The sequence below is a fragment of the Tasmannia lanceolata genome, unplaced genomic scaffold, assembly GCF_043159265.1.
Source record: "Tasmannia lanceolata isolate RefF3 unplaced genomic scaffold, GAP_Taslan_0.1 ptg000023l, whole genome shotgun sequence".
Taxonomy (NCBI): domain Eukaryota; kingdom Viridiplantae; phylum Streptophyta; class Magnoliopsida; order Canellales; family Winteraceae; genus Tasmannia; species Tasmannia lanceolata.
In genome coordinates this window covers 17,865,595-17,937,683 of record NW_027518700.1, presented here as the reverse complement: position 1 = coordinate 17,937,683, position 72,089 = coordinate 17,865,595, and the positions used below count along the sequence as shown (strand labels likewise).

Below are 72,089 nucleotides of genomic sequence, written 5' to 3'. Positions count from 1 at the left end.
TTTATACATTCCACACGTCTTAAATAGAACCAACAATACTATCATGTGAAAGAGAGATTTTATAACAAGAAGAGTCCAAGTCTAAACAAAATACTAGGATCAATCATATAAGAGTCGTTATATTGAATAACAATAACCATAAAAAACTTAACCTGAAACTGAAAACAGATATCTTCTAAGAAAAGGCAGTTGATCAGAAAGCTAGAAGTAATCTAAAAACTCCTACTAATTCAACGTTTTCCTGTATCATATGCCCCTCCTGAAACGCTAAAGAAGTCATCTCATCTAAACCCCACTCAGCGTTCTGAGCGTTATATGATGTCTAAAGGGCATCAATTGCAAAGGCAAAAATTGTGGGGGCTTTGCAAGATCATTCACCCTAAAAGCAAGATCAAGTCTCGTGACAGTAAAAGACTGTAGGAAGGTTAACGTTCCATTTATGAAAGTTGGTTCTAGTCAGTGTCTTGATGGCAAGCGTAGTTACTAATTGCAGAGGTATCGAAAACAAATATCCAGTGCCCACATAATGCACAATATAAATTTATACGTGAAACAATATGTATCTTGCAACTTCAATGTGCAATAAAAATCTAATTAACTTGGACGATTAATCATATTTAATCCAAATTAATCTTGAAAATCTTATAAGTCTCAGTTTGGTTAGAGTCCAGGCACACCATTACAATTCGCCACCAACGGGCAAAACTAATTGCAATGTGTAGTAGGTCTTCTCTTTATTATAAGGCTAAGTTTCCATATGAACACAAGAATCACAACAAGCTTATAGAGCAAGAAGATTTTAAAACACACTTTACTTATATTTAGGTGCCTTTATCAATCCCACTCGAGGTGGTTTAAGAGACTTTAAAGTACATTTGAAGAGTGGTGCAACAACATTCGAGAGAAACCTAAAGGAGGGGGTGGAAAACATCTAGATGGGAGTTCTAGAGTTCTTTGGCAAGCCTCGGGAAAGCTCCTCAGGGATCCTTTACCTGGGAAGGAGCATAGCTAACGGCACTTGTAGTTGTGGGTACAGGATAGAAAGCTTCAAAGATTTATATCTAGACATCATAGAGGTTTGCTATAGTGTGATTGAAGCTCTACAATGGTTGGAGATTGACAGAGACTGTTGTAGGAAAAAACTTGGTGTTGTTAGGGAATGGTCAGAGTTTAAACTCATCACTTCGATCATTGCCGAGGAGCCCCTGAGAGTATGATCCAATCTGTGGAAATGGAGGAGAGAGATCATTAGAAGTCAGAGGAAATATTTCTAGTCGCAGAAGACACTCAGGAAGATGGGTGGAGGATCTGGGACTACCATCGACCTCGAAACAATCTGAGGATTGGAGGTGTGCAACCTGCAGATACTATAACTTTGGCTCTTGAAATAAATGTAGAAAGTGCATGCGTGCTAGAGATGGAGGGCCAGTAGGAGAAGACAGGGGTTTCACAAAGCGAGAAAAGAGACACGTGTCGTCTCCCTGACTTGGGAGCCATGTCAAGATACCCTGAAATCTCCATAGCAGGAAAAGAGGTGGAAGACCGCAAAAAGGAACTGAAAAATGCTTGGTGGGGTTTATGAAAAATCCCTCATGGGACCTAGAGGAGGCATGGAAGTGGGCTATTAAATCTTGGAACATGCCATTATTACCAAATCCCCTTGCAATTAATAGATCGGAAGTTCTATTCAGGTTTGACTCGGAGCAGCGAGCCCTATGGATTCTTCGAAAAAGGGGGAGATGCTCTGGGTCATTACATGACCCTGCATTTCTGGCACCCGGCCATACATTCTGGGGCAAAAACAGTGTGTTTAAGATTTTATTATATCCCTCTTCATTATCAACAGTAGAAGCTTTGGGCAAGCTTTTTGGCCAAGTGCTTCAAGTCCAACTATCAGGGAATCATGACTACTGTGTGGCCTTTGCCTCAGTAAAAGTCTTAACTTAATATTGGAAGTCGGTGATGCCATTTATTAATTTAAAAGTGGATAACAAAGTTTATTTAGTTCAAGTTAGATGCATGCCAGAAGCTGAAAATGAGGAAGTCTCGTCCCAATTGGCTAGCCAGATTGGAAAAAATATCACCGGTTTCTTCCCTCCTGGATCGGATGAGAGAAGGGAGGACAACGAGGACAAAAAGGTAAAACATGGCAATTGCAGGAGGGCCAGAAAGAGCTGTTGAACTCCAAATTCAAATTTCCCTCGAGTCCGATGATAGTTGAGACTGACTTAGCTGGATCTCTAAGACCAAGGACTACGAACTTTGAGGCTAACAAGCAAGACACAATTAATGTCTCAACACCTGGCGTCTTCTTATAGGATACCTTAAACCAAGGGGGGCTAAATCAAGGAAATAATCTTCGCCTTGACAAGGCGGTAGGAAATTCATATAAAATTTTGAAAGGAGACTACTTTTCGGAAAGACCTGCGCCAAAATCAGAACATCGGGGCAGAAAGGACACCAGACTGTGTTGAAAAATTCAAATCTTGGCTACAATAAGAATTTTTGGAAACCGAACATGAAAGCAACTGAGAAGTGACACTAGGCCCGTAAAGGTGTAAACTTAGAATGGAATTCAAAAAGCTTTCGTGTGGGAAAAGGCTCTCTATTACACCGCCTCGATAAGACCAAGGGTCATCTTTCTCCTCTCTGAGAGGCCAGAAAAGGTGGTTATGTACCCTTTAAGTAGAAATGAGAAGGCCATCATTCAAACAGAAGCGAACAAACAAAGAAACAGTTCGTCTCAGATATCTTAAAAATGATAGAAAGTTATGAGAAAGCCGGCGATTCGTCGTCCTCCGAAGAAGAGGAAAGAGTAGATGATAGGGGTAAGGGGAAGGTAGTAAGGGAAGATGTTTCAACACCTAAAAAAGGAGGGGAGGAGAAGAAGAGATCCTTTGAGGGATCTTTGACAAAAAGCGAGATTGCAATTGAATACATGAAAGTTCAATGGAAAAAATTCAAGAAGGAAGCAATGGAGAATGAGGAAGAATTTTTCCAATTGATCGAGAAAAGGTCTGTCAAAGAAAGGCTCATTTGGAGGTTGCTTAGGCGGGGAAAAAAGGAGAAGGATACAATTTTCCCCGATGAGGAGTCTAAAATGACAAGAGACTCGAAGGAAGCAGAACTCTGTGGGAAAATTAAATCATGTATTGATAGGGCTGAACAAGTTTCAGTAGAATGAGGGAAGGATGTTTTGGAGGAAGAAGGGAACTCGGTGTCTGAAACGGAAGAGGAGAATTCAGGTGACGATGAGAAGGAAGTGACGGAAGAAGAAGAGAAGGCCTACTCTGACGAGTTTGAGAAAATGACAAAAATGGGGGACCATCTGGGAATAGGGTACGAGGAGAATGTTGAAGGGACAAAAAAATGTTCTTTGAAATAGAGAAGCGAGATGGGGTGAGAAAAAGGAAAAACCCCAGGAAAAGGCAGTAGGGAGCTTAAAGCTCTCAGGAAGTAATGGGGTTAGCTCTCGTAGAGTTTCTGGGTGATTTTTTTTGGAACAATTTTATTATGTTGTTTGGGTTAGATTTGCATAGTTTTTCTAGGATAGACCATAGTCTTTTGTTATTCCTTGACACAGGTGTTGTCGAGGAAAGTATCGAGGGTTTCTATATTAATCCCGTAGTAGGTTTTCAAGATCTTCGAGGAGATCGCACAAGTTGGAGGGTGGTCATTAATATACGGAACAATTGTTTCCAAGATCTTCAATGAAGATCGAAAATGTTTCTTCTGGTAACTCAAACAGGGGTGTTTTAAGCATGATCTTCGGGGATGGTCACAGAATTTGTCTATGAAGTTTTAGTGTTTTTGCTTTGGCAAGGAGAATGTAAAGGGGAATGCAAAGAGGAAATAGTTCTAGAAATTTTTATCTGTTAGGGCTCTGTAGTTATCTCCTAGGCCATCATACGATGTAGTCCATGGGGGACTCCTGGTCCCCTCTTTATGTAACTTTCATATGAATTATCAATATATTTTTGTCAATTAAAAAAAAAAGATTGGTGCAACATACCACTTTGTTTGACTTTAGATAGGGAAAAAGACAAAAAAAAACTGAGTGTATTGAATTTAGAAAGCTTCGATTCTTAATGGGCAACAAAACGAAGATATCGAAAGTATCTTAAAAGTGTTTTAATTTATGAATGGGTGCTCAAGCCAAAACATTCCACAAAATACATACACCAAGATGTTTTTTTTTTTGTTTTGATTTGGGTGCCAATATCAAAATAGGACTATAGAGGTTAAATGGATATTGGCCCTTTCTTTCAATTTGAGTGACTCTACCATAGAGCAATGATAGATACAATAAAGAGCCTCAGAAGGGCTGTTCATTGGATCCACGTCATTTTCAGTTACATTTTAAAATTGGTTGAAAAAGTAAAATCAGTTACATTTGATGACGTGGATCCAATCAGGAGCCCTTTTTTGGCTCTTTATGCAAGGGCTCCCTTGTATTTATACCTTTTATCATCCCACCATGGCAAAAGAGTCGTGAGGGGTTTGAAGTTTTATCTGGGTTGATATATCAATTAAAGAGCGTGTTGTTTACAAAACTAAAATCAACCACCGCAATTTTTATGTGAACTTGCTTTACGCATTTTGGCCACGTTTGGATACCCACAAGATTTAGATTCGGATTTCTCACTTTTGCAGTTGAGATTTGGAATTGGATCAGATCCTTAGATTTCCAAATCAGATACAATAGTGAAAAAAATCCGATATGCAAATCTGTTGTGCAAGACATTATTTGGAAATCAATATTTGTGGCAATTACCTTCACCTTCGCAGCTCCTCGACCTTGCTGCTGTAGCAGCCATCCCTCCCTCGCTCCCTACCTCTCTCCTCTCTCCTCTCTCCTCTCTCGTACAACATGAGCATGAGGATGATTGATGTATTTTGTATCCAAAACTCAAATCCAAATCCAAATCCAAATACAAAACCGTGAGGTCTTCAAATGGGGCCTTAATTCATCTGATGTAGCTGGTCTCTCATGCAAAAGCCATCCGCCAAATGGCTTTCCCCGAAAATGCCTAACAAATCGCTATAACAATATAAAATGACTATAAATTTCTCATCTAGTCACATTTAGAAACTAGAAAGCTACCTCTTCTTTTAAAATATAATGCTTTTTGTCATTAAAAGGGAAACATAGAAATGGTAATCTTTTGGAAAGGGTGTAGGTCAATCTTGGGAAACAAATCTCCACGTTAAATTAGATAGCCTTAAAAAGAAAGTTGCCCACTTTTATATAAAAATGAAAGTTACCCAATGGGAGAGTTTACTAAAAAACTAAATATTAGACATCCTTTTATGTCCAATGAGAAGACAGTATGATAGGGTCCTATTTGGACACTAAGAAAACACAAAGTTACCCTTTTAAAAACGGCGATGATTAATTCGCACCCCCTATAGGATAATTCGCACCCCTTTTATGTTAAAAAAGTTAAAGTCTGCCACATATCCTCCTTTAAAGGGCTGCGAATTATCCTACTGGGGGTGCGAATTTTTCATCTCCCTTTAAAAATTATTACTTACTGCTATTAAAAGGCTACAGCTAGGTTGGAACTTCGAAAGATGTAGTTATTAGAGAACACATGGATATGCTTTGGACAGTGATAAATCGACTCCCTATAATATCTTAAATCGACCCATACAGGGCAGTACTTAGAGGACACTAGGCTACCCTATTTTGATGGAACAAACTATGGTTTTTGGAAAACTAAAATGAAAATCTTCTTAACCCAAGATTACCAAATGTGGAGAGCTATTAATAATGAATATACATTACCCACAAGAAATCTAAATGATTGGATCGAAGCCGAACAACAAGCTTCAAATTATAATGCCAAAGCCATGAATTCCCTAATTTGTGCTTTGTCTCCCGGAGAATTTAATAGAGTGTCTAATTTGAATTCGGCTAAGGAAATTTGGGACACCTTAGAAGTCACCCATGAGGGAACCAACCAAGTCAAAGAATCTAAAATGAACCATCTATTTCGGCAATATGAACTCTTTCAAATGACACCAGATGAAACAATTGCCGACATGTACACTATATTCACTAACCTTGTAAATGGACTAAGAGGACTTGGAAAACAATTTTCAAATAGAGATTTAGTGACCAAAATCCTTAGATCCTTACCTTTGTCATGGGAATCCAAAACCTCCGCAATCACCGAAGCCAAGGACATGAATACATTGAACCTAGATGAACTAATAGGGTCCTTGATAACCCATGAAATGATCTTCAAAATAAAAGCACCCGAAATTGAAACTAAAATTGAAAAAGGAAAAGGAGTTGCTTTTGCTTGTAATGTAGGTGACAATGAAGATGCAAAGGAAGACATGGAAGATGAAGTTGCCCTCCTAACAAGAAGGATCAAATTCTTGCAAAGGAACATGGGAGGCATGAAAAATAGAAGGACCAATCCTCCATTCAAGAAGAAAGAAGAGCTCGGTGATGGATCGTCTCAACCCCGATGCTATGGATGCAAGAAGCTTGGACACATTCGCCCGGATTGTCCACTAAACAATGAGCCTTCTTCAAACAACCGTTTCAAGAGAAGAGAAGGCAAGAAAGGAATGACCGCCACATGGGATGAGGAAATTGAAAGCGAAGGCGAACAAAATGATGGTGAAGATTGCTTGATAGCAAGAAACGTTTGCTTCATGGCCTCAACAAACGACAATAAAGAGGTAAACACTTTAAATGATGTCATTGTCTTAAAAGAAGTTCTAGATTCCTTGCAAAATGCACATGATGAACTTAAGTTTGAATTTGATAAAAATGCATCACTTGAAAATTCTCTTGCTAACATGACAAAAGAGTTTGGTTGGTTAAAGAAAGACCATGAATTTTTAGATAATGAAAATGAAAAATATAAAGTTGAAATTCATGATTTGAATGCTACTGTCAAAATCTTAAATGAAAATCGACATGAATTATCTATTGAAAACAACAAGCTAAAGCATGAAAATAGTAAACTATCTTTTGAATATGATGAACTAAAGAAACTTTTTGAAAAATTTGAAAATAGTTCATTGAAATTGGATAGGCTTGTTAATATTCAAAGAATGTCACATGATAAAAGTGGACTTGGACATAAATGGAATACTACAATATCAAACTATAAAAATAAACTTGTAAAGGCTTCTTCTAGTGGTACCAAAATTTGTTTTTATTGTGGTCTAGAAGGTCATTATAAAGTTGCTTGCATGCATGCTAAACAAGACAAAATCACATTAAACTCTAAAGTGAAAATAAATGAACATAGCAAGATTAGGAAGATTTGGGTACCTAAGGGATCTCACTTGCCTATTCACTTATAGGTATGCCTTAATAGCCATAACAAGAAGAACACATGGTACCTTGATAGTGGTTGCTCTAGACACATGACCGGAGACCTCACTCAATTTGCATCCCTATCACTCAAGGATGGTGGAGACGTTACCTTTGGAGATGATAAGAAAGGAAAAGTCAAAGAAAAAGGCACCATAGGTAACTCTACCTCTCCCATACATGATGTACTCTTTGTTGATGGCTTGTCCCATAATCTTATTAGCATTAGTCAATTATGTGATAATGGTTTTGAAGTAGTCTTCAACCCCGACAAATGCATTGTTAAAAATAAGATAGATGAAAAAGTAAAATTCATAGGTTCTAGAGACAATAACATTTACACTATTGGGCTAGATGATCTTAGACTCCAAAATGTGACTTGTCTTGATGCCATTAGTGAAGATTCTTGGTTGTGGCATAGGAGTTTGGGTCATGCCGGAATGGATCTCATTTCGACCCTCTCCTCAAAAGAAATTGTTAGAGGATTGCCTAAGTTCAAATACACCAAAGATCACATTTGTAGAACTTGTCAATTAGGGAAACAATTGAAGAGCTCATTTGCCCCTAAAAATATGATTTCAACCTCTTACCCCTTGGAACTACTTCATATGGATCTTTTTGGACCAATGAAGACAAGTAGCCTAGGTGGAAAGAGGTACGTGTTTGTAGTTGTGGATGACTACTCACGATTTACTTGGGTCATATTTCTAGCACATAAAGATGAAACTTATGAAAACTTTCTTAAATTGTGCAATCAAATACAAAATGAAAAAGGTATTGCCATCTCTTACATTAGGAGTGATCATGGAACAGAATTTGAAAATATACATTTTGACACTTACTGTAATGAACATGGCATAAAACACAATTTTTCGGCACCTAGGACACCTCAACAAAATGGGGTTGTAGAAAGAAAGAACTGAACCCTCCAAGAAATGGTTAGAACTATGTTGCATGAAAATGATCTCCCTAGATATTTTTGGGCGGAAGCGGTTAGCACCGCTTGCTATATCATAAACAGGGTATATTTAAGGCCAATTTCTAAGAAAACACCTTATGAGCTTTGGAAAAACTTGAAACCAAATATAAGCTATTTTAGAGTGTTTGGATGTAAATGCTTCATCTTAAACATTAAAGATAATTTGTACAAATTTGATAAGAAGTCGGATGATGGCATATTCTTAGGGTATTCTTCACATAGCAAAGCATATAGAGTATTTAATAGAAGAACCTTAGTTGTAGAAGAATCCATGCATGTGACATTTGATGAGAGAGAACCAACACCTCAAGAAATGCCACATGATGAGGATGAACCTAATGAACATCTCTTACCTAAGTTAAGTGCTCCTCCCCGTGCATCTACAAGTAATACATTTCCTAGTGAGGAAGTAGAAAATGAAGAAGATGACTCATTGCCTAGGGATAGGAGAATATTGGTAGATCATCCTGAATCCCAAATCCTGGGTGATGCCACATCGCCGGTAAGAACTAGATCATACTATCGTAGTGTGAGCAATAACTTGCCGTTCCTATCCGAATTAGAGCCTAAGTCCATCAAGGAAGCCGAAAAGGATGAATATTGGTTGATGGCTATGCAAGAAGAATTAAGTCAATTCGAAAGGAACAAGGTGTGGAGGCTAGTGCCTAGACCTAGTGATCATCCAGTCATTGGCACGAGATGGGTGTATAGAAACAAATTGGATGAAAATGGAATTATCACTAGAAATAAAGCTAGGCTTGTAGCCCAAGGGTACAATCAGGAGGAGGGAATAGACTATGATGAGACATTTGCTCTTGTTGCCCGTATGGAGGCTATTAGGATACTCTTGGCATATGCATCTCATAAAGGATTTAAACTATATCAAATGGATGTCAAAAGTGCCTTCCTAAATGGCTATATCCAAGAGGAAGTGTATGTTGAGCAACCTCCAGGTTTTGAAGACTTCAAACATCCAAATAATGTCTTCAGGCTTGATAAAGCTTATATGGGTTGAAGCAAGCTCCTAGAGCTTGGTATGAGAGGCTTTGCACTTTCTTAGTTGAAAAAGGTTTTGAGATAGGAAAGGTGGATAAAACGTTATTTATCAAAAGAGAAAATCAAGATATCCTCCTTGTCCAGATCTATGTGGATGATACCATCTGTGGCTCAACTAATAAAAAATTGTGTGATGAATTTGCAACTCTAATGAAAAATGAATTTGAAATGAGCATGATGGGTGAGTTAACCTACTTCTTAGGACTCCAAATTAAACAACACAAAAATGGAATATTTTTAAATCAAGAAAAATATACAAAGGAGTTATTAAAGAAGCATGGCATGGATAGCAGTAAGACATCAAGAATTCCCATGAGTACTACTGCTAAGCTAGAAAAGGATGAATTTGGCAAATCTGTGGATCAGAAGATGTATAGGGGTATGATAGGTAGCTTACTCTATTTGACAGCCAGCAGACCAGACATTATGTTTACTGTCTGTTTCTGTGCTCGATTTCAATCGGATCCAAAAGAGTCTCACCTATCGGCAGTCAAGAAGATCTTCAAGTACTTAAGAGGAACCCAAAGTCTAGGACTATGGTATGAAAGATCATCTTCCTTTACTCTCATCGGATATTCAGATGCAGACTTCGCCGGATGTAGAGTAGATAGGAAAAGCACTAGTGTGACTTGCCAATTCTTGGGTAAATCACTTGTTTCATGGTTTAGCAAGAAGCAAAATTCAGTAGCTCTGTCCACAACAGAAGCAGAATATGTGGCAGCTGGAGCTTGTTGTGCACAAGTCCTATGGATGAAAAGCACATTGATGGACTATGCAATTAAAATGGAAAATATTCTCATCCAATGTGACAACACTAGTGCTATAAGCTTAACAAAGAACCCCATACAACACTCCAGAACAAAACATATTAAGATTAGGCACCACTTCATTAGAGATCACTCACAAAAAGGGGATATTTGCTTAAAATATATCAACACTGAAGATCAATTAGCGGATATCTTTACAAAACCCCTTAGTGATGATAGAATTTGCTATATCCGAAGTGCCTTAAACATTTGGAGTGCGGATCAAGTCAAAGAAATTGCCAAATAAATACTTTGTGCCTTTCACCAGCTTATCTATATAGTATTTATATATATCGCCCTTGCTTGATAGTATCTGCATGAATGAGATGTCAAATATTAATCTTAAAAACCACTCAATTGGTACTTTTAGCCTTCTTAGTTTTCTAAGTTAGAGAGGTACCTTCACTTTAATTAAAATACCTAACTTTTTGACATATGTCAACATCTCGATCATGAACAGGTATATGTGCATTACTTGGTTATATATTTTTGTACCATAAGCATTGATTTAGGGGGAGTACCTAACTAAATCTTTATCTACTCCTAAATTGCTTTTTTTTTTACACCCTTTCTGGCGATGACAAAAGGGGGAGAAGTTTGAAATTGATTATCTATTCAATTGACTATATGCACCATATGCTTTTGATTGCTATCATTTTTTGTGTGTGCATATATTGAGGGGGAGTTCCAGCATTCTCTTGCCTACTATGTCACTCCACACACACCTCATAATCAATTTTGTTTGTCATCATAAAAAAGGGGGAGATTGTAAGCCCAAGGGTCTACTCTCCTATCTTGTTTTGATGATTCTAAACATAATTGATTGTGTTATTGAATACTAATCAATTTGCTTTGAAGTGTTGTGTTTAAGATAGGATTGATCATTGAAGAAACCAACACACTACATGGTCATGCTTGAAGATGTACCCAACAAGAGTCAAAGGAGCTAAGTGAAGCTCACATCATCTCTCAAGCAAGCATACACAAAATGGAAGATCAATTGAAGACCAAGACTAAAGAGAAGTTGAAAGCTACATAGGTATCATTGTACATCCTTAACTCTTTAAATTTCCAAGTCAAGGCAAGGTCTTTAAAAGAGTTCTTCAAAAACACTTAAGAACTTAAAATGGATTAGTGTATGGTTATGTGGTGGGCCAACATGTTTGGACCCTCATAAACATTCCAAAATCATCATAGGAGTTGAGTTCCAAAAGCCAAAAATCAAACAAGCAATAAAAAAAATAAAAATCTACTGATTTGTAGGCTTCTTGGAACTCCGAGATTTTTCTCGGAGCTCCGAGCTCGGAACTTCGAGAAATGGTCCAGTAGCTTCTGGCCATTTTCTCGGAACTCCGAGAAATGGTCCAGTAGAAAAATTCCATTTTCTGGCCGTTCTCTCGGAACTCCGACAATATTTCTCGGAACTCCGAGAACCTCGCGACAGCTCAAAAAAGAGCCGTTGGGATTTGATTTAAAAATTGGTTTTTAATTTTCTTAAGCCCAAACGGTCATATTTTGAGGAGAGACTATTTATACAACATCAAGAGGATTATTTCCTCTCTCTTGATCATTTGAAAAACTCCCTTAAGCAATCAAGCAAACTTGCAACCCTTTCAAGCTTAAGATTTTGATTTTTCCAAACTTGCCTTGCACTTGTAAATCTATTGAGTTTGGGTTTAGAGCTTTCACTTGCAACCATCATTGAAGAGCAATCAAGGGACTACAAAGAGCATCAAGCTTTCAAGAAGAAGCCAAGCTATCTCTCTTTCATTTCTTGTAAAGGTGTAAGGGCATCCTATATTAATTCCCTAGAGAGCAAGCGCTTAGAACTCGGCGGAGAAGGAGAGTCATTGTAAAGGTGTAATGGCATCCTCATTTAATATCTCTTGGAAGTGTAACCGCCTCGGAGCCGGGCATCGTGGAGGTCTCGCATAGTGGAAATCCTTAAGGACGATCTTAAGAAGAGTGGAGTAGGGCTTTGCCCGAACCACTATACATCGGTGTGTCTCTTCCATTATCTTGCACTTTCATTCTTTTTGGTTTAGCATTTCACTGTTTCTTTTAATCTTATTTGCACTAACCAAAAATTTAATCAAGAGAAGAAAATTCAAATTAGGGTTCATAATTAATTTTCAAAAGGACTAATTTAGTGTTAAAATCAATTCACCCCCCCTCTTGTTTATTTCAAATCCAGTCACAGGTTGACAACTATGCCTAAAAGGATCATCATATAATATTTAAAAAAACTTTAAAATTAGATGCGAATAATGACCCTTACTAAACCCATAGAGAGGACTTCACCAATAATAACGTACGTTGGGCATTCCATATATTGGCTTACATAAAAGAATAGTATTCCTACGAAATTCAAGACAAGTCAAATTCAGATTCCAAGATACTGCTGCATGATAACATACTTTGCCCACGGATTTTAGAAACATTTACTGTTCGTTCGATCGTTCTATCGTTGGAGAGAGAGAGAGAGAGAGAGAGAGAGAGAGAGAGAGAGAGAGAGAGAGAGAGAGAGAATTATTACATGAAATGGAAGACATAACTCATCATGAGAATGACAGATCACTTACCAATTTGGAATGAGAAAGTATCTCCTATTTATTCATTATTGCTTTCATATTAGGTTGTGTATTACATAATTGCAAAATCGAGTTTGTTAAGAATCCTTGTTTTCGTAAATAAAAAATTATTCTTAAAGATTACTACAATTTGTTTAAATGTTTGCATAATTTTCACAAATCAGTAGTTATGGATGCACATGTCAAGATTTCATGCTAGTTAGTATATTCAGTCACTGGAAGTACACGTAAAGGTGTGCATTGTCCACGCACATCAAAATTTAGAAGCACTAAAAGATACAACAAATTCATAGTTATATGTCTTACAGTAGAAAACACACCTCACTGGGCTTACCCCACAATCTGCGGAGAAAGAAGTCTGATTCAGACACAATAAGACTGCGGGTAGTCTCTCTGCACCTCATGGATTTGTTGGAACTTATATCTGTATGGAAAATAATGTGGGTGCTTAAGAGGGGAGACGAAGAAAAAGAACTCAAGAACACAACAAGAGAAGAAGAAGAAAATGGGAGCAAAGCTCAACCCAATTGATATTCCATCAATTACATAAGTTTATTCAAATCCAAAATCCCCTCTAAAGATGGTTTCTAACCCTTTAAATAAAAGAAAACAAGAGAAAATTCGTTCAACCTCCTCCACTAGCTAACTTAGGCACTAACATAACATTAATTGCATTGGAACTCACTAACTTTGACTGGTTTTGGAACCCACAGACACAGTCCACTAAAACTGCCATAACTTTCTAACCATTTGTCCACTTTTCGAACAGAAATACTTGTTGGAAAGATTACAAAAAAACCTACAACTTTGTAGTTTTCTACATTCCATGATTCTGCCTTTTAGAAGCCCAAAAATCAGGTACACAATGGGCTAGCAACATTAATGCGGGAATGCACATTGGAACTCCACCAAAACCACCTAGGCATGACATGACTGCCATGTTGGCACTGCATGAGAAATCAAAATAGGAAGAGTTAATATCACCTACTTAAAACATCATTACTAAAGTAATGAGTGAAGGAAAGACCAAGCTACTTCAAAATGACCTAGTTTCAATATTACAAACAGGAAGGAAGCCTACTTAGCCATTGAATGGGTGCTAAATATATATATTTTCTCTCTTTAGTTTTCAAATAGCTTATGATCCATCCTGGTCCCAGTAGTCTTGTTTACAATTTCATTTTAAGGCTTCTGCTCCAGCATAAATAAAGAGATCCTGATTAAGTGATAACAATATGAGTCATCCACAAGACTCTTACTGAAAATGCTGGGCCACACTTTGATGGGCTTGGGTATCGTGGGACCCACCCCATCAAAACAATGAGCTACAAGGGTGGGCCCTCCTGGTCAGTTGTCATGTTATGAGTTTGGGTGGATTTGCTCGGACCCACCATATCAAAACATGGTGTAAAATGATGCGACATGGTGGGCCCACGGATGGGGTGAAATCTGGGCCAAACCTATGCATGGGTTTGGATGAAGATGGTGGGCCCTACCATGTCAAAACATGACATGTAAAACGGTGGGACCCACCAAAATGATGGCCCTCATGTTAATTAGGTGGTTCTCCCTATCATGGCCTACTCGAATAGGCAATTTAGAGGATCCATTTGAGAGATAAAGTGTTACTGATCTGAAGAGCAACTAATGCCCCAACAGTTGGGTTGCCTAGACAAGAGTTGCTCACTGTCCAATCCAATGGATGGATCTCTCTTTCTTTCCAGTCTCATCATGCTAGGTAGCATAGCTCCGGTGGTAGACTCGGTCACTAAAAGGTACACAAGCAGGGGCTTGCCTGAAGAGGGAGGTACAAAGATTGAAGGATTGATAGGCATTGTTTTCTTCTCAAATGTCTTCCATCTTTTGTCCCATTGCGTATGCTGTTAGACTATGTGAGATCCACTGTTGGATTAGGTGTAGATCTCACTGTTAGATCTTCTTGTGGGAGATTAGGCAAGTTGGTTAATGAGGCAACCCACTAGAATAGGCAGCTAGATTTAATTAGTAAGTAGATTAGATTAGAATATTCCATCTTTATCTCTTTCCATAGTCTGCTTGATCTCTTTCTATGTTTATCATGTAAGTGCTCTATATAAGCACACAATGATCCTCTTGTAAATGCATCCAAGAATTAGTGAAATCTTCTCCTAATTTTACATGGTATCAAAGCATAACGATCCTCTGCCCTAGCACAACAGAGAGTATTGTCTTCCTCCGGCGGACAGCCGATGTAGCCGTCCGCCCGGCTCAAATCTCTTCGCCTTCTTCCGCTCTCTCTTAATCTCTTAATAGCTCCACTTGTCAAACCATAAGTCTAGCCTCTGTCCGTTCCTTTTTTAATTCCTAGTTGAATTTCTACCCATGTTTTCTTAGATCTAGCCCCACGCTTTTTTTAATCCCATGTCCATTTTTTTTGGCCGATTATACTCCTGACTATGAAACCAAAGATACTGATATCTTGGCAGCATTCCGAGTAACTCCTCAACCCGGAGTTCCACCGGAGGAAGCAGGAGCTGCTGTAGCTGCCGAATCTTCTACTGGTAGTGCCCGATTAATACGTAAATCGCAATATTTTATAAAATATTTCATTGAAAGAATATACATAGATATCTTTCTATGTGCCATTTGTCTTTCATTCCAAGGCATAACTTGTATCCATGCGCTTCATATTAGCCTGGAGTTCGCTCCTCTCAATTCGAAGATCCAGGAGCAGACACTTTTTCGATATAGGAATCAGTATCTAATGAATTCAATGGTTCCAACATAAATGAAAGAAGGGGATGGGATCACAATGAACCATTTTCACAGAAGGTGGCGAGATGATATCTTGAGCAGTTATGCACCCATACCTGGAACTCCCATTAAGAGAAAAATGGAACCCCCCGCAGTGTACAAAATGAACTTTGTAGCTGAGTACAGACGTAATCCTGGACGTGAGGAATAAAAAAAGCAGAGATTTTTCATTATTTTTGCTTCATCGTTTTTGCCGCTAATTGATGCCCATCCCTTTGTTTTTTTCCCTCATCTTTGTTACCCATTCTAGCATTGGTCCATCGTGACATATTTCTTGCCCATTCCGGCATTGGTCCATAGGGACTCATTTCTTGCCCATTCCGGCATCGGTCCATAATGACCCGTTTCTTGCCCATTCAGGCATCGGTCCATAGTGACCCACCATTTCTTGCCCATTCCGGCATTGGTCCGTAGTGACTCATTATTACTCGCCCATCGAGGCTTGAGTCTTCTCTAGGATCTATGATCCATTAGCTTTTATAAGCCCTCTTGGCGGCATATCAACAAGCGGCGTTTCATCAACAACATCAGGACATTATAACATCAAGGGATATTCATCATCAAAATTCGTCAGCGTGCTCAAATCATAGGATTCTATTTTCCTATGGGAATTTCAAGTGGAGGTTTTTATTTTTCATATTGGGGATTTTTATTGTAATCAAACCTATATCAATTTTCAATCCGTATACGTTTGAGGGGGCATGTTAGAATATGTGAGATCCACCGTTGGATTAGGTGTAGGTCTCACCGTTAGATCTTCTTGTGGGAGATTAGGCAAGTTGGTTAATGAGGCAACCCACTAGAATAGGCAGCTAGATTTAATTAGTAAGTAGATTAGATTAGAATATTTCATCATTATCTCTTTCCATAGTTTGCTTGATCTCTTTCTATATTTATCATGTATGTGCTCAATATAAGCACACCTTGAGCTCTATTGTAAATCATCCAAGATTAATATAATTCTCTCAAATTTTACATATCCCTCTTCTTTAATAGTTTGAAGATAGGTTTGCCAATAGTAGTACGTGAAGTTTGCGATAAAACGACTCACATACTGAACTTGTCTCAAGAATCTTCTTATTTCCTTTTCTCTCGGAGGTGGGGGCAATTTCTTGAATAGCCTTGATTTTAGATGGGTTGGCCGCAATATCACTCACTGACCATGAGTTCTAGGAGCTTGTCCAATGTTACACCAAAGATGCAATTTTGAGGATTCAGTAGATGTTGATATTTCCAGATTCTTTTGAAATACCTTCATAGAGCTGTTGTATGACTGGCTCTATTTTTTAACTTCACAATCATGCATCGACATACATCATTACCTCATTGTGCTTCATGTCATGCAGTAGGGCAGCTCTAGCATTCTTCAAATCGAAGGGTTATGTTGTGATGCAGGAGCATCTCGTGGACACTTCACATCAGCCCTAGATTGCTCATTGGTCTAGGATTAACTAGTTTTCTACATTCCCGGCATGCAACATAGTTTAGTTATTTTGTACTTTTCTTGTCCTTTCTAGCCATTTAAACACTAGTAGGGGTATTTTTTGTTTTTACCATGTAAGGGCAGCCTATATAAGCCCATTTTCCTCTCATTCGAAACTGGTTTTTGAAATTGAATTTGAATATGACTTTGATCTCAGATCTAAGTTTTGGATGGGATTCCTCTTCTTTGCTAGAAGAGGAATTTTGCAACATAATCTTTGGAATTTGAAAGATTACAAGCTGAATTTTCAGCTTTTCTTCTCAAATCCCAACCTCTTCTTCCTTGTTTGCAAGGATTGGCATCAAGATTCATCGATTCGACATCCCATTGTTGAATCTACATCCTATTTTTTAAATAAAATCTAAAAAAGCAAAATCTACAACAATCAGATCGACTCTGCTGCACCAAAGTGCTATCAAAGGTGGATCGTAGAAATTTCTTAATTTCTACAATCGTAAGGCAAAAATTTGCTGAATTCTTTTGGATCTTACTACTGAGCTCTAGATCTACTAAACTACTTCAATATCCATGGTGAAAAGAACTTCTTTGATCGACATGCAAGAGGAAATTAGAATCCGATCTCAGTAATTAAGGGAAATTTGAGCAAATGTTGTCACGATTCTATGAATCCATTATGTTGCTTGTGAATTTTTTTAGGGATAAGCGGGGGCGGACTCCTACCATTATATTTAATAAAGAAAGATGATACAAAAGAAGGAACAAGACCACTGCCCAATCGTTAGAACAATGTCTAAGGAGAAGGGCAGAATATCTAGGGTCATGATGCCTTTGAAGACAAACTCAAAACAAGCAAGAGAAAAAAAATACATGAGGTGGATTTGTGCAATTTGAGGGCTTAGGAGACACCTGATCCCTAGAGCAGAACCTCATACTCAGGTGAAGCCTGTTTACTATGATCCACCAGATCTAGCATCTTCAGGCTATACTTCCTTATTCTCTGGCTTTTCCTAAACTCTTGAACCATTGGGGGTTGACGGGTTAATTTCATTGGGATGGAAGATAGCCCACTTGTCGACGTAGATAGGAAGAAGAGGGAAGTTAGTTTTCCTTCTTCTTTTGGTCTTTTTTCCATGACTCGTTGAATGTGAATTCCCCATTGTCGCTGCATGCCAGGTAAGTAGGTCTTAGTCTTTTGCTGAATTCGTGTGAATTTCCACTGGAGTAAAATATTGAGAAGAGAATTGATTTTCCCAAGGCTTGTTTGAGATCATTCTAATAAGATTAATCTTTTCAATGTGCATTTTCTCCTATTGAAATTGTTGAGCAAATAAGCTTGAAGACATGCTGAATTTTGTCTCTTGAAACCTAGAATGCTCAGTCATTTCCTGATCTAAGAAGCAATTGAGGAAGTTGTGATTCTTTGAGACTTTCATCTGGACTTTGTTTCATTTTTAATAACCAAATTTGATTTCAGATAGAGAATCATGAGAACTAATTTCAAAACCTCGGCATTTTCTGCATATTTCCTTTTCCATAGACTTTGGCCAATAGTCGACATGAATGTTGCTTTAAACAAGGTTTTGAGTGCATGTGATTTTAAGTTCATTGAAGAAGTTTAAGAGGAATTATGTATTATTCCATTCAATTGGAAATTTGGGCTGAAAATCGTCTCTTTATTTCCGTCATTTTCATCCCATTTTTTCATTATTATTGTTACCGGTGCTACTGGTTTTTTTAATTTGATGACAATGACAATATGAATATAGAAATTATCATGGCAACAATTATATCGTTGACAGGTTCAACATACGCAATAACATGTTATCTTTGTATGAATAGATAAAATACACATGTAATGAGGACAAAGTAAAGACTATAAATAACTGTGTTTTCTTTGTTTTTTCTGGAAATGTGTAGTTTTTTTTTCTGGGTGTCTATTTGTATTTGTTGATGCCTTGTAGTTTTTTTAGGCCCTATTTGCTTTGGATTTTGAGAATCGAATGTAACTCCAAAACTAATTATTTGACTCAAATTTTATTTAATATTGAGTCCAACAATCAGTTTGAACTCACAATTGGTTCTCCAGATCCAAAACAAGCAGGGGCAAAGTAATTCTAGACCCTAGGAGACACATTTGTGATGAGGAGAGAGTTGTTCTACAACTTAGATGAAGAGGATATTGTCTGCAGTGGCAGGGGAACCTGTCAAAATTCTATATGTCATACATATGTAGAAGTGACCATATTATCAATTGGCTGTGAAAATTCTGTTTCTTATCAAGATTCTACATAAAATTTATGCGGGATTTCCATTTTGTCTCCCTCTCGAGCTTAAGTATGAAAAACCAGTGAGCATTATGGTCTCCTCGTCAATCTTTAGTGTGAAAACCCATAAAAAAGAACATCTAGTGTCCCCTGATACTTTACATCAAAATCTAGGACTGGTATTGTTAAAGTATTTTCAGAATAAAGGTATTTTGAAAAGGTTTTATGAAAGAAAAGTGCATGTTGTTTGTAAATTTGGGTGCTTTTGAAAAGAGGTGAAAAGTGCTTTTTGGGAATAGTACCACATTGGAAAGTAAAGAATATGGAAAGGAGTAAATAAAGCTTCTCCTACTTCTTTCTCTTGCTTTGCTGCAAAATGGGTCTTGGCAAGTGGTGGACCTGCGGGTGCATGTGGTGCGTGGCAATGGGCTGTAGGGTGCTAGTGGTGCACTCTGCACTTCGTACGACACATCGTTGTGGCGAGCTATTCGAGCGCTTATTATTTATTTTACTTTTTTGTGATTTTATAGTCACGATCTAATGCCTACGGGGGAGGATGGAGGTTTTACCCAAACCAACAGTCACTCCAGGATCAATTTGGACCATAGAATCAGGATTGGGTGCGATCTAACGTTCAAATAAATAGCCCATCCTGATCGGGTGTCACCAAAAGGTACATTCTAAATTATCAAACTACAAGAATAGCCACCTGACCAAAATGCAGCATAGTCTAATTTCCTAATGCAAATGAAAAAAATTAAACCTTCCCATTTTGCATTTCTATCGAATGGCAGAGGAAGTCTAAAACACAGAGAAATTAATGCAGTAGCAAAAGCAATGAAGATGCAAGATGTAACAAGGCAAATAATAGAACAACCATAGAATAAAATTCACAAGCAGCAATGAAGGATAGATGGAGGAACAAAACTGACCAAACTAATGCACATAAGAAATGAATTGCAGTTGAATTGCAAGTGGATTGCAAACCCAAACTGACCAGCAGCAAAATTTTAGGATCTGATCTCATCCAAAACTTTTCTATGGGTAATTAAGTTCAGGTTTGACAGAAGGACAGAACCCCCACTGTTCCATTCATCAGTAACAAAAGAATTATGAGGGTATTTTTTTTTCATTTGTTTTTTTTTTTAATTGCTGCACATCAATATGGACCATTCCAAGCTTTACGCCTTGCTGCCTAAACAGTTGTGTAAAGGACTACTAAATCAACGTCCATGTGCTTGGTGAGAGAAATTAGCTCCTTGATAAGTCCATGAACCGCAGGGATTTAGCACAAAGGGCTACAAGTTGATCTAAGCTACTCTTAGCTCTAATCCAGAACAAGTATTTGATAAATACTTTCATGAGAATTGAATTAAGAAGTACTACTTAAAAGAGTTATCCAAAAGATAGATGAGCCATCTAGATCTGTTTAACAAAGAAGGCAATTGAATTGGATAGTATAACCTACCATGTCTGAGTCCAACTGTATGCGAGAAATGATATGAATGATTTATCTTTGGGTACGAGGCAACTTAAAATTCTAATACTCATGACTTTCGTGAGGATTGTGTTGATGTGAATTGACAGTGGCCCATGGGGTTCCGTTCGTTGGTTTTTTATTGTGTTTCCTCGATTCCTTTATTTCGAATGAAATTAGTTGTCTGATGCATGAATTTAATAGATTTTTGAAGTTATTTTTCTTTTTAATTGCATGCGGTTTCGGGGATTTAGCTGTAGCTGTTAATTGTGTTTTTCAATTTTTGGATGTGGTTGAGATCTTAGTGATTGGGTTGTATTTGCATTATCTTGTTATCTACATGATTTGAAATGTCATTTAATAAGGATCTGGGAGTCTCATTAAAAAAATAATCTGTTATCATGAAAATTTGAATTGCTTTGCAAATCTGCATGCTTAGATTGTTTACGTGAGAAGCATATTTACCTCGTGATCTCAGGCCCTGTTAGATTGCAAGAAAAACATTTCTGATAGAAAAAAATTTTCTTGCGAATTTTTTTTCTTTCCACGATTTTGAGGGAAATGATATGATTATACTAAATTTAAAGGGATATTATCATACATTGAAGACCCCTCTAAGTAAAAATTTAATAGGGTTAGTTCAAGTCATATTTCACCTATAAAAAAGTACAAACTTTTAGAATATTTTTTTCCTTTCCAAACTTTTCCACGAAATTCCTGAAATCCAAACAGGGCCTAAATGAAACATGTTCATCGTAGATAAGCTGAATTTTTGTGTGAACATATGGGGTTTTGTTGAATGAATCTGCATGTGCTCTTGATTTGTCGTATTGCACCTGTTAGGACAGTAATATGGGCTAACATGGACAGTTAATCCTAATTTTAGATCTTCTCTACATATGCTTGGAACTGTATTTATGGGATATGTTAAATAATTAGACATACTTTCTGTTAATCTTTTTGCTGCTTATGGATAAAATTTATTATGCAAAAAGTTGATGGCTGCTCTCTAGGATTAGTTTTGATTAATATCACAGTTTGAAAATTCATTAATCAAGGTGTCTCAAAAGTTTCAAGTTAGGCTTGCTTGAAGATAATTTCTTTGCTTTTAATGAACATGGTAGATTCATTGAGTGAAAAATGAAATAGGAGATTCCTAATGAATGAGAGAAGAAATATAGATTCATTTGTCACGGATTGCGATTGGTAAATATTATTGTTACATCTTTGAAACATGTATTTTGTCGCATAAGATTTATTGCTAATGTGTTGTGTTCCTTATATTCTAGTTGGCATGCTAGCTCTGGTATTAATACATTTCAGATTCTTGTTCTGTTTAGGCCTGTTTGCTTTGAATTTTGGGAATTGATTTTGAGTCCAAAACTAATCAATTTTGTGTAGAAGGCCCTTGATCTCCTCTTTAGGTGTTCTGATTCATGTGGCTCTACCTGTGGCATACATCATGATCCAAATTCGAATTGGTTCCTTGTCCTGGTCAGGGACCACTGTGTTCATGCTGTGTTCATGCTGGCGGTCCAATAAAGATGCGAAGTAGTGGTGTCTTTCTTTCATTTATGAACAATAGCTTATCTGCTCTTGAGAGCAGAAAACAGGGGTGGGCCCACATTTTTTGGGAGATCCAAAGCATTCATTTGATGGACCCTATCATAGATAGGGTGTATACAAAAAATAAGCTCCATTGGATCATCTAAGAGTGTCCATATGTGGAAGGAAAAATGGACAGATACTGTTTGTCCACAATTCTGCCCATTTTTCCCCTCCACAAATGGAAGGGTTAGGATGATCCAATGGAGCTGATTTTTTGTGGACACCCTATATATGATAGGGCCCACCAAATGAACACTTTGGATCCTCTTGGATCCTCCCAAAAATGTGGGACCACCCTGTTTCCTCGAGTGCAAGAACAGTAAGCCCTATATATATATATATATATATATATATATATATATATATAGAGAGAGAGAGAGAGAGAGAGAGAGAGAGAGAGAGAGAGAGAGAGAGAGAGAGAGAGAGAGAGAGAGAGAAGAGTTTCTACACACTAGTGTATATAAGTTATCTACACACTAGCTTAAAATATAGTGGGGGACACATTTTTTGGGTGATCCAAAGCTTTCATTTGATTGGCCCTCACATAGATAGGGTGTGCCCAAAAAAACAGCTCCATAGTATCATCCCAACCGTACGATCTGTCCAGTTTTTGCCTCCACGGTTCGAATGGTTGGGATGATCCTATGGAGCTGATTTTTTGGGCACACCCAATCTATGTGAGGGCCCATCAAATGAATGGTTTGGATCACCCAAACAATGTGGCCCCCATTGTATTTTACGCTATCCAGTCCCCTTTAGTTTACATGGAATCCATTTCGAATTTCATAGCTTCCATCCATTTTCCTGTATCGATGTCTGACATCGCTTCTTTGTAGTTGAGGGGATCATTATTATTTTTATCCGAGATCATATCATATGTCTCATCAAAGTGGACAAGTGTATCGGGTTGTTTGATCACCCTACTACTACAAAGAAGTGTTTGTATAGGTATTATAGGTACTTGCTCAGTGTCTTCCTCTTTCTCCATTGGAATCTCAGGTTGCTCTTCCAAGGCAATCCTATCCCCTTTGACAGTATTTTAGGTGAACTCTTCTTCTAAAAATACTGCATTCCAGCTTACACAACAGTTTTGCTCGCTTGGGTTATAGAATATATAACCCTTTGTTTCCTTGGGATATCCAATGAAAATACACCTTTCAGTTATTGTCTCCAACTTATCAGTACTTATCTTTTTAACATGTGCGAGACACCCACATGCATGTCCTCATATGATTCAATGAGGGTTTTCTGCCAGTCCATATCTCATATGGAGTAGATGATACTGATTTAGTTGGGACATGGTTTAAGACAGAGAGCTTTTTATAGGGCATATCCCCATAGAAACAGAGGTGCTTGTGCGAACTCATCATAGACCGGACCATGTCCAACAAAGTCCTATTTCTACATTCTGAAACATCATTCAATTCTGGTGTTGCAGGTGGGGTCCATTGAGAGATACTTCCATTTTTCCATAAGTAATTACTAAACTCATCCGAGAGATACTCTCCAACTCTATCAGAGTGAAGAGTCTTTATTCTTTTGTTTGACTGATTTTCTACTTCATTCTTGAACTCTTTGAACTTTTCAAAGGTCTCAAACTTACGTCGCGTAAGGTACAAATATCCGTACCTTGAATGGTCATCCGTAAAAGTCATGAAGTATATCAGCCCTCCTCTTGCCGAATGAGAAATGGGTCCACATACGTCACTATTTATAATCTCCAACAAATCTTAGGATTTTCCACTCTTGCTCTTGAAGGGAATTTTGGTCATGTTACCTTCCAGAAATGGTTCACAAGTTGGAAAAGGTTCCACTTGGATAGAATCCAATGGACCGTCTTTTACCAATCTTGTAATCCCATTTAGGTTAATATGTCATAATCGAAGATGCCATAGATGTGTGGGATTAGTAGTGTTCCTTGCCCTTTTGAGGTTTGGGATACTTTGAATAGGAATATCCTCAATGTTACTTACTTTTTCTAAGACATTTACTATAAATTATCCATCAACTAATGTACCTTCTGTAACCAAGGAATTACCGTGTTTTATAAAAACACTACTTTTATTAAAAATTGTTGAATAACCATTAATCAATAGTTTGAAAAATGAAATTAAATTCCTTCTAATGCAAGGTAAATAAAGACAATTATTTAAACGTAAATATCCTCCTGAAAAAGCTAGTAGTAGATCACCCACAACTTGGACTACAACCGTTGCATCCATTCCAACCTGTAGGTAGAGTTCGCCCTCAATCAACCTTTTACTTTTCCTGAACCCCTGCGAAAAGTTGCATACACATGAGGTCACCTCAGTATCCACACACCAGGAATAAGCAAGACCAATCAAATTAGTTTCTGCAACAAAGATTTGCAACATACTTTGAGAGGTCTTGTTGCTCTTTTTACTTGCTAAGTAATCCTTGCAATTACGCTTCCAGTGACCAAGTTTTCCACAATGGAAGCATGCATCATTGGATTTGATTAATTTCTTCTTGAAAGTTTTCCTGTTCTTGACTTTGAAAATATTTTTCTTAGAACCCTGGCCTTTACCCTTTCTTTTTTCCTCGCCTTTCGGTTTGGGAGTTGAGAATAGATTATCTTCAACTAAGAAAGAGGATGTCTTATTCTTTTTCTGAAGATCCTTAGTAGATTGAAGATGATTCAATAATTGTGTAAACGTCATTGATAATTTGTTCATGTGGTAATTCATGACGAAGTAATAGAATGATGGTGGTAGGGATGCTAACACGATGTCAACTTGCAACTCTCCATCTAACATGGCTCATAAAACTTCGAGCTCATTTAGATTGTCGATCATCTTCAACATGTGATCTCTAACTGGGGTACCTTCCACCATTTTAGTGGAAACCAGGCCCTTAATCACTATTTGTCTGGCACTGCGATTTTGTTCTCCAAACATCTCCCTAAGATTGTACATAATATCCATGCACGAAGCCATTCTGACATGTTATTGTTGCAACACATTTGACATCGACCCAAGAATATAACACTTAGCTAGTTCATTATCTTCATGCCATTTTGTGGCTCTGTCCCTGACATCATGGGGGACATCGGGACCAGGCAACTAAGGTGCCTCAGTAGCCAAGACCCAATAAACTTTCGCCGCAGTGAGAACTAGAATTAAGTCCTCTTTCAGTCCACATAGTTTGGACCAGTAAGTTTGTTGTCTTCAAGGATCCTAGCTAATGGATTGAAGGATGTCATATCTAATGCCAATGAAAGGAGGAATAAAATAAGCAAGACTAACCATTTTAGATTTTATCATAACATCTACCCATTAGATCTGAGTTTTTTATCTATAATGTTATTGCCCATTATTTGTCTCTTTTATGTGCCCCTCAAACACATAAACCAAGAGAAATAACATGATTTCTCCAATGGGCATCGGATGCTCATCAATAGTAACTTTGTTGAGTATGAGTGGATTTATCTAGTCCATCATATTATAATTATGATTTCCAATTTTATTTTGGCCTCCAAGCATCGCAGTGTGTCTATCTGTTGGGCATCAACACTCTTTGCTTGGTTAAGTTAACACCCACCACCTCAGAATCATTTTAATAAACATACTAATGTATTTTACAAATATCCCTTATCCTTATAGGAATTTATTAGTTACTCTAGATAGAAAATCAAGATCGGCTTCTGCTTTGGCATATGACCGTCTTGTTCTCTAAACTAGTCAACCAATAGATGGCTATGGAAGGCCGTGGAGATTAATCATTTCGATTTAAATCCCCATTTATAGCATAATATTTTATAAAGAGGGTATATTTTAAGTGAAAAAATTTGATTCCTATGCATGCATATAAACCAAACCATCTAATGGAAATACATACATAAGGAAAGATAGATGCAATCATCCATCACACATCCAAACCACGAAAAATAAAATAACCACATCCACAAGCTTAATTTTGGCATCTTGGATTTATAGGAATTCTCCCAGTAACCATTTAAGAATTATCAAACTATTTTAGAGTTAGTTAATCCCCATAATTCTATATTACCAAAATTAAGGCTGGAATTTGGGCAACTATTCGCTATTCGCAATAAGAAAAACCCCCCGACCTCAAGGCAATTTTTCAAAGGTATTAGTACTGATATACTTTATCATATGAAGTATTTTATATTTGAAAAAATCATGGAAAATGTGTCCGCCCTCCATTGAATCAATAAAATTGAGGTGCGCCACCATCTATAGCCTTCTTGAAGCATCGCCATGTCCAAGTTCTCTTTTATTCTTCAATTGACCACCTTAAGAGCGATTTTGAAATCGCAGGGGTGATGGCAACCCAAGAGGATGGCAACCCAAGAGGGGGGGTGAATTGGGTTTAAAAACTTTTGCCAAATAAAATACGAAAATTAAAAACAATGGCAAGTTAAAACCTTTAAGCACACAAATGAAAACAAATCACAAATGCACAAAGAGATAAAAAGAGATAGAAAGAGTGCACCCGACATTTATAGTGGTTCGGTCACTACCAAGGACCTACTCCACTCTACCAAGACTTCCTGATGATTTCACTACGGATTCCCTAAATGGCGGGGAATCAACCCAATTGCAAAGATGGTTCGGCTACGCCTCGTAAGACTCCACGTCTCCAACACTCGCTCTCAGGATGGCTCCACGTCCCTTCGCACTTGCCGAATATACAATGATCTTTTAAAGAAAGAAAACTAAAATTCCTTCAAGAGGGTTACAAAGGATGGATAAAAGATGTACAAATATAAGCCTAATCCACTTCCTTGCTTAGAGATGATAGAGGCACTAAAACACTTTGATTTTCTCTTTTAGGATGTTCAAGATGATGCAAAAGAGTGGTTTAGAATGGTTTAGATAGTGTATATATAGCCCATTTGAAAATATGATCGTTTGGGTGTAAAACTGCACAAAAATGGGTTGAAAAAGTCAACCTGCGCAAGCCCCAACGACTCTTTTTCCAGGCCACGGCGGTCGCCCACCCTTATCGGGCTCTCTTTTATAAATTCAAATTTCAAACCTTCGCGGTTGATCGACACTATGGCGGTCGCCCGACGTGGACTACCTGTTTGATAAAAAATTAAGCTCAAAACCTTTCCGCGATCGACCGACTCATGGCGGTCGCCCACCCAAACCATGCCGGATTTATTTATGTGAAACAGAAACCTATCCGCGGTCGCTCGAAAAACCCCTGTCGACCAGCCCGCTATTGAAAGCCAAGTGCTGGATTTCCAGCACTGTTTCTGCGGTCGCCCGGGACACCCTGGTCGACCGGCCCTGTATAAAATTTAATTTATACTTTAAATGATCAGGGGCTTTTGGGCCATGGTCTATGGGCTTTAGTCCTACATTTTCAAATACATTTTCAAGTTTATTTTAAACCTTTGTTAAGTGTCTTTGACATCTCTAAAAACAAAGGAGAGGAGTACAAACTAAATTGACTTGAAAAACACTTCAATCTTCTCTTAAACTTCAAGTCAATTTAACTTCTTGGATCTTCCTAGCTTTGGCTCTTCAAATGCTTTCCAATTAACCTTCTAGGCCTCGATCCAAGCTTCCTTGAATGCACATTAATGAGATCTACAAATTAGATAACCAAAAACACATTAGTGATTTAAAATCACTTGTGTATGGAATCATCAAAACAAGAAGGTAATGCCAAGGTGGGAACCATTGGGCTTATAGATTTTCTTTCTTCATTACTTATGATGTACTACGAAAGTAAGCTACCCTACTATCCTATACTAGTCTAAATAATATATGCATCAAAAGAAATTCTCCGTGGAAAACCAGTTGTCCGCACAACTGTCCAGAGGGAGTGTAAATAAACCAATAAAACCATTAATTATAAATTGAGGATTTTTAATTGCTACATTCCAGCAATATTAAACCATGAAAATAAACAACAAACATCCACAAATATTATCCATATGCATATCATGCTAGTCGAGGTGCACTAAAATGGAATTTCATCAAACACTTAAGGGTAGATTTGGAAGATATTATTGTTATTATTATCTTATTATTTAAATAAAATAATATCATGGTCCATATCTTTTTTTTGGAGAATAAAAAGAAAGAAGTTTCCTAGAAAGAGAGAAAGAGAATAAAGTGGAGATCTTTTTACAACCAACAAAAAGAAACCCACAATTTCCAAAGCTTGGGCAAGCTATAACATCCAAGTTTTCTTTAAAATGGAATCCCTACTTTATTGGCTTCTGATTTGAAAAAGAAGAAAACTAATTTTAGATAATATCTAAGTGAGATATTATAGGTTTCCAAAAGGCAAAACAAACACAAACACTAAATATATAAAAAGGGATGGGAGTTTATTTTTTAGAAATAGTATTGCTTTTGGAAGACCTCCCATAAGTGAGAAATGTCCTCTCTCTCTCTCTCTCTCTCTCTCTCTCTCTCTCTCTCTCCATTACTTATATTTCTTCACCATTAAAGCTCCATCTACAATTGAGATAATCCCATCCATTAGATCTGATTTAGATCAGATCCGTAAATAGAACAAGAGTTGTTCTATCCCTTTGCGTAAAGATCAAAGGATCCCATCGGATCAACTTGCGGAGTCCGTGATGAAAAATTCGTTCTTAACGATTCAGGAAGTAGATCAAGCAGACGATCTTCTTCGTGGTAATTTCTACAAAGTTATGTTTTTTATCTATTTATTTTATCACCAAAATATAAGCTAATTCCTAGAAATCTTGGGCTAAGGGCAAAATTGAAGAATAATTTTTATACTATGTGATTTTATTCCGCTGCGCATCACGATTTTGCTCGGGGGTTATACGACCCTTCTAATAAGTGGTATCAGAGCAAACTAGTGAATAGATTAGGAGGCTGACAAACCGAAGATAGATCATGCAATTACCCGCGGTGAGTCCGGACGTTTATCTCGGCTATCCGAGGTTCCTAGTCTTTATGTGTGATTTTAATAGACATAGGACTATTTTTAGAAAATAGCGGATCTGATCTGCTTGTTTGATTTTTTTGGATGATCGCTTTACATGGTTGGATAATACACTCGAAGATGAGTCCAACGCATCAAGAATCATCAAAATTTGATAGGCGGATTGGGGAGATATGATTTTTCAAAGTTGCATGTAATTTGCTAGAATTGTTGGAATTTTAGTACGTTTTGTAACGGGTTTTTCCCTTGGGACCCAAAACAAGTATGAAAGTCTATAACCCAGGTATAGACCCTTCAAACATTGTTTTGGGTAGATCTTAGCATGATTAGAATTTCCAAAATTCGTCCGAGCAATTGAATCCCACTCAGATTCGCTTGGATGGTCATGCTATTGGACAATGTTTCCGAATAAAGAATATTTTGTGTTTTTCTCAACCAAATGAATTCCGATTCGCATGAAATTTTTTACGGTGATCTCTCTGATGTTGAAAATATTTTCAAACATTTTTTGAAAGAGATCAGATGCTTGGTTGGTTGTTTAAAAATTAATTAACTTATTAATTGAATAAAATATTCGTTATTGGTGAATATTGGGCAGAATGGATTATGTATAATTTGGTTTAATTTTTACACTCCTTTTGGGCAGTTGCACGGACAACTGGTTTCCCATGGAGATTTGATCATGATGTATAGATTATTTAAGCTAATGTAGGAAAGTAAAGTAGTTTATTCTATGTTCAAATAAGCTCAATTGATGATCGAATCGTTGACTTGGAGGCCGACGGACGGTTCGAATCAACGTGGCATGGAGATGCTTCAAATTGTCCGGCAGATGATGGCGGTTTTTTATTCGACCAAGGACGGGCATGCACGCTGATGTTTCTGATATATTTAGAATTATTTGATGAGGCATATACCTAAGATTTAACCCTTTGGATGGTTCGCCTTGCGGTTGGCGAATTTTACTAGTGCTAAAGCACTTACTTGCCCAAAATTCACCTTCGGTTTGGTAATGTGGATTCGTGGGGATACCTTTATTATATTAAGGTTAGTGGGAGTTCCCTACAACCCAAATACCAAATTGAGCCTATGGTTTGTATGGATGTGTTCATGTGATGGATGCCTTATGATTGCTTTATGCTTATTTTATGTATGTTTTATTCTGTTGGATGGTTGTTTGCTTAAAACATGCAATTAATGTCATATTCACACTCCCACTATAAAAATACCCTCATTATAATATTAAGTTGATAAATGGAGTTCAAATTGAAAGAATTAAACTCCATGGCCTGCCATAGCCATCTAGTGGTTGGATAGTTAAGAGAATAGAATGGTCACATGCCAAAGCAGAAGCCGATTCCATTCCCTTGCCTAAAGTAAGCATTAGATTCCCATGGGGATAAGGGAAACATGCAACAATGCAAATGTCACATTGCAAAGCAGAAGCTTTTGTAAATTTACATTATTTTTTGATGCAATGAGTCTAACTTAACCAAGTAAAGGGTATTGAAGCCCATAGGATAACCACACCGCGATGCTTGGAGGCCAAAAAGGAAAATCGAATATTATTGAGACATAATGGGTTAGAAGAATCCGCTTGTTCAAAGTTATGAATGGGTTTCTGATACCCATTGGAGAAATTATAAATTTCTTTTGATTCACAAGGTTGAGGGCCCGTGAATGAGACGTACAATGGGTGGTACCATCGTAGATTGAAAAACCCAGATCCGATGGAAATATGTCATGAAATTTATGAACTTAAATTTGGCAGTCTTGCTAATGTGTGCCTCTTCTTTTTCATTGAATGTATATCAATGGCTTCCTTCAACCCACTAGCTAGAATCCTAGAATACAATAAGTTAATCATCCCTAATTACATTGACTGGAAAAGGAATTTGATACTGGTTTTAACAGCTGTGAAAGTTTACTGGGTTCTTACCACTGCTGAACCTGAAGAGCCTACTATCGATGCCCCACAGGCTGAAATCGACAGGAGGCAGAAATGGACTAATGATAATGAAATGGCTAAGTGTTATATCCTTAGCTCTATGTCCAATGTGCTGCAACACCAACATGTTAGAATGGCTACAACCGCGGAAATAATGCTTAATGTAAAAGAATTATTTGGAGTGCAGAATCGCACAGCTAGACTGATTGTGATAAAGGGCCTTGTATCCACTAAGATGGTAGATGGAAACCCGGTCAGGGACCATATGTTAAAGATGATGGGTTTCCTTAATGAACTTGACATCTTGGGGGCCATCATGGATGTAGAAATGTAGATAGACATTCTTCTTACTTCTCTACCAGGGTCATTCAAAGAGTTTGTGATGACCTATCATATGAACAAGTTAACGATGACCTTGACTGAGCTATTAAACTAACTCCAGTCAACTGAAGATCTGTTGAAGCTAAATAAGAAAAGTGTTTTCTTAGCTGAGGATAATGTACCTTCAGTCTCCAAACCGAAAGGTAAGGGGAAAAGAAAGGGAAAAGGCTAAGCCTCCAAGAAAAAGGCTCCAGTGGTTAAGAACAAGAAAAGTTTCAAGAGAATGTCAAACAAGAGCAATGATACATGCTTCCATTATGGCAAACCTAGATATTGGAAGCGGAACTACAGGAGCCACTTAGCTAGCATGCAGGGCGACGAGCCTTCTCAAGGTATGTCGTAAGTTTTTGTTGCTAAAACCAATATGATTGGTCCTGCATTTTCCCGGTGTGTAGATACTGGTGCGACCTCACACATATGCAATGCTTCGCAAGGGTTAAAGATTAGCAGAAGGCTGACTGATGGAGAACTCAACCTACAGGTTGGAATTGATGCAATTGTTGCAGTTCAGGCTGTGGGAGATTACTATTTGGCCTTTTTTAGGGGGTATTTACTATTAAAAAATTATCTTTATGTACCTTTTATAAGAAGGAATTTGATTTTTGTCACTAAACTTATTTCAGATGGATATTTAGTAGATTTCAATAAAAGTTCAGTTTTTAATAAAAGGGAAAATTCTATTATTGTGGAAGGTGCATTAGTAGATGGTTTGTATCTAATTAACGCCAAAGAGAATGTGAGTAACATTGAGAGTATTCCAAGCGTTGATGTTACGAATGTCGAAAGGGCAAGGGACATGGTCATTCCAACTCAACTTTGGCATCTTCGATTAGGTTATATTGGCCTAGAGCGGATCACAAGGTTAGTGAAAGATGGTCCATTGGATTCCATCCAAGTGGAACCCTTTTCAAACTTGTGAATCATGTCTACAAGGCAAAATGACCAAAATTCCTTTTAAAGGCAAGAGTGGAAGAACTGAAAGTGTGTTGGATTTGATACAAATGGATATTTGTAGACCTCTTTCTCATCCTGCGAGAGGAGGGTTTGTCTACTTTGTGACTTTCATGGATGACCATTCAAGGTACGGATATCCGTACCTAATGCGACGTAAGTCTGAGACCCTTGAAAAGTTTAAGGAGTTAAAAAATGAAGTAGAAAACCAGTTAAACAAGAAAATCAAGACTCTTCGCTCTGATAGGGGAGGAGAGTATCTATCGAATGAGTTTAAGGACTACTTAAAAGAATATGGAATTACATCTCAATGGACTCCAAGTGCCACACCTGAGTTGAACTGTGTGTCAGAAAGAAGAAATCGATCTTTGTTAGACATGGTTCGATCCATGATGAGTTTTGCCAAGGCACCACTATTTATTTGGGGGTATGCCTTAGAAACAACACTCTATATCCTTAATCGAGTCCCAACTAAGTTAGTACTAAGGACCCATATGAGTTATGGACGGGTAAAAAACCCTCATTGAATCACATGAGGATACGGGGTTGTCCTGCCCATGTTAAAAAGATAAGTGCTGACAAGTTAGAGACTCGAACAAAAATGTGTCTCTTTATTTGATATCCTAAGGAAACAAAGGGTTATTGGTTTTATAACGGTAAGCCCAAGGCTTCCCATGGGTCAATCATTAATCTTACCTTCTTGTTTTGATGCTAGCAAACCAAATTGATTAGCATTTAGGGACTGATGTGTTGCTTTGAGGTGTTGTGTTGTATACAGGAATTTCATGTCATAATCGCCATTACACAACTCTTCACAACACATGACTTGTAGATCAAGGATCAAAGGAACCAAGAGCTTGCACCTACACTAGAGTCATCCTCATTTGAAGATGCTCAAGTAAAGTAGCTCAACATGAAGATCCCACAAGTTCCTAAGCAAGTGTCAAGAAGGAGCTTGGAGTTGAACATGCCATGGTGACACCTCATGTACCTCAACATGCATTGAAGATTGGAGGATAAGTCACAAGAGCCAAGACAAAGTCAAGATGTTCACCCAAGCTGAAGAAGTCCAAGAAAGTGCAAATGAGCCAAGTGTAGACACCCCATTTTGACCGGGCCTTGAGGTCTCTAAAAGTTGAGTTAAAGTCCCAAAGTCGAATAAAAGTCCTCAAGTTGAATAATATTTCGAGAAAATGGGCCCAAATGAGGAGAGTGTAATTATCAAAATATGGATGTGCCGATATCATTTTCCTAGAAGAAATGTACAAAAGAAAATAAAAATGAAAAAATAATAATTCATTCTTCTCCCATTCTTGCATAGCCACCCCCCCTCTAACGCAGAAAATACGCTAAAGAGGGTTGCCCATTAAAGGAAAGGAGGGAAATATATCTTTTTGTTTGTAAAAGAAGGGGATAATGGCAGGAGGGTAAAATACCTCATCCTTTGGGGTGCTTTTGTAAAGTGGACATGGCTTTCTCTACAAGCCACATACATAGACCATTGGATTAAAGAGATGAGGTGTAGGGTCTAGATTAGTTAGAACACTCTAGGATTTTAGGGTTTCCAAAATGGAATTGTTGTTGAGGAAGTAGATCAAGGGCTGAAAGCAACCAAGAGGGAATAAGCAATAAATGGATGGCTAGGATTGAAAAAGAAAAGAAGAGAAGAAATCCCTAAGTATTAAAATCGAAGAGAGCTTGTGCGAGAGAGGAGGGGTCTCATTTTTTTCGTTGGAGAAAACAGAAACAAAGAGAGAGAGAGAGAGCTCGAGCTCGAGCTTGTCCTCCGGCCACCCTCCAACCTCCGGCCAAGCCGCCTCCTTCTCGGCCTCATCTCTTCTCTTCCCACCTTGCTCTCCCCCCATTTTCTCCATCACCTCCCCCATATTCACCCTCTTCACCACCACTGCCAGCCGGAATCCGCCAAGGCCAAACCCATCTCCACCCTCTCTTTCACCCACCTCCTTCTCCGGCAAGCCTCCGGAATCCGGCAACACTACTAAAGCCACCTCCTCATTTTTCTCCACCCCCAAATCCGCCACCTCCATTTCTCCACCATTTTCCCCAACCTTAAACCCTTCTCTGCAATTTCTGACCTCCGGCCGGAATCCGGCAAGCCTCTCCCACAGCCACCATACCCCATTTCCCCCATTTTCGCCCAGCCGCCACCTCAGCCATCATCTCTGCAAACCCATTTCATCATACCCTACTCCACCTTCTTCTCCTCCTCTAACCCCTTACCTCCATTACATCCCTCACAAAACCCATTTCAAAAAAAAAAAAACAACCAACACCATCTTCTCCGGCAAGCCTATCCATCCTCCACCTTCTTCTTCCCCTCTTCCATTGCTAGCCACCTCCTCTTTCCCCTTCATCTCTGCAACTTCCAACCACCACATCCACCAAACCCCACCTTCTTCATCAACCATGCACCTCCAAATCTCAGCCACACCAGAGAACAGAGGAGAGAGCAATAGAGGGTGAGAGAAAGAGAGAGGGAAGAGGAAGAGCCGCCGGCTTTTCCCCATCTTCAACCTTTGAAAACCACCACAATCCTCATTCTCATACCTCTCTTCCACCCACCTCCATCACCGGCCATCCTCTGCCATTTCCCCAAACCCAGTTTTAAAAACCCACTTCGAAAAACCATAACCTCCCCACTACCACCTCCACCTCCATCAGCCGCAACCTCCGGCCTCCCTAGCATCCACCCTCGCCACCACGAACAGCCCAACTTCATCTCCATCCATTTTCAACCCCAGCAGATCCGATTCTCTCCTTGGACCTCCATTAAACCCTCTTCATTCCCCATCTCAGCCATCACTCTCCAAACCCACATTCAAAGAGAACCAAAAACCCATTTGATTTCCCTGTTTTAGATTTGTAGGGAGGAGCAAAGAGAAGGTTTGGCCATTTTTCTTGGTAGGGAGGTCTTCCATTTTTCATTTTTGGAGGGGATAATAAAAAAAAAATCAGCAGAAAGAGAAGAAGTCTACAAACTCCAGCAGGTATGGATCTGTAGTTTGACTTACGAATTCCTTAAATGGTTATTGCTACTGTTGGTTTGTGATTTTTTCTATGAATTGTTAAAGAGCCATTAAAATTCTGTGTTTTTGATGCTTTGGTCCATGGGTTGCTATGTTTATTATTAAATTTCGGATTTCTTTCCATTTACTTGAGGGATTTAACTAGCAGGTGGTTATATATGCAAAACTTTCATTGCAATTTGCTACTACAGATTTATGGTACAATCAGTTCCTTTTTTTTAGCAATAAGATTCTCAAAAATTGCATGTCTGAAAGTTGTTATTATGTTTTGAACAAGAGAAATGATGCTAATGCATCCACTCTCTGTCATTCGTATTAGCTTTAAATTGATCCTGTTGTTAGTTGTGGCTATAGCTGAAATGATCTGTATTAGCTCTAAATTGATCTTGTTGTTTGTTGTGGTTATAGCTAAAATGATCCCGCTGTTCAATATATGGCTATCAAGGTTCCAATTCCCATTCAGTCATACATGTTGAACTGTGCTTCACCCTTGCATGCTAGCTAACCCAATTTCATCTGCTTGTTAGTTGAATTTCCAGCATATTGACTTTAGACAGGAGAGGTGGGTATAATAAAAGATGCTTCTATTCTTGAATTTGCATGTGCCAAGTGCTGCGCAATTCCCTTTTCTGTCAATCAAAGGGGAAGTAATGTCCATTAAATGGAAAGTTCCTAATAGGTCGAATGAGTAAACGGATGTTGGAGATGTTCAATCTAGCTCGTTCAATTCATTTCTTGTATGTTAGGAGTGGCAATTCGAGCACCCTTTGTATATAGGACCAAGCCTCTAATAGTTCATCCCAACCCAACAGTTGATATCATTGTTGGGACGTCTATATGGTTGGCATTTTGTCCTATTCTTTCCCTTTAAAGAATGTCTATAGTATGAGTCTCGCAATTTCATTCATAATTGAACTCTATTTCTTGTTTCTTTCCCCTTCTAGGATCCCTATAGAGTTTAGGGTTCTTTGTGTTTTCTGGCTCCCTTTCATTATCAGATTTCCATAGGGCCAAGGCTATGATGGAATGCTTCATGAGCCAACCCATTCCCTTCCCGCCTTAGAGCTTTCGCAGGTTAAGGGATTTCTTCCTCTTTAGAGTCGGGCATAGAGAGTGTAGGAGTCCGTCCTACCATCCTAGGGTTTAGGAGTCTGTCCTACCCTTGTAGAGTTTATGATTCTGTCCTATCCCAGTTTAGGATTCTATCCTTCCATCTTTCAGAGTCAGTCTTCAGCATAGGAGTCAGTCCTTCAGTCTTTCGGGAGTCTGTCCTATCATCATAGGGGTTAGGATTCTGTCCATCTCCTCATCAAGTCATGTGATTTTTATCCGCTCTTGCAAGGTATAGGATGCTGTCCAACCCTTGCAGAGTCGTGATTCTGTTCAATTCCCCCGCAAAGCATAGGATGCTGTCCAACCTTTACGGGATATCAGGAGTCTATCCTACCCTTATGATGATAGGATTCTGTCCTCTTGTGTCAAAAATTCAAAAACACTTCAAAAACATCTAAAAACCAAAAATCTCAAAAATCAAGAGTCATTAGGAGTAGTTAGGAAATTCTAGTCCGAACTACGGATGGCTTGATCCCTAGCTGAGGGGTACGTAGGCAGCTCAGGCGTGCAGCTGGCATCCTGAGTTCAGTCACAACTTTCACAATTTTCACAACTTTCACAACTTTCATAACTTCAAAAACTTCCATAAGCTTCAAAACCTTTCAAATCTTCCCAAAATATAAAAATTCTTCAAAATAACCTTGCAAACCATTTTCAAAAGATCTTCCCATAGAGTCAGGAGTTTGTTTTAGGCGTTTGGGGTGTCTTAGAGTTAGGGGTCTGTCCTGATTGTGTTGCTTTACCGTGTTTGGTCGTGTGAGTGTCTCTAGAGTTAGGAGGCCTCGAGTCGTGGTCGGTTAGACACTTAGTCGAGCCGAAGGCTATACTAGGGTGCGATTAGTTAACCCATGGTTTTCCTTAGGACACACAGCCTAGTCACACATAGGGTGTAGGGCCCACTTGCATTAGTTAGGACATATAGGGAGTCCTAAAAATCACCATTCACTTGAACTTAAGTAATGGCGCAAGAAGCTTTAAAAACTAGTCAGGTCTAGTTGATCGAGTTTAGGATAGCGGTCCTAGAAGGTTAGGCATTGTAGTTTAGCATAGGTCGCCGAACTACGTTGACTCTGATTCTTCCCGAGGCCGGGATACGTAGTGCAGCCAGGATGGATGGCCATCCTGGTCCGAGTCAAGTATCGCATCAGAGTCTAGGGTTTGTCATATTGTATGTTTTGCTGTGTTTTCTTACTTTCCTGTACAGATCCTATACCTTTAGCTGTAGCATGCATGTGTTTGTCCACCAGAACATAAACACCAATTAGGCATGACACTCATAACCTAGCTATTCTTAGGTGGCATGTTTTTCATTTCTTTTTTTGTGTGTGCTTCTTATTCATCTCCGAGACATGCATGATTACCTAGACGTTATCTCGGGGATATTCGTTCCCATTTCGCATGATTTTCGCCCAAAACTCTTCAAAGTTAATAATAAATGGCATAAGAGACCAGGTGCTCGCACTTGGGCGAATTGGGGGCGCCTAATCCCTTCCCCATTCATCATCAGGCACGGACCTTTTGTATCTCTGGTTATCTGTTGCGACAGAGCACAGCATGGGATCCAGGGCCTACTTCCTTGGATGGCGACTCTTTCTTTTGTTTAAGGTGCGTCTCGAATCCGGGCTAGTCCCCGAATCGAGAGGTATCTCACTTTACATCGCCGCTCATGCTGTGAGGGGCACTCTTTCGAGAGTTCCTTGGTGGAGCTCTCCTTTACGTGGATGATCCAGAGACTCGCGTGGGGGCACGTCCCCCCGCCTCTCTCGGATCGGGGTCCACACCAAGACATTCCAAGAAGACTCAAGGTTCTTATTTTTAGAATGTATTTGGAGTCCTCTTGATTTTACGTTTAAATGCACTTTCAAAAGGTTTTCAAATGGTTTTTATACTTAACATTTTACATCTTTGAAAACTATCAACACACCCAAAAATGTGTTTGAGAACCTTGAACTTAAGCCCGAAGACCATAGCCCAAAAGCCCCTGGATTTTAAAGTTAAAAATGAAATTTCACTCAGGGCCGGTCAACCGGGCTATGCCGGGTGACCGCAGGATGGAATCTGAAAATTCAAGCCATCTCGAACTTTATCAGGCCGGTCGACCGGGTCAAGCTGGGCGACCACGGATGCGCTTCTGTTTCTATAGAAGCAATCTAATTTGGTCTAGGGCGGACGACCGTCGTGGGTCGGTCGACCGGGATAGGTTTTATGAGCCAAATTTTTTAGCAAACCGTTAGCCCTCGCCGGGCGACCGCGACGGTAAGAAATTTGAAAATAGAATAGGGCGCCCGATAGGGGCAGACGACTGCCGTAGCCCGGTCAACCGCCGCGGTTGAGCAAACTAGCTGTTGGGGCATTTTCTGCTAGACTTTTTCAAGCCAATAATTTATAGTTTTACCCCAAACGATCATATTTTTAAATACACTATATATACTTGATTAAAACCTATCTCCACAAGCTTTTGAACATTAGAGAAAGATCAAATCCTATTTCTCTTTGAGCTTCAACATATTTATTTCAAAAGCTAAAAACATCTTTGATCTTCCATTTCTACATGTTATCAAGAGGCACTCCATAGGGCTTTTCTTTTACTATTTCTTCGGAGTGATTGTGAGCTTACAAAGTTGTAATCCGCCTATTAAGATGCATTGAGAGTTTTACATTTTATTTGTTCTTCATGTGAGGATCTCCTCTTCGGCCCGTAAAGAAAGGTGAAGACAAGGGTCTCTGATTCGGCCGGTGAAGAAAGGTGAATCATGTGCAAGGGTTTGATTCCCTTGTCAAGGCTTCGTGCGAGGGGCTTCTCTTTGGCCCTTGAGAATGGAAAAGCAAGGGTTTCTTCCCTTTGGAGATGAGGGAGTCGGGCGTACGGCTTCATCATTTTAGTGGAGATCCTAAGGAGGTAAACTTGGAAGAGTGGAGTAAGTCAAGTTGTGACCGAACCACTATAAATCTTGTGTTCCTTATGGATGTCTCTTTTCCTTCTCTCTTGCATGAGTGATGATTGGTAATCTCTAACCTAACTTGTATTTGTGCTTTTAATTGAATAAAGGTTAGTAAATGCACTTGATTAAAATGTTTAAATCCTAAGCATTACAATATCTATTTGAACAAGGGTTAGTTAAATGTGCATGATTAGAAAGTCTAAATCCTAGCTTTTATTGATATACATATTTGAACAAGAGTTAAACTAATTAGTGCTTAATTAAATGGATTAATTTTTAATATCCCTTAATTAAGCCTAAAATTTCTAATTGACCAATTCACCCCCCCTCTTGGATTGTCACACCTGTATTTCAATAACCATGGCGAACAAATTTGTGTTGTAAGCCAGAATACCACATTCTTGGAAGAAGAGTTCATTCAAGATGCTAGTGAGATGGAAAGGATTGCCTTAGAAGAGCAATCGAATATTATCATATCTTTCACCCAAGTAGACAAGTCTATTGGGTTGTTTGATCACCCTGCTACTACGACGGAGTGTTTGTATATGTATAGTGGGTTCTTGCTTAGTAGCTTCCTCTCTCTCCATTGGAGCCTTAGGTTGTTTATTTATACTGTTATGAAATAGCTTGGTACATTCATTAGTGTTGACTGCTGCTGATGTAACTTCACCCCTGTTTGGGACAATTACATTGGACTAGTATTTAGAAGAAATTGTATAAGCATTGTTGCTATGGTGAAAACCTCAAAATCATTTTGTTGAATTTGTTGAACCTCAAAGATGTTTGACTTGTGTATATTTACGGCTTAAAACATTATAATTGATTACATCCAATTACAATGAAGATATAGAATTTGTTTGTTTGAATGGATCAATGCCATATTATCATTTTCATTAGGAGGTATAACTTGGAGTTTAGTTGTACTGATATAAGAACTGAGGCGTGAGATGTGAAAAGTTGAAATTCAGAGTTTAACTGCACTGCTATAGACATTTTGGTTTGATATATGAAGGCTGGTCTTTACTCAGGTCAAGTTAGAGAAGACTTCCACATTGATCTTTAAGTTGTTTGATTTTATCTTTATAATTGGATCTCTAACACTGGACTTTAGTAGGTTTGTGTTTGTTTCTTTTGATTTTGTCTACACTTTGTATTATTATAAGCTATCCTATCAGGTGCATGATTTAGCATTTATATAATTTTTATTCTATTGTTTGTACAACCACTTCTTTCTGATTAGTTAGTTTATACTGGGGAATATTGCCAACCTATTTGTTAGTTTTTTATCTCATTTTGGGAAAACTGGTTAAGTAAGAAATTAAGGTAAATACGGTCACAAGGTTATAGTCATTTTTTATTTATTCCCAGAACCTATTTGATGGAATGCCTTGGAATATTTTCAGTGTGGATAACTGATTAGATTAGAAAAACTGCTTGTGCAATACTCTAGAGATGAGGTGTTCATTAGTTTTGTCCGAAAGTGTTTTTTTGGGTAAATGAAAATAAAAAACTTGTTCTGTTTGTATTATTCATTATGTATTGTGGATATTTGCAAGTCTTATAGATTGACTTCCATACACTTGTGAAGGAGTTAACTTAGGTTGAAGATTCAAAGTATGATTCGATTATATAGAATGGTTATGAGGGAAAGAAAAACAGTGATAATTGATTGAGAAATGTGAAATCAGTACCATTTCATTTCTTTAGATGTAAGTTTTATCCTCACACAAGTCAACTATAACTATGTTTTTTGTTTCCTCTCTCAATTACTATGATAACTGATCATCTCTTAAGATAGGGAAGTGAGTAAATTTAACTCTTTGAATCTGTTAAAAATGATGATATCATGCTTGGGTTAGTTTTGTTCATGACTTGTTTGTCACCTGAGTAAATCCTGGTGTTTTAGTAATGGAGTATTTCTTTAATGATTTTCTTTATAGATATAAAAGTCTAAGGGAAATGTTTTCATTTTACAAGATCTGTATGTATGGTTGATTGATATGTCATTCATGCATATATTATTCCCTTTAATCTAATTGTTTTAGCAAAATTTAAGGTTAAAATGAATAAATTGAGTCTCTCCTAAGGTTCTTGATATCTTCTTTATACAGTCATGCATTTTATTGAAATGTATGCTTGTTTAGTTAGTTTAAGAGAGAAAGTCATAGTTAATATAGGAAAATTATTCATATTTCAAACCTCCTTATTGTAAGCTTGTCATGAAATGGTAATTTTAGATAATCTGTTTCAGTCCTTCTATTTAGATTATAGCTATGGGGTTTAGTTTTAGATTTTCCTTTTGTTTAGATTTTCCCTTTCCACCTTTAGGAGACTTGCTTCTCCCCTTGTTCCTTTGTCTTTTCGAGACTGACTGCGTGACATTGATATTCTATCCGTTTATCTATCATTGCAGGGGCTATGAGAGGGATACCTGGAGCCCATCCTTTAGGGGACTTGCTTAGTCTCTGTAGCATCCCCTCCTTCCTTTTCTTTTCTGAGACTTGCCTAGTCTCAATAATGTTTCTTTATTATCTTAGAGACTAGGTAAGTCTTTTAGATTAGTTCCTCTATCATAGTAAGGGCAGTGATGGGGATACCTGGAGCCTAACCCTAGGATACTTTCTTAGTCTCATTAGAAATTCTTTCCCTTTCTTCTTAGAGACTTGCTTTGTCTCACTAGTGTGTCTTTCCTATCCTTTTAGAGAGTGACTAAGTCTTTTCATATTTATCATTGCTTTTCATATTTATCATTGCAGGGGCAATGATAAGGTCACTTGGAGTCCACTCCAGTTGTCTCCTCTCCCTCTAGGAGACTTACACAGTCTCATTAGCATCCTAGCTCCCCTTCTTAGAGTCATTAGCCTAAGAGTTAGTCCTATAGTTTAGGAGTCTGATCTTTAGTCTAGGAGTCTGTCCTTCAGCCTAGGATTATGTCCTTAGTTTAGAAGTTTATCCCCTTAGGTTAGGAGCCTACCATTGTCTCCCCTTTCTTTAGCGACTAGCTCAATCTCATTAGAATTATGTTCTATTCATTCATGGGATCTTTTCATTCATTTCAGGGACTCTAGTTCACCTGTTTTAAGGATTCCCCCTTTAGGCTTCAAGGATTCTGTCCGTCCGTGTCGACATTTCGCCAGGCTGTGGATCATGAATGTCAGTGTTGGATGTTCCCTTTAGCTAAAAGGGTGAAAACACATGAAAGATACAAAAAAGTTGAAAATGCTAAAAAAACACAAACTTGAAAAACACTAAGAACGTATTTCGAAAAGCTATTTTCAAACTACACTGGCTTGATCCCTTTTCACATGGTATGTAGGCAGCTTGGGTCTTCCCAAGTCCAGTCAAACCTTTCAAATCTTTCAAAACAAAACCCTTTTTCAAAACCTTGTTTTCAAAATTAATAAAACGATTTTCGAAAACTTAAGGAAAAAAACAGTTTTTAACCAATAACAAGGAACAAAAGGTAGTTTTCGACGGCACTATGAACTCAATACTCTCATGAGAGTTGATTTCATTGGACATAGGCTGTAGGCAACGACGATTGTCCCTCTGAGCCTATCAAGCCCCTTTTCTTCTGCGAACCCCTTTATTGATTCTTCGATTCTTTGACTTGTATGTTGACATGTTTAACATAGGTTTGCTTTGATCACATGCTTAGCTGTAGCATTATTTGTATTTCTTTCTTGTTTTGATCGTATGCTTATTTACATGCTTAGCCATAGTATTCCTGCTTATTTGTTCACATGTTACTTTCTTATATCTTTTGATATTAGTTTATATCTGCTTAGCTGTAGCATTATCTGCTTATTACTTTCTTTATCATTATCTGTTGATACATGTTATTATTACTTAGACGTAGCATATGATTGATTACTGCTTTCTTAGATGATATTTGTTAGCCTGTAGTGGAGACAGGTATCAGGGTTATCTAATATTGGACTTACACTAGTCTTTTCCGCCTCCCCACGAGTGATGTGAGGATTTATTGATTCACATTGTATTTATGGTCTATATATTTGAGAAGGGGAGACGACGGACTCTAGTGTTTCTTCCAATGTTGAATGAAACTGATATCAACCCTCCTTAGGTTGTGGATGGTTTTCTTTTCTTTTGTGGATGTGATTGCTCATCCCCGAGTCATGTATGTTGTAGATAGGTTGTCTACTCGGGGGGTGTCGGTTCCCATTACATGTTTTAGCCAAAAATTCTTTAAAATTAATAAAAATGGCATTAGAGACCGGGTTTTCTCGGGCGAGTGGGGTGCCTAACACCTTCCCCACTCGTAACCAAGCACAAACCCCTTCCTTTCTTGGACATGGTTTTATCCATTTGACATAGTTCATTTATGGGTTCTAAGCCTTCATCCTGGATGGCGACTCTAGTCATTAGTTTCCCATCAAATCCTTGGATCTGTGTGGGGACATTTATTCAGGTACGACTTGGTTTCGAGTTTTTACTCCAAATCAAGTTGTATCGTACGCCACTACTCATACTGTGTGGGCATCAGTCGAGAGCCACACGGAGCTCTGCATCTCATGTGAAGATCGAGGTTCGCAAGGTCTAAATCCACAGTTCGCCTCGAGGGTCCCACAGACTGGCAACTCTGCTAGGGAAACTTGATTTTGCCTAATTCTGTAAAATGCCATTTTCATTAATTTTGAAGAAATTTGGGCTAAAATTCTAAAAAATGGGAACCTTATCGTTAGAATTTTAGGGGCACCAAATAGGCACAAAACTGAATACACACACAAAACTCACTTGCATCCACTGCATATTATTATCTGCTTGGTTGTTTTATTTCTATTATGGATGGTGTGAGATTTATTTATCCCCCTTTCCGAGGTACATCCATCCAGGACAAACTATTAGGGTGACACGTCCAGTCGTGACACCGCTTTGGATGTATACTCAACTCTTAGTAGCCCTCAGGCTACAAGATATAATTTGTACATCACCTGGATACTCGTGATGTACACTTGGGCTATGGAATGGCTATGGGACCTATGGCCTTACCTGACCTCTATATTACTTCAATTTTGTTTGCATATAGGAGGAACATGTGTACCTCACACATGTAAGCCTAGATTAGAGCCTTGTCCTATTTATAGAATAGGGTTAGTTCACTATGTGTGGCTATAAATGCAATTTTAGTACACGAACAAGTCTTGATTCAAGACCTCCTTGACTCCGCTAGATTAGAGCTAGGGATGGTGACCCTAGTTAGGGTATATATATATATATATATACTTGTATATATATTGATTATTAGATCAGGGCCTGCTTTTTAGTTAGGGCTCCTTATCTAATCCAATCAATTATATCTATCCCTCATCCAGATCTAGATCAGGTCAATGGCGCTTAATCGCCATCATCACAGCCATGATCCTTCTGATCTATTTATCATAAATCTGATCCATATCCTCTACCATCGATTTACCTCTTTTGGATCATACTGTGATCACTAATGGAAAAGTTGACCTTGCCGATGATTTATTGTTGAGATTATCCTCATATTTACCTATTTAGGGTTGACCCATTTCTTATCATTTTTACCTTATTTGAATATAAGGAGAGAAACCATGTCGAACGGATTGTTGAAGAATTGGATTAATCAGATTCCGAGACATGATGGGTATCTTCCTTTGGACAACCCTTGACCAGATTATTAATATTTTTCACTACTTAGATTTCTTCAGGAGTAGAATAGAACCTACTCCACGCAGCTGCTAAATGTTGGGATCTGAACCTTCATGTCTTTCGTTTTGGTCTCCATGAGGTCTGTCCAATTTTTGAGGAGTGGTGTGCCCTACTTGAGTTACCCCATTCCAGACCATTGATTCAACCTACATTTAGGGGTACCCGTGGTGCTATCTTTAATAGGTTGATGGCAAATCCCTTCGTCGAGACCGATGATTGGCCAATCCCTTTTGTTAACAGGTTGATGGCCAATCCCTTTCTTTAACAGACTACCTTTAACAGCTTGATGGCCAATCCCTTTCGTTAAAAGGTTGATGGCCAATCCCTTTGTCGAGACCCTCACAATATATAATCTATACCGATGATTATCGTATCTGTCTTTGATTAGGTATATTTATAAACGACTATATATAAATCGATGGTGATTATAAATCTTTAACGACGGTAACCTTCACACCGACGCTAAAACTACAAATATGACTCCTTCATTATATTTTTATGCTAAATATATTGGTGACAGATAATGTTTGTCGCTGCCAAATTTTCGCATTGTGGACGGTTATATTAGGTCGCCATTATATGCATTTTTAGTATACTGCCGAACATTGCCACCTAAATGATTTTTGGGCCAACGGTTATATTAATTGTTCACTATTCACTACAGGTCATTTTGTGTGCCCGTTACATATATCCATCACCATAGCCTATATTTCTGGTAGTAATTTATTCCATAAACAAATCAAGTTTAATCATGCAAACTTTCCAACTCAAGACCTTCTTTATTATTTTTTCCAAAAGATTGGTTTTAACTAAAAAACCTTACTTCAAATGCAATGAAAAATTATCATAGCTCAAGAAGAAGAAGAATACAAGACATGAAGAAGATCTCACAATTCAAGAAAAACATTTTCCTAAAATATTCATGAAAATGTCATTTATTACATTTCATTACAATATCTTTACCAATATCTTGTAACTAGAAACACTCTCTTTGAACAACATAACAAAATGAAGTGCTACAAGATAACATAAAAAAGTCTCACGTCATATCTCCTTGAATTCATCATCAAAATATCACAATTTCCCTTGGATTCCTCTCCAAAGTATCAAAATTTCCTTATTATTATCTTGTAACTCTAAATAATTGCCCTTAAACAAGGACCAACAAAAGAAATTTACATAGAACAAATCTAAATTTGACTCTTATAATTCAACTTAAATCGAGCATTTATAATTTAGAATTATAAATCCAGGCACGTTGTAAACAAGTTGGGTAAGAGTCATCTTTCCTATATCACCCATTCCATGAACAAATCAATTCATTATGCCATCTTTATTTTTGTTCCAACCAGGACTCTCCCTTGTTTCAACGTCCCTCACTCCTCCATCAATTGTGAAATAGAAATTACATCTCCAATCAGTAATCCCATGTTGGGTTTTCATTTTTAGCATAGGATAGTGACTAATTTTAAAGAAAGTAGGAAAAGAAACAAATCTTCACACCAAAAATCTCTAAATTTATGTCATCAACTGTACTCCACAAATCATCTTGTCCACTCAAAACTATAACTTCACGGAAAATTGAAACTCGGGTCCGAATAAAATCAAAGGGAAAACAATTGCCTTACCCTCTTCTTACCAATTCACATGCAATCTTATCACTCTCATCAACCTCTTATCCTCTGCCCCTCTAAAAAATAGTCCACCTCACACCTACTTCCTTTGCTTCCTTTGCTTCCTTTTTGCACATAAAGAGGGAACCAAAATTTTGTATAAAAAATAGATCAAAGGAAACCATTAAAAAAATAGATCTCAGGAAAAACATGATAAAACAGCCTATACTAAAAAATGCTTTTATAAACAAAAAGGTACTTCTGATAAATAGAATACTCAAAGACTAACATTTCATAGGAAATAAGATCACCTTTTATAGTGGCTGAATGATTTTGGATCATGAGATGATTGTTGACGAACTTGTTTCCCCAATTCAATAAAGTAAGAAAGGATGCGATGGAAGAAGGCTTTGGATGAAGAAGTAGGCTTTTGAGGTCCTTATAAAGAAACTCGAGGGTCAGTATGGGAGTGTGACATGATCAAATCTACGGTGAGGATTTGCTTCGCCTTGCTAAAATTGCAACTCTACAGATAAGGACAAGAGCAGGTAGTAAAAGACAAGGACCTCTTAGATCCTTGGATTTTATAACAGGCATGTATGCCCGGTCACCTTAATAAAAACTTGCCTCTTCCAACCAACTGTCCTAAAATATATGCTAGGGTTGGAAAAGATGAGCACTAAGGATGTAGGAGCTCTCATATGATGAGTGGGCGTGCATGTACACTTGCGAGGCATCCAACCTTGATATTTGATCCAACAACAACCTCTTAAACAGTTGAAAAGGTGGGCTGCTTTTGGATCAAATATCAAGGGTGGATGTCGAAGCCCACTCATCATATAAATTCTCAGGATATAGATAGGGCTGGCAGTTAAACCAGCAAAAATGGGGATCTACACGGCTCCCCTTCGGCGGGGATTTCCTGATTTAAGTGGGGATGGGGACTAGAATTTAAAAAAATAATCCTCGAAGCAGGGATGGGACTGGCTAATCTCAACTTTAAAATTTACATAATATATATATATATATATATATATATATATATATATATATATATATATATATATATATATATAAGGAAAAATGTTGGTACTCGGTCGAGTAGCTAATGTTAGGTACTCGGTCGCTTAACTTATAGCCAGTCACATTTTAAACCGTAGATTGAATGTAATCTCACCCGTCCAAATAAAAGCCAATTACGTTTTACGTTTTAAGGTGAAAAAAACAAAAAAAGACCTCGACTCTCTCTCTCTCCCGTCTGACGGAAATACCAGAGACCTCTCCCTCCTCTTTCTCTCTCCCGTCCGACGGAAATACCAGAGACTCTAAGTAGATTTTTTGAAATCGCTCCCTCCTTTGCAATCTCTCCCTCCTCATTCTCTCCTCCGATCCCTCCCTCCTTTTTTCCAGCGTAAGAGAGGTAGGGTTTCAACATCTACCGAGGTTTTAAAGCGGAAAAGAGGTAATATTGCAGAAAGTTAGGGTTTTTTCAGTTCTTCTTCTCCAAGCGCAAAAAGAAGAAAAACCACTTGCCGACGAGAAGAAAAAACCACCATAGAGGGAGAAAAAACCACCCCAAGTGTCTCTCTCTTCCCTCTCGCCGCACGTCTCTCTCTCTCTCCCAACACTCATTTTTTTCTAGGTAACTGCTTTTTCTTCTTCTCTATTTTTTTACTTCTTCTCTATTTTAATTTATGGCTTTTTCTAGGGGAAAATGATTTTTCAAAAATCTGGGAATTTTTGTAACTTTTGTCCGGCGGAAAATGAGTTTTAAATTTTTTTAGGGTTTTTATTTGCAGTTTTTTTAAAACTACAGATTTGCAGGTTTAAATGGTGCAGGTATATACATCCCTTTAAGAACAAGTCCTTATAATCCCCTAAATTTTCAATTTTCTATGTTGAAATTCAACTTTATCGAAAATTTTAGCTTTATTTAGGTCGTATTTCATTGTAATTTCTGTCTCAAATTGTTTTTGCTACAAGTTTTCTACTTGACCCTGTTTTTTTCAAAGATTATGATGGCCAATTGCGACTGTGAAATCGATTATTGGAATCAAATTCTGAGCCAAATAATCGGTTTGACAGTCACAATCAGTTGTTATAATTTGAAAGAAGAAGGCCTCGCGGCACCGACTCTATGAACAATTTTTTTTGTTGCTACAAGTAGATTACTTGAGCCTGTTCGTTTAAGATTATGATGAGCAATTGTGAGTGTAAAACCGATTATTGGTTTAATTCTTAATCCAATAATCGGTTTGGCAGTCAGAATCAGTTGTTATAATTTGAAAAGAAGAAGGCCGTAATTTAATTTTTGTGGTTTATTTGCTGAAGAAACTGTTGTGTTTGGAATGATTGGTTGGAATCGTAGGTAGAACTTCTGAGTGGGTTTAAGCTCTAATTGAAAGGGATTGGTTAAGTTTTATTGAGCTAATGGATGACACTATGTCCGAAGGTTTTGGGTTATCAGTTGATGATAAAGTTGCGAATAGATTGATTGTGATTGATGACATGCATGGCGTCCCAAGCTGGTGGCTTACAAAATGATGGACAGTATGTCAATGAATTTGTTATGGTTGAGTAGGAGGAACATCTGAATGAGGGTTGTTTACATTCAGAAGATAACTGTGAGGGTTGTAGCGGTACATTTAATACGCCTACTAAGGATGCTAATGAGGGGGATTTAGTTTCCAAACTGTTTAAGGACAAGATGTTTAATACCGATATCGCTGCATATGAGTTTTATAATTTATATGCGTTGGGTATGGGATTTGGAATTCGAAAAGACACAACTTATAAGTCAAAGAAAAATGGGAAAGTGATTTTTAGGAGATTTGTATGTGATAAAGCGGGGTTCAAAAAAATGAAAGATAACAAAGAGAGTGATAAAGTAGTGAAGTGTTGTCGTAGTGTAAGAGAGGGCTGCCAAGCCAAGATGGATATCTCTTTGATAGATGAGAAGTGGCATGTGAGAGCTTTTGAAGATGATCATTGCCACGAGCTTACCTCTCCACCTAGAAGGCTAATGCATCATTCTCACAATAGATTTCTTAAGAATGAAGCATGTAAGATTTTGATAGATGACCTAAGTAAGATAGGGATGAAGCCTGCTGGTGTTAGAAGGGCTATTAACGTCACATGTAAAGGAACAAATGCTGCTTTGACAACAAATGAAGTGGTGTACCATTTGAGGAAACAGAGGGGTAACAATATGGGTAAGGAAGGTGTCTTGGTAGCATAATATTTCCAAAAGAAACGATCAGAAGACCCTAACTTTCAATTTGCTATGGAGTTGGACATTAATGGGAACTTGAGATCGATGTTTTGGGCCGATTCATTGCCGCAAGAGGCATACCTAAAGTTTAGTGATGTCATTGTTTTTGATGTCACGTACAGGACAAATAGGTTTAAGATGCCATTTGCTCCATTTACTGGAGTTAATCACCATCGTCAGTCTACACTATTTGGATGCGCATTGTTAGCCGATGAGAAAGATGAGACATTTACATGGCTATTTCAGCAGTGGTTGCAGTGCACGTTTGGGAAGACGCTAGGTTGTATAATAACAGATATGGACGGGGCATGAGAAATGCGATTCAAACTGTTTTCCCAGACACCCGCCATAGGTTTTGCTCCTGGCACATACACAAGCATTTGGTTGAGCATGTTCCAGCGATGAGAGAAACCGATAGTGAGTTTTGCAAGAATTACAAGAAATGATTTTATACGAGACAAATACATGACAGCGAGTTGAGATGGAACGAATTAGTAGAGAAATATAAGATTAATGAAAATGGATGGCTAGAAAAAATGTGGGAGCTACGTAGTCACTAGGTAACAGCCTATTTTAGAGATACATTCACAGCTAGAATGACTCCTAGTGGCTGCAGTGAGAGCATCAATGCTTTCTTTGATGGGTATGTTAATATGAACACCACTTTAAAAGAATTCGTAGATAAATATGATAGGGCACTTGAGTTTCTTCGTAAAGCAGAGTTCGAAGAAGATTTCAGATCTAAAACTACGAAGGTCGTGTTGATTTCAAGGTTCAAATTAGAAGAAGAAGCAAGCAAACGTTATACCAGGACAATGTTTGATAGATTCCAAGTAGAATTTAGGGATAGCCTTGACTGTTGGCATGAGAAAACGGATAAGAATGGCAACACAACTGAATACATTGTCGGACTGAGTGTAGATGAGAAGTGGAAATGGTGTAAGGTCTTGTATGATGATTCTGAAGAAGGTGTGAGGGCTACATGTCAGTGTGCAAAATTTTAGATTGAAGGGATTTTGTGCAAGCATATACTTCGTATTATGACCAAGAAATAATTGAGTAGAATTCCAGAGCGATATATTTTAAACAGATGGACAACTGGGGCTAGATTTGTACTTGGTGGTGGGGTGTCTTTAGGCGAAGAAGATGAGTTCAGAGTGAAGAGAGCATTGGGTTGAATTGTAGAGCTACATGTTGACCACCATGTGTTTTTTCTTTTGGTTTCTATATGGGATGGGATTGTATTAACATTATGTATGGGATGGTTTCTGTATGGCATGGTTTTTGTATTAACATTCTTCAAGTTAATACAACCAGTTTATGAATGGGATTGTATTCACATCTGCAATTTTTGGGACAGAAAGAGGTTCTGGAACTGAACCTGTTACTGCTATCTGGATTTATTTTTTTTGGATGTAGTTGCCTCAATTGTTTTTTTTTCCAGATGGGAATGAGTAAATAACATTAGCTCACTTTGGTTTGATTATAGGAACTTAAAAGTGTACAATTTTGCATTATATTTAATAGTTTGATTTTAGGAACAAGCATATGTGATCTATGAATATCAGACATGTTCCCTTTGTTTCGGCTTGTGCATGCCTAACAACAACATAATAGGACCCGAGCATACAACAACTATACCCACAAATTTCTATTGGAATTCTTTGTAATTGGCTATTCATATTGGGAAATCCATTCAAGCTCCGTCCAGTTATGAGTTACATTCGGATGGTTCTAGCTCCTTGGATGGTTACAATCATCCATGAATCCCTCTTGAACAAAAGGCTTTAGTTGCAAGAAATGACAATCAGTGGCTATTAATGTCAACATTCTGTTCATGTATTACTAATGGACCATTGGATCTGGACATTATCAATTTGGGAGTGTATGCTCAGTTTAGGTAAAGCTGAATTCTCGTACACTGATAGCTGAACAAAGTCATCATGCGATTGTAATGGAAAACCAGTTTCAATCCACGCCACTTTGTTATATGTATCATAACACATTGAATGTGATATGGTGTTTTGGTGCTAATATGTAACAAGGTAATTCATGCACTGTTCTGTACTCTTTCTTTCCCAAAGGATTTTCTAATTAGTGTTTGAGAAGCTTGAAGGTTGACAGAACCAATTCCTTAAGCACATCACCTAAAAAAAATCAACCAATACTAGTACTGCCTAATTCTGTGACAACCCCAAGAGGCCTATTACCTCAAGACAAATAAGCCACATGCATCCCATTTCCATTACCTCGAGAAGAAGAAAAAAGAAAAGAAAAAGATGACTTGCATCCACATGCATCCCATTTCCATATAAACATAAACAAACCAAAAAGTTACATAAAACATGGATGCCATGTACCAATTACAGAACTGTCAAGAACAAAAAAGAACAGCACAATATTAAAAAGCAAGTAATTGCTTCCTACCTTACTTAGTGATACATTGGAAAAAGAAAACAATTACAAAAAAAACAACAACCCCCATCGCTTTAATCCACCCGTTTTCATTCTCCACTAATTTAAAGGCTTCACGCCCTTGTTGCACCACCAACTTCAATTTGGCAACCTCTTGCCTCAGCCTTTCAGTGTCTTTAATGTCTTTACGCGACTGTTGCACCAACAACTTCAATTAAGCAACCTCGTGCTCCAACCTTTCAATGTCTTTAATGTGTAGACGCGCATGTTGCACCAACAACTTTAATTCGGCAACCTCGGCCTCCAACCTCTGCAAACATTGAGTACCACTTATGCTGTCCCTCCTCAAACCAAATTCCCTATTGTATTCAACATTGTTGCACCATTCGAAAAACTCGCACTTCTTCTTTCCACCTCCTTCATGTGTGTTGTATAATCCTTAGTAATTTGAACTTTTGCTCAAAAGTAAAAAACACTATTAAATGGTTACTCACACTAAATCCACAAGTGTAGTAGGGCCGACCTCGGTTGCCATTCACATCTGGCTGAGTTATTTTAATAGCCGCTTTTATTCCACATTTACATGGTAATTCTCCAAGTGAAGCAGAATTGCTACGGTTAGAGGAGGCCATTAATCTTCACTATCTGCACAATATTGAACAAAAAGAATCGCATTACCACAATCATATGAAGACAATTTAATTCAATCCTCAAACCCTGACTTGAAAAATAAAATCCCCAAACCCTAGCTTCATACATGCCTTGTACTATTTCAGATTTATTAAAAACCTGGTTAATATTACGCTTCGAGATGAAGAGGTTAAAAACCCTAAAGTTTCTGCAATTTTTTAACGCTGGAAAGAGAGGGTCTGCTGTGCTATTTCGAAACTATTAAAAAAAAATTTAACTCATTTTGGAACCCTAAAAATGAGAGCAGAGAGGGGTTTTGAGTGGGTGTAGATAACTTACAAAAAAATCCCAGATTTTTGTTAAATCATTTTGGAACCCTAAAAAATGAGAGTTGAGTGGGTGTAGATAACTTACAAAAAAATGGAAAGGGATATTACAGATTGAAAATAAAACCCCCAAACCCTAGGTTGAAACCCTGGCTTTTAATATTTCAGATTTATTACAAGCTTCTACTATTACAGATTTAAATCAACACAGGAACCCTAAATCTGTAAAATCAACACAGTAATTTAGCAAATCTTGAAACCCTAGCTTCAAATATTTAAACCCTAGAAGAAACCATAGTTTACAGAAGAACCCTACCTTTAAACCCTCCAAAAATCTGTAATAAATCTGCAATATTACCTCTTTTCCGCTGTAAACCCTCGGTAGATGTTGAAACCCTACCTCTCTTACGCTAGAAAAAAGGAGGGAGGGATCGGAGGAGAGAACGAGGAGGGAGAGATCGCAAAGGAGGGAGCGATTTCAAAAAATCTACTTAGAGTCTCTAGTATTTTTGTCGGACGGGAGACAGAACAAGGAGGGAGAGGTCTCTGGTATTTCCATCGGACGGGAGAGTGAGAGTCAAGGTCTTTTTTTGTTTTTTTCACCTTAAAACGTAAAACGTAACTGGCTTTTATTTGGATGGGTGAGATTACATTCAATCTACAGTTTAAAACGTGACTAGCTATAAGTTAAGCAACCGAGTACCTAACGTTAGCTACTCGACCGAGTACCAACATTTTTCCCATATATATAAGTGTTATATTATAGTTTAGAACTTTGGCATCTTCTTTAATAATTGCTTGGTTAGATTAAAAAAAGTAGAAATTGTAATTATAGTAGGGCAAGGATGGGACAGAGAATTTTTCCTTAGAGTGTGCGAGGCAAGGACGAGGATTAGATTTTCCTTGCGGGATAGGGACGGGATGCCCCGCCATCCCCAAGTGGGGATGGGAGATTTCCATTGAGGTGGGGAAGGGGACGAGGAATGTAACATCCGGCCCTTTGCCACACCTAAATATAGATCCATTATGAACCTATTGGGTCCCACCTTTTTGATATGGGTCTGTGGACTAGGACCATCGCAGAAGGCATTTCACGGATGTTGCAAAAGAGACCTGCCACATAGGCTCACTTTTCAATAGCATTTGTCTTATTCATCTGAAGTGGATGGTCTCTTATGCAACAGTCGGCCCGTAAAATGCCTTTTGCAATGATTCATAGCAAATCCCAAGTATAGATATTATCTATGCTTGTGTATTGATCACGGTTTTAAATTTCAACCAAAATCCGACATTTTGGGTTTGCTCAACACCGAAACTGAAATCAGTAATACCCGAAATGGTAGTTTTTTGGGCTGAAATTTCAAATTTTCAGTCGAAATTTTGTTTTTCCCGAAATTCCTTTCAAAGATTAAGGGATTTCACCCAAATATCGAGATTTTTTATAAATATTTATTATTATGCTGAAATTTTGCCAAAATCTTTTGGGTGAGTTTTCGTATGTTGCATTTTCAAAAATTATAATCTTGAAGAAAATTGAGTAATTTTTTTGACCAATAGTTTCATCTACCCCTTAATTGTTTGTCATCACCGTACATTATTACTTACAAATAAATCACTTCAATACGCAAATATCTATTGTTTTCTTACCATTCATTTAATTTTAGTAGTAGCCTGCCTAAAGAAAAACCGTAGAATAAACTCACTTTCGTATGTTTTAAAGACTTTTATACATTATCCATGAAAGCTAGAAATAGAATTTTATTAATCATTTATGTTTTCTTAGTTGCTCGAGTTTTCTCTTCGCCACTTGCATCGCACATTGCTTATTACTAAGTATAGATGGAATCAAAACAACTTCATTACTTGCGCAAAATAGTAGTTGGTTTGATTTAATTTTAAATTCAAGCTCATCCATTATGAGGTTCATGGTTTTAAATAAAGAGATTTTATACGGTGAGTGCAATGAAGTCCATAGTTTCTTAAAAAACATAATGGCCCACTTAAAAAGATGATCCAAGCCATACATTTATTAGGCCACATTGTTTATATGTCATACACCGTAGATCATCTCCATAGGATGATCCCAACCCTCCGATCTATAGAGGGGCTACACATTATATAGAAACCGCTATATATCGGATGGCTAGGATCATTATTAGTTAAGATTTAGTGATGGACACAAATCCATGCCTATTTCCTTATATTTCCATTGTGAAAACTTTAAGCAATGACTTTTTTTAGACTGAAATGTTACTGTCGCTGCACTAAAAAAACCATTTCAAGAATGAAAATTTATCCGTTGTTGTTAAACCCTCATAATATATAATCTATACCGACGATTATCGTATCCGTCTTTGATTAGGTATATTGATAAACGACTATATATAAACCGTTGGCAATTAGAAATCTTTAGCGACAAGAACCTTCACTTTGACGCTATAACTACAAAAATGATTCCTTCATTATATTTTTAGGCTACGCTGCCGAACTTTCGGTTATATTAAGTCGTTGTTATATGTAGTTTTAGTATACCATGCCACGTAAATGATTATTAGGGCAACGGTTATATTAATTGGTCACTATTCACTACAGGTCATTTTGTGTGGCCGTTACATATATCCATCGTCATAGCCTATATTTCTAGTAGTAATTTATTCCATAAACAAATCAGGTTTAATCATGCAAACTTTCCAACTCAAGGCATTCATTTTTTTTTTCCAAAAGATTGGTTTTTACTAAAAAACGTTACTTCAAATGCAATGAAAAATTATCATAGCTGAAGAAGAAGGATACGAGACATGAAGAAGATCTCACAGTTTATTTTCCTAAAATATTGATGACAATGTCATATATTACATTTCATTACAATCTCTTTACCAATATCTTGTAACTCTAAACACTCTCTTTGAACAACATAAAAAAAATGAAGTGCTATAAGATAACAGAAAAAAGTCACACGTCATATCTCCTTGAATTCTTCATCAAAATATCACAATTTCCCTTGGATTCCTCTCCAAAATATCAAAATTTCCTTATTATTGTCTTGTAACTCTAAATAATTCCCCTTAAACAAGGACCAACATATGAAATTTACATAGAACAAATCTAAATTTGACTCTTATAATTCAACTTAAATCGAGCATTTATAATTTAGAATTATAAATCCAGGCACGTTGTAAACAAGTTGAGTAAGAGTCATCTTTCCTATATTACCCATTCCATGAACAAATCAATTCATTATGCCATCCTTATTTTTGTTCCAACCAAGACGCTCCCTTGTTTCAACCTCCCTCACTCCTCCATCAATTGTGAAATATAAATTATTTCTCCAATCAGTAATCCCATGTTGGGTTTTCATTTTTAGCATATGATAGTGACTAATTTTAAAAAATGTAGGAAAAGAAACAAATCTTCACACCAAAAATCTCTAAATTTATGTCATCAACTGTAGTCCACTAATGATCTTGTCCACTCAAAACTATAACTTCACGGCAAAATGAAATTCGGGTCTGAATAAAATCAAAGGGAGAACAATTTTCTTACCCTCTTCCTACCAATTCACTTGAAATCTTATCACTCTCATCAAGTTCTCATCCTCTGCCCCTCTAACAAATAGTCCACCTCACACCTTCTTCCTTTGCTTTCTTTCTGAACATCAAGTGGGAAAGAGAATTTTGTATAAAAATATAGATCAATGGAAGCCATAAAAATATAGATCTCGGGAAAAACATGATAAAACAACCTATACTAAAAAAAATGTTTTTATAAACAAAACGGTACTTTTGATAAATAGAATACTCAAAGACCAGCATTTCATAGGAAATCAAATCACTTTTTGCAGTAGCTAAATGATTTTGGATCATGAGATGATTGTTGACGAACTTGTTCCCCAATTCATTAAAGTAATAAAGGATTCAATGGAAGAAGACTTTGGATGAAGAAGTTGGGTTATGAGGTCCTTATAAAGAAACTTGAGGGTCAGTATGGGAGTGTGAATTGATCAAATCCACGGTGAGTATTTGCCTAGCCTTGCTAAAATGGCTCCTCTATAGATAAGGACAAGATCTCAGGAGATCTTTCTCTATTCCTTAAAAATAGTAACGTCTCCAAAATGGAAACCGTATCCAAGGAAGAATCCTTGAGAAAGGAGGTAATCATTGATACTGATTTCTAACTTGAGTATCGAAGTGGCCGCCTGGACCCGGAGCCACAACTCCGGGCCGCTAAAACTTTTTCTGTGGGTGCAGTGTTCTCACAGAGCCATCTTTACCACTGCTAGATCGTACGAGCAGATTTTGGCATCATCAGTACTGAAATCGAAATTTAAACCATGCCCACAACTAATGTTCACCTTAAACAAGTGAAACTAAAAATCCTCAAAATCTCACAAGGGCAGTGAAACATACGACATGTATGGTTTGCTCCTCTCTCTCTCTCTCTCTCTCTCTCTCTCTCTCTCTCTCCCCCCCCCTCCTCCCCCTCTCTCTTTTATTTCCTTCATCATCAAGACCTACCTGTTGCCATTTTCGGCATCACCAAAGTTCTTTGGAGGAGTTATAGAAAGGTTACAGAGAAGAGATTTTATGACATTCTTTTGTAATCGAACATGAGTAAGATCTACCAGAGACTTACTTTTGTTTTTGTCATTTTCTACACCCTTACCTCTTTCTCTAGTGTTTGAATCGACCAAAACACTATAGTTCGCCATCAAGCCCTTGCAACTATCATTTTTGGCTGTTGCTACCTCCCTATCACTTTCTCTTGGTTTTAATCTACCTAAACCATAGATTTCTTCCTTCTCCATCACTTTCTTCCATGATTTTTCCCAAGGATCTTTCAGTCTATCTGTCCTGATGTATTTTTTAATTTTCTTTTGTTGAGAAAAATCTGCCCGACAAAACAATCTGATCGTGCACAAATTTAACGGAAAAGTAAAATAAACCAAACAAGCCACAAGATGAACACCAAGATTTTACATGGTTCGGCCAAGCCTACTCCACAGGCGAGAAACACGATCTTCCACTATGAGAAAAACAAAATACAAGGATTACAATGGATTAATCACAAACCCGAAACCTGCAACCCTTTCCTTGATTCTCAACCCAAGACCGTACCTAAGAGTAATCTAATAGAAAACCCGAACAGAATACCCAAGAGAGACCAATAAGAAGAACACAAGAAAAAACTCTCTTTCTCTCTCTTCTCTCTTTCTGCTCTTCTCTCCTCTCTTTTCTCTTCTCATCTTCCATTTTTCTCTCCTCTCTTTCACTCCACTTTCACACGTTCTCACTGCTCCACATAAGAGAAAAGACCTCTCTTATATTCTAGGTTTCCTAAAACCTAAAAAGTTAATTTTTATTTTTGCCTTCTTGCCTTAGAACCCAAGCAACCTAGTGGTGGGGGGGAATAAGGCAATTTTCCCAACAGTCTCCACATTGGCTTATCTCCCAGCCCCATGAACATTTTAATTGATGTCACTACAGGTCCGCTATTGCCGCAAACCACTATTGGCCTTCCAAAGTACCAGCTACACACCCTCGAATCACCTTGGTTCTGACTCCTCCCAATTCGATCAACACGGCCAATGCACATGTGTAGCTAACAATCCGTTGACTCACCTAGTCAACCTTGGAGAGGTATCTCGATCCATCCTCCCCAATACAGGTATTGTCATCCTCTCACCATCGTCTACAACCTGGAAACATATCTCTACACCAACTACGAAAGAGACCCTACATGTGCGCACACAATTATCCTGTTTCCTACTAGCCATCGAGATCTTAGGAACACTAGTCACCATGTCCCCTCCTAGACGATAAAATCTGCTACACTCCTCTCCTTTCATCAGAACCATACAAACGCATGTGATTTTCATGGCTCCACCTGCAGCTGAAATCCTACAACCTCTGGATTCCAATCGACCAGTTGACACTAGATTCTTTCGTATCTTTGGGACATACGCCACACCACCCAAAGTGCAAACCACTCCATCAAACATCTTGATCTTTACCATCCCAACTCTCGTGACGTCACATGTAGACCCGTCACCCAAGGAAACTACACCTGCCCTTGTCTTTTGAAACGTATTAAAATATTCCCTCCTGGTGTATACATGAACAGAGCACCCTGAATCTAAAATCCAGTCATCATGAGGAGAAGTGTGATTACCTATGGAGATTGTGAGAACGTCTCCAAAATTTTCACCCTGCTCATCCATTACCACCACTGCCATATTCGTAGCATCATTGTCCGCCTGGTCAAATCACTTTGGACAATCCCGCTTGATGTGGCCATATTCCTTGCAGCGGTAACAATGCATGCCCTTTCCGCCGATCCTGGATCTAGACCTGCCTTCTCCTGATCCCTTGTCAAACGACCCTGGATCTTTGACATGAAAGCTTTTCCAACTTCTTCCTTAATTTAGGCACTTCTTCTTCTTCCATAACATTAAACATAACACTATCTGCCAGACATAGTCGAATCTTGCTGACCACCTTCGACTCAATGTCTTCCCACTCGACATCCCCCATCTTCTCCGGCTTCGCATCCTTTCCCTTCAACGCCTTAGCCAAGCCCTGTTGAACAATGATGTCCTTGACCCTCATCTGTCATAGGTGAAACTTCCCTTTCCATCAAATCTGTCGATGTTGAATTGAGTAGAACTTGATTTTACAGACATCTTAGATTACTTCGCACTTCTCGGTGTTGTGCTCCACCTCGAATGAAAATCTTTCTTGGACAATCTTTCTACCCTCAAAGATCGCTCTAGTTGAGATCATGGTTTTAAATTTCGTCTGAAGTCCGGAATTTCAAATTACGGTCAAGACCGAAACCGAAATTCGCGAAACGTACCAAATTTCGGTCGAAATTTCAGAAATTTCGTCAATTTTGGTGAAATTTGAAAAATATATTAATTTTTTTATTCCATTCCCAAATTTCAGCCGAAAATTTCGACCGAAAGTTTGACCCAAAAAATCGACATTTCTTGTCTTTACTGAATTTCGGCCGAAATTTTGGGATTTCGGCTGAAATTTTGGTTTCGGCTAGGTCCGAAATATATGCCGAAGCCGAAATTTCAAACCATGGTTGTGATCTAACCACAAAACCCATGATCACTCCGCCTGGCCTCGACGATCACTCTAACCACGGCTCTAATACCACTTGTTGAGAAAAATCTGTTGGGCAAAACAATGTGATTGTGTACAAATTTAACTGAAAAGTAAAATAAACCAAGCAAGCCACAAGATGAACACCAAGATTTTACGTGGTTCGGCCAAGCTTACTCCACAGACGAGAAACACGATCTTCCACAATGAGAAAAACAAAATACAAGGATTACAATGGATTAATCACAAACCCACAAACCTGCGACCCTTTCATTGCTTCTCAACACAAGCCCCTACCCAAGACTAATTTGAGAGAAAACCCTAAGAGAATCGCCAAGAGAAAAACCCAAGAGAAACCCACAAGAAGATACCCCACAAGAAGAACATAAGAAAAAACTCTCTTTCTCTCTCTTCTCTCCTCTCTTTTCTCCTCACTTTCTCTTTTTCTCTCTTTCTCTCTCTCACTCCACTTTTGCACGTTCTCACTACTCTACATAAGAGAAAAGACCTCTCTTATATCTCATGTTTCCTAAAACCTAAAAAGTTAGTTTATATTTTTGCCTTCTTGCCTTCCCACCCAAGCAACCTAGTGGTGGGGGGAAATAAGGCAACTTTCCCAACATCTTTGATGCTGCCATGTTCTTCAGAATGAGTTTTTATTGTTAGGGAAGGCTTCTCCACACGTTCGGTTGAAATTCATGCTCTTATAGAGGTGAAAACTTTGACTATTTAAAACCTACATAATTGAACATTGTTGCTACCTTTGAACACAGGACAATTTTGAGTTTTGCTCCATGGAATATCTTTGTAGATCACATATAATTCTTCACATAGCTCTTTTGTATTAAGTATTTCAATAGTCATTTGTTTTTATGTTTTGACATTTTTTAGTTTGCAAATTTTTTTAGTATGTTTTTTTTTTATCTTTTGAAATTAATATCAATATTATGCAACTTTTAACATTGAAAATTAGTAAATGCATGTGACTAAGTCCAGTGTGTTTCCCCAAAGAAGTTTTTGTAGATTACATTGCTAACAAAACCATCCATAACTAACTAAATACTAACAATACAAATAATCATTTATTTTTACACTAAAACAAGAGTTGGCACATATAAAACTTTATCCCAGACAATGTACAAACTAAAACATTTATACAAGAATTGGTAAATGTAGATCTAGTACACAACGTAAGGGATAGCATGGGTAGCATGCACCTTCACAGGCACCTGCTACCTATTCTACAACATCATAAATGTAGTGAAAGCAAAGATATGAGTAGAGTACTTCATATCGCCAAATGGTACGACCCACTATGAAAATCAATGACAAGCTTGTGGACTCGTTTGCTATCCTAGTTGGTAAAATAAAGGACGTTAATCTGAAGAATGCTACTCATGCTAATTGGCTAAATGCTTTGAATGGGATCTCAAACTTAGAACATGATCTATGGTACGGGCTCAAGAGTTCTTAAACACACCATAAGCGAAAAAACATTTTATTGGAATGGATGTAGAGAGTCATAGGGATTTTTTGAGATACATGTATGAAAACAAATATTGTAGCTGAGAGCATAAGGATCAATTTATTTTTTAGACTCGTCAAAATTTTTTGAGATATATTTTTGTGAATTTGTAGTATTGTGAAGATTTCTTTTGTTTGTTGGATATTATGATTTGGGAAAATAAATTACTGACTTCAATTTGCCATATTGCTATCTGTGCTAAAAGATACCTTATTCTTAAGATTTTTCTCTTTCCTGGTTTATTTATTTCTTTATATACAAGTTGATTCAGTTTTTTATTTGCATAACATGAATGTATGACATGAATTCTTACTTTGGTTGTTGCAGGTATCATGTATATTTTAGAGTCATTCATTTGTTTATTTGATGACTATAGGAAGGTTAGAATTATGGGTCATACGTTGTGTGACACCAAACAAATGGAGAAGAAAGGAGGAAACACAAGCGAAAAACTGAGATGACACAGCTCACCACACAAAGGAATCCACCCAGGGGATAAGAGCAAAATAGACAAGAAGAACTCCTTCTTCAAAAGCCAAAGGCTAAACTTGATTCAAATTCTTTGCAAAAGTCCTCCCTTTACAGTCCAAATAATCATTTAAGTAGGCATGGAACAACCCTCCAGCCATAGGTACATTTCCAAAGGTTTGAACATTATTTTCTAGCTTGACAACACAAGTTCCAAGAGAAAAGAGAGAGGAAAACTAACATTACTTTGACTACATTTTAAGGCTATTTAACTAAACTTAATGGGGGTCTTTGGTAGGGTTGGTACTTGGGCGGGCTCAACCCAAACCCGACGGATTCAACCCAGAAAAAAGTCAGGTTGGGTTGAGTTCAAGTCGGGTTTGGGTTTGGGTTGAGTTCGGGTTCGGGTTCGGGTTGAGGGCATTGGCAACCCGACCCAAGTGAACCTGAAATTTTTAATAATTTTTTATATTTTTCGGGTTCGGGTTGGCAAAAAGGGTTTCTCGGGTCGGGTCGGGTCAGGTTGAACCTCGTCTGGTTGGACCTCGGGTCGGGTCGGGTTTGAGTTGAGCAAATGGTTCCTCGGGTCAGGTTCGGGTTGGCCTCAACCCGGCCCAACCCGACCCGAGTTGCACCCCTAGTCTTTGGGACTTGAGAGAGCATAAATATAACTTCAAAATTAACTTAAACCATAGCAAAAAACGTTTAGAAATGGCCTGGACAACAAGAAAAAAGAAACCCAAATCTGTTGAAATTCGTATGGTGCAGGCAGCTTCAACACTTCTAAGAAAAATGGCCATAACTCTCTCCATAGAACTCTGATTTGCCAACCGTTCGAAGCGTTGGAAATTAGACTCGTAGACCTTTCCAACCATGTATGGCTTGTTATTTTTAAAGTTGTGAGTAAATTCAGTTTTGACCCACAAGATACCCCAAAATCTTAGACTGCGACTCTGTTTTTGGACCTTTTAAGTTTGGGGCCTAGCATGGTGGGCCTAGTGGGCTCGGTTTGAGGATCCTTCTGAAGTAGCTCCGGCGTCATTGCGGGCTATGCGTGTGGTTGGTCTGTGGGAGATTGAACTACATTTGTCTACGTCCTTTGATGTATTTTGGAGTTATTAGTGATGAGATTTCTTGCTTTTTAGGCCTAAAATCCTCTTTTCTTTGGTGACATTTGTAGGGCTCACAAATGCACACTATTATTTAGATCCATTAGTTAGGCCAAATAACCCACAGAGTAATGGTAAATTCGAATGTTAAACCTCTAGGACTTCAAAGTCATGTAGTTGTTGATGACTAACATGCGATTTTAATGTCTGTGTGACACTAAAAGTCCTCGCTAAAGTCCCTTCAAGTACTGAGAATCCCAAGTGTCTGCAAATTCGAGGCTTTGTCATCTGGCTCCTCATAAATGATGTTAGGATCGGCCGGCACATCCTCAGAATCCAAAATGAAAACAGAGACAGAACATAATCACATTCTTTCTTTGATATATCTAATCAGACTGAATAGGATTGGAAGAGCTGTCACGATAAAGTCCAAGTCCCCAAAGTGTCATGGACAATCTGGTGAAGTTCATTAGAGATTTATAATCCCGCACGACTATACCCACCTCATTGGATACATTGATCCAAAGGCAATCATAAGTCTCACAGGATACTATTTGAGAACATCTTGATCAAATGATCCTAGACCCTTGATTAAAAAAAAGCCTCATTTAGGGTTTTGCTAAGCGAAGACTACAATTTATTTTTGTAGTTCTATAGCTTATGCATAGGATGTCCATTCGGGATGCGACCAAGACCTTGTGAGTTGCCTCATGATGTTCCACAAGATCAACGATCTTGATTATATATGTATATATGCCACTATGCCTCCCTATAGAATCCACAAATTGCCCTTTACCATTGATTGTAAAAGTGACTTTCTGTTGTTTATCTTTCTCTTTTGGAAGTTGTGCCAATATAAAAAAAGGTTGTGCTGATAACATTTCTCTTATGAAAAAATGCCATATTAAAACAAGGGGTGCCAATACCATTTCCCTTTTGATATACACGTCAATACTGGGCTAAAGATTCAGGTCTATCCTATGCCAGCCATAGTTCTTTCCAAAATAGTAAATTTAGATTTCAAATCTGAAATGAAATCTGACTCAATTAAATGGTTTGCACGCGTGATACATAGTATGCAATGTATCTGTTTAGGGGCAAAATCATTTGACACCATACCAAAATGAGATGAATTGCCATACTTGCTCTCCTGCTCCAAAATTGGTGCTCTTGGTCTTGTTTATTACAGTTTTGCCACTACAAAATGTTGGGCACTCACTCAGGACTTAACCCAAGCTAAAAAGTAGAATAATTTTTACCTTGTAGTTGGCAGAAATAACTTTTGATACTGACATTTGTGATAAGGGAAATGATATTTGGCTATCAATATTTTTATATACTATTTCTAATGCCAAATTTATATACAAAGTTACCAACAACTCCTTCCACATCTATATTTCCCTTGTCCACCAACAAGTGTGTCTAAGCCTTATTTATTTCAAAATATTTTAACATAATAAAATACTGAAATCTCTCTCTCTCTCTCTCTCTCTCTCTCTCTCTCTCTCTCTCTCTCTCTCTCGTGCACATTGTGGCATGCCTTTTCCAATATTTGAATCGATCACGACAAGAAATACACTCATTGGCGACGGACAAAATCCATTGCCAAAGTAACAAAATCTGTGGCTATATTTTTTTTAGCGTTAGTTGGTGTTGCTAAATTAATTAAGTGACAGATTTTGTGATGGTTAACTAATTATTAAAGGTTGATGTAATTCCCAGAAAGCTATCACAAGCTAACAAAAAGGGTATGAAGAGCCAGTTGAAAAAGTGAGAAATCCCACTATCAAAGCAGGGGATCGTGGATGTCATTTCCCCTTGAGATATTGAGAAAAAGGTCGAGAGTAGTAGTACTTCCTGATAAATAAATCATTGGGTTATTCTTAGTGGCTAGAGTGGAATCTTAATATGGCAAAAAGGGTTGTCATACTTGCATGTGCTATATATCATTTTAAGCTTAATGATGATTTACTTAAATAGAAATTTAAGCTTAAAGATGATTTATTAATCCCTATTTGAAGCAAAAGTCAGATATCATTTTAAAATATCATTCAAATCTTTTTTATTAAAATACCAGAGAATAATTCTGATCATGGGAACATATACCTAGCGTTTTAGAGTATAGGGTCATATGTCCCTTAACCTAGTTGGCAAATCAAAATTTTAATCTAAAGTTGGGAGATTAAGAAGAGGTAACCTACAACTATATTTTATCCAAATTTAAGCCAAAGGTTGTTGATTAGGGTTTACAATTAATTCAGTTTTTATTCACTGCAAAAGATAAAATATTGATTATCAATTCGATTAGTTTGTTAAAACTATAAAGCAATGATCACAAGTTAATAATATGAGAGCATCCATTATGCGTAAAATTGCGTCATTAAGTCGTAGCATTATGGAGTTTGACAAAGATTCGGTGAAGATTTTGAAGCATACTCTCAAAACTCCCTTGCAATGAAAATTTGTTCATAATTGTCACGACAAAGATTCGAAGTGATAAATTGACTCACTTATAAACTGAATTGATTGACAATCATTGACGAAGATTCGAAAGGATAAAACCTCCAAACTTACATGTAAATCTAGAATCGCATACAAATCGGAGCTCCTATCGTGTCAAAAAATACGGTAAATCACTTTAATAAAGTGCGATTCATACTAGCATCTATAATGACAACTGGAGACCCCCTCCGCCGAACACACACACGCACACGTGCACACACTTGTTAACGAACTAATAGAAGTCTCTGAACTTCGTGGATTGGTGTAAACAACCCATGCACGCAACCAAAATAACACCGCCTCGTCCCAAAAATGCCCTTGAAAATTAGTAAACTAACCTAAACTCCTATCTTCTTCGACAAACATAAATAGTCCCCACATAACCAAAATAACATCGTCTCATCTATAAAATATTGTATTAACATAATCACTAATTAAAGTTCCACAATACATCTAATCAACATTCACACTTCAAAGAGAGGCATATTGATCAATTCACTAATACTCCTAGCCATCACCATAAAATTTTGTATTTAAAAAAATATGTTGTATAATTATTAGTTCATAATAAACTTATATCGAAACATATTTAGATAAACAGAAATATGTCAAAATTTTGTAACTAGGGATTTGCTAGCGTCCATCGCAAAAGGCATTTCGTGGATGGCCTGTTGCATGTGAGAGCAGCCACCTCGTGAATGAAGACAAAATCTGGTGAAAAGTGAGCCTGTGTGAATGAAGACAAAATCTGCTGAAAAGCAAGCCAGTGTGGCTGCTCTCACATGCAACATGCCATCCGCGAAATGCCTTTTGGGATGGATGCTAGCAAATCCCTTATAACTAATAAAAATATTATAATCAACTTCACTATAATAAGGCATAGGTAATGTTATAGTAACTCCCTCCCTATATGAAGGGCATTTTAGTAATCAGCATGCGCCACCTAACATACATCAGGTGCATTTTGGTACTTTTTCATAGTATAGCAAATCTTGAAAGATTTGCAAGAGAGAAAAACACAACTCTTTGGGCCTATAAATAGCGAACCAAAAAACATAATCAGACACTGAAAAAGTGCGAGAGAGCTTTGTTTGAGAGAGTGTTTGAGCTTTGTCTTCTGAATTTATTTCATAGTTCCCGTCCGATCAACAGATTTCGGTGAGAAATTGGTAATTTTCGTGCAGGTATACTTGTTGTTCCTTTTGTCCTTTTAACTCTTCTTACCATTCTGCATGTCTCGTTTTTATGTATTTTTACTCTCTCTAATAGGTTTTGGTTTCGAATATTCTTGGGATGAGAATAATGCTTTGGGTTTTATGTTATGAGAGCTGAGAAATCTTCATTTTTGTTTTTATCGAGAAAATCTCTAGTTCAGTTTGTTATTACTATGTCATGCTTTTTTAGAAGTCTTGATTAGTTTTATTTAAAAATATAAGGTTTGTAGCTGTTGCATGTTTACTCGGATTTGTTTTCTTTGTTTTTTTTTTAATATTTTGATGTTGGTTCGAGATTGTTGGGAGAAAATATCGAGATCAGTTTCTTACTAGCATGTCATCTTGTTTCTCGAAGTCTTGATTAGTTTGATTTCAAAATCTAGCCGTTGCATTTTATTAGGATTTGTTTTCTTTTTTGTTGTTGCTGTTTTTTTTATTTTTTATGTTGGTTCGAGTTTGCATGGCATGTTTGAATGGGTTAGAAATAAGGATCAAGCATTTCAAAATCTTCATTTTTTTATTATTATCAGCACTACTGTATTTTGATGATTCCACTCCTCACTTTATTAAAAGTACAGTATGGCCCGCACCATAGGATGATCCAAACCGTCCATTAGATGGGCTACAACCTCAATAGGTTGTGCCCAAAAAAATTATTTCCATAGATTGATCCTAACCCTCCGATCTATAGAGGATTAGGATCAATCCTCTGACATTTAGATCGGAGGGTTTGGATCAACCTATGGAAATGATTTTTGTGGCACTACCTATTTAGGTTGTGGCCCATCTAATGGACTATTTGGATCATCCTATGGTGCGGTCCGTACCGTACTTTTAATAAAGTGAGGAGTGTGATCATCAAAATACAGTAGTGCTGATAACATTTCCCTTTATTCAAGGGCAGTGATAAATCGACCCCCTATTTGTCTTTCTCTCTCCTTTGATTTAGACACACAGACACATAGGGGGTCGATTTAAGATATATGGGCGTAATTTTTCACTCTCCTTATTTAATTATCATTTCTTTATTTTGTTTAGACTTTGGATGCGTGTTCGTGATTGCATGGTTTATTTGAGTACGTGATTGCATGGGTTATTTGAGTACTATTCTTTTTTTTTTGGTGGTTGGTAAGCTAGGATCAAACCTGCGACCTCAAGGTTGAGATATAAAGCCTCAATCATTCTTTCTAACGCATTCACTTGTCAAGAATAGTAAACAAATACTATCTCATACTCTATTTGATTACTTTTCTTGACAAGTGATTGGGTTAGAAAGAATGATCTAATGTTTGTTTTTCCTTTCCTTTGAATCAATGCCTTGTGTGTGTTTTTTCCATTTTTCTTATTTTTTTTTCTTGTTTGGATTCTTGTTCGTGTCTGCATGACTTATTATAGCACTGTGTTTTGAAGGTCTTCCTAGTTTACACCATTCATAGATGGTGTATTTGATAGACATATGAGGAATTGTTTATGTAATCTCCATTTTGCCTTTTGTTTCTATTTTCTTAAACCGTACCAATTTGCATATATTTAAACCCGTAGAGTATTTAGGCAAAAATGCTACATTTTCTAATCGTGAATCCTGTGGAGAAAGGAGCAAAAAAATTGCTAGTTTTTTTAATCGTGAATTGTTGGAGATAGGAGCAAAAAAATAGCTACTTTTAATAATTCGTTGGAGAGAGGAGGAAATAAATAGCTACTCTTTCTAATCGTGAATCCTGTGGAGAAAGGAAACTGGGTATAGAAGGAGTGCCACACGGCGCACCCACGTCGTCCAGGATTCTGTTTTACATATATATTATATGATGTTTGAAGGTCTTTCTAGTTTATTCATAGATGGGATATTTGATAGACATGCGAGGAATTATTTATTCCCGCTGAGTTGTAGAATTGTTTATTCTCATTGAACTGTAATCTTCATTATCTTTTATTTCCGTTTTACTAACCTTTCATCTAGTAAAGAGAAGCTGTGAGTTTTCTAATTTTAGGAAGAAAGCATCCTTTTGGTTTTGATTGCGTCGGTTCGAGTCAGATTATAGTTGATTTGTTTTAATGATAATGGCTATACACCATTGATGGTATTCTCTAACGTATACTTAGGTTTGACTTGTCGATAGATTCTATTCATAAATTGAAATGCTACCAGTTACCTCTCCTCCTTGATCCATTTTGGATTGCAATTGTTGCATTGTTTTGCAAGTCTGCTAACTTTCTTTTCTTGTATATATTTTTCTTTTTTTACAAAGAAAATCATTTTAATGTTGCAAAGAAATTACTTAAATTTAGTTATTCAAAGCTTGGGGAGTTGGCAATGAATTTTTATTTTCTCGACAATGTTGCTCAATGTTCGTGCCGTAAGTTCTAATAATCTCTTTATATACACATACACATATACATATACATATACACCTACATATACATATGTGCAATTGCTCAAACTGATGCAAGACTGGTTTTTTACTTCTTGATACAGAGTTCAGAAAGTTTATGTGAAAGCATCTAAGTGGATAATATGGATTCGAGTAATAATGATGCTAGATCTTCTGTTGAACCATCAACCAATATCGATTCAACTATAATTGCTGCTAGAATTTTAGTTGAAGCATTCACAAATGCTGAACCATCAATCCGTAGGGATTCATCCAATATTGCTCATACACCTTTGGTTGAACCATCAACCAACTTTATTCATAGTGGAAATGCTCTTGCATCCGCCCGGAGCATAAATTCCTCTAAAAGAAGGTGCCCCGAAGAGACGCCAATGCCACCCCCACTTGCGGTAATGTCACTTGCAACAATGCCACCCCCACTTTCAATGCCACCCCCACTTGGACCCGCCACCGTGCTTTCTTCTACCATCCAATTAGAGCAGTGGGACCCTATGCCCTCTGTTGTGTTAACTGGGACAGCGAAAATGGGGAGACCTGGACCACCAATCGGATTGGTGAACATAGGAATCGGTAAATATGCCTATCTTTTTCAGGTTGCTTTACCTGGCATTTCCAAAGATCACAGTAAGTTGGTTTTCCCTCCTTTTTATGCTCATCTTTATTTTTGCTAATATGCATGTAAGTTTATATGTACATTATATTTTCACTTCAATACATTTACTCCACCTTGCTTTTAGAAAATATAAGTTTGAAAAACATAACCCGAATAGCCTAGATTTGCTGTTAATTCTATGGACTTGCCACGAAATTTCACAGAAACCATTTTGCAGCTCATTTTTATGGAGAACAGCCACCTCAGATGAATTAAATGAATAAGACAAAATCTGCCACTAGGTGTCTGTTCTCTCCTGAAAATGTGAGCCGTGAAGTGGCTTTTTGCGAAATTGCTTAGCAAGTTCCTTCTTTCTAATATTCCAAATTTCGGTTGATTTTCATCTGCCCCCTTAACCAATATACTGCATCACTCTTCATCTAAGCAGGTCAGTTCAGTTGTGAGGTCCGGAGTGATGGAAAGGTCGAACTTCGGGGGTGGACCCCAACTGGCGAAAGGGTCCTTCGTAGAGATGTTTCTGGAGAGACCCAAGTGTTTGAGATGAAAACACAGCATCTCTGCGAGTCTGGCCCATTCAAAGTTTCTTTCAACCTGCCAGGACCGGTAGATCCTAGGCTTTTCAATGTAGACATCTATGTTGATGGCATCCTTCATGCCATTGTTATGAAAAAATACCAGCGAACCAACTCTCTAAGGTACGTTCCATATACAAGGTATAATGGGAACTGAAAGCCTTGGATCGCATTTGAATTCTCCATAAAACATAATAATTTCAGACTTTTCTTCTCTATGGTGTACTGTAGGGTTTATTATTTTTATTATTAGTTGAATGATATTGTTGGGTTTATTTGGACCTTTTCCCATTGCAAAACTGTTTTTTTGGTAATAACAAACTTGTTTTTATTTATTTATTTTGTTTTTTATGGGAAAAAAGGATTTGGTGCTTAAAACGAGACTTTTTGGTTTTTGCTGAAAGGCCAATGCTAAAAAGAAAGGTTGTGATTCTCCTTTGCAATTAATTGAGTTCTACTTCTGGCTCTTTTACCTGATCAATCAGTATCTCATGCATAGGATGTTCGTTGTGATGGGACCAAAAACGTGCCTTTTATTTCTCCTGTTAGAAGATAATTGTGGTTCCAAGTTAGAGTTGGGTCACACTTTCATTTTTCAGAGTTCGTATTGACACCAACTCTTTCCCTATTTGGGTTATATCTTTAGGAGAAATTATATGGTGAATGCTCACCTTAAAAACTTTGTTGCTGTTGGATCAAATATCAAGGGTGGTACACGCCTACACCGATCTACATGCGCATTCACCATATAAAATCTCCTATCTTTAGATAAATTCTCATGCAAACACGATGTATTTAAGGGTTTTTTTTGGAATGACTGATTTCATGAAAGCAAGCAAAAATGGATACAATAGGAGGGGACAAGACATTCCACTAAATGTTTACCCTCCCTGCTAAGAAACACAACATGTTACACCACTGAAGAGACCCAAAAACAAACAGAAGTCATCTCCCTTAGCCAACTTATCTGCCATAGCA

At 37.7% G+C, this 72,089-nt stretch overlaps 1 protein-coding gene across 1 annotated transcript; it reads left to right on the top strand.

Moving 5' to 3' along the window:
* Window positions 1-50,837: 50,837 nt before the first annotated feature.
* Window positions 50,838-62,704, top strand: LOC143855894 (protein FAR1-RELATED SEQUENCE 5-like). Its single transcript, XM_077365947.1, has 2 exons — window positions 50,838-51,225; window positions 62,571-62,704. Exons 1-2 carry the CDS (start codon window positions 50,838-50,840, stop codon window positions 62,702-62,704), a joined length of 522 nt encoding a protein of 173 aa, XP_077222062.1.
* Window positions 62,705-72,089: the final 9,385 nt, after the last annotated feature.

Coding starts and splice junctions, on each gene's coding strand:
- LOC143855894 (XM_077365947.1), top strand. CDS start 50,838: ATGACTCCTAGTGGCTGCAGTGAGAGCATCAATGCTTTCTTTGATGGG. Junction 51,226..62,570: donor AGAAGGTGTGAGGGCTACAT/GTCAGTGTGCAA, acceptor TGGTTGTTGCAG/GTATCATGTATATTTTAGAG.